The following is a 60,734-nucleotide window of genomic DNA, read 5'->3' as shown; positions in this document are numbered from 1 at the left end:
TGCTGCCGAATTGGGGAGGTAATCTCCAGGATTCCAAGCCAGCACCATTGATCTGAATGGAGATCTTTGTTCCTTCCTGGAAAAGAACTAGGGAAAAGAAAGAAAATGTCACCTGTGCAATAGTCCTTTTAAAAATGTGTGACAGCTCCAGGAGACTTCTCACTTCTGTTTCAGAGTTATATCGAAAGGAAGAAGGGAACCTCTACTTCTACTTCCCTATCCCACTAAGAAAGCAGATCAAACCAATCAGATAGTAAAATATTGGAGAAAGGGGGTTCCCTACCCCAGGTTTTTTTGTATTATTTGAAAATTCTTTGTGAGAAAATCCCTTATTCAACATGAGAAAATGAACCAAACTATTGGCAGCACACTGCCATTCTGTTCTTTTTACTATCTTTCTAGAAATCAATCTTAATTCCCCCCAAATAACAAGGAGGATGAAATAATCTAAGCAGTATCTTTAGTATTCCGCGCCTGAAGCAAAAATAATATAGAACAGTGTGGCTGGTAGACTAAATTTACATAAGTGAAAATTAATTTATAATACCACAAATATGCATATTAAATAAAATATTTTCCAGTTTGTTTCACACAATTACAATTTAAAATGTTGCAGTGTCTGTGTGTGTAAGAGAGAGAGAGAAAGCATCATGCACTTGTGTGTATTATTCCATATTCATCCCTCCCCCCCCCTTTTTGTACACAGAACACAAGTCCACGTGCTCATTAGATAGCCCATCAGGCTTTGTTGATTTAGTAGGTCCTGAAGCTAAACACAAGAATTACTATTGAGCCACTTTACAATTGACCATTGTTGACTTTCACCTGGTAAACCTCTATTGTGTAAAACTTGAGACCTCCCCCTCTCCCTAAAGAAGACAAATTAAAAAAAAAAAAACTTTAAAAATAAGACTAATGCAAATGTAGGATTTGAATTTGAAATATATACATTTATTGATTTATACAAATATGCAATTCAGAAATACAAATAATATGTGGTTTAAATGATAGCCGTTTTTTGGTTAAGTGCTAAAACAAAAGCATTCCATACTATAAGACAAATATATAAATCAAAATTTGTTATGCTAGTTCTCAAATTATGCATTAAAATGAAACAAATTACAAGTACAATTGTGTTTCTATATATTTTAGAATTGGGTATACAAGATTTCATCTTCTTTATTGGGAAAAGAGGAAGGCAAATGGTCACTACATATTATGTTCATCCTCAGTATGATTTTAAATATCAGGGATGACAACTTTTCTCTTTTGAATGCTCCCATCTCATAATTCATAAATATGAAATGAATACTATCCATTGTCCTGACATATCTAATCATTGCATACCAACTGGAAATAAAAATTCCAATAAATCATAATCCTCCGCAAAGCAGGGTCATGATAAACTCATTTGTGGTTTGACATTGTTGCTGCACTCTATAATTATACATATACATTAATTTATTAAACTATAAGGCATTATATAATATGGCTCTTTTATTCTCCATATAAATTTCTAAGCAAGTTCTATGGAAGTTAAGCTGTAATGTTTACTTAGAGATTATTCTCATAGTCTATTATCAAAATACAGTAAGTTATGAAGCATGGTGGTTGTAAGATTCATAAATATAACTAACATGAATCTTTCATTCCGATTTCAGAGTATTCAACCTATCTATAAAAACATTGAGTTATTAAACATAGCTTCTTCTGAACCTAGCTAAATTGATGATATGCCATTAAAAGAGAGAGAAAAGAAAAGAAACCCCCTTTAACAGAAAGAATTTTAATATCTTAGGAGTATCCCTGTATTTTTGAAAACATTAAATCAGAAATTATATATTTTCCCATAACAAGCATATTGCTAAATTTTACTTTATTAGAATTCGAATTATTTTATGTTTCATGTCAGAACTGAGGATGCTGTTATATGTCTTGTTCTTGGCTCAGTTTCAGAAATGGCTGTATCCTATGCTTTCTCTTTTGGAAGAGAATGGCCTATCAGTAATAATAATAAAGTTCCCTTTATGCTGTCGCTGACTTTAGATTTCAGCATGACATATTTTTAAAAGTTGTATCTCTTAAGTCTGGCCAGGACATTTATTCCAGTCTTAGGATTTTGACTTGCAAATCAGAAAGGCACATGATACACATGGCACTTAGTCCAAGTGTCAAATCATTGCAAATTGACTCCTGGAAACTTTGGGCAAGCCCTAGCAGAATAATTCTGTTTTCTTTTGCTTTGCCACGAGCAAAGAAGCAAGAGTGAGTAATTCCTATCACAGTAGAAGGAGGAGGTAGCTGGAAGATCACATTTTTGAAAAGGTGGGGAATAGAATAGATTGTAGGTGACTTTATCTATTGCCTGAAAGACAGAAAATGAAAGTATCTATAGAAAAGCAGAGAGTGGTGAAAAGAAAAAGAGAAGAAAGGTTATTAGGGAAGAAATGAGTGGGATAAATGGAAAGTACAACAAAAGAAAGGCAAAATGAAGGGTAGGTGTAAATTGACAGAATGAACATTTCCATGTAAAGAGGATTAGGAAAAGGACATGTTCATTTTAAACTATTATTTAAAGTGCTGCTCAATCTGACTTTGTTAATTTTTTTGCAAGAAATTAAATTATTCCTCATTGATTTAAAATTAATTTTATTGCTACTTTAACTATGTTAACATAAATAGAATGTGAACAGAAACCAAATATAAGGAGCAGTTTTGACTATGCCAATGAAAATTTAGCATGTGTTGTTGCTAATATCATAAATGAATTATTATGCTTGCATTTGAAATAAGATTAACAATAGAATTTGGAAATTAAAAAAAATCGAAAGTGAGGGAAAAAAGGTCTTTCAGGTATTTTATTGCTCCCTCACCTGTCTCCAGATTGGATTATTACTGGAGGTGTGATCCAAGTATTCAGAACTTTGAACCAAAATGAAAATTGGAGCTTGTTATGAAAACATAGCCGTATGCTCAAGTTTACACAGTACAGCTTGAAGGGCTGCCAGCATCATCACTGTTGCAATAGCTAGTCAAACCAGGCTTTTATTTCTGTATGAGATCCTTTGCCCAGCTCTGATGTCAGAATACTGGCTCTGATGCAAGGCATTCGAAAGAAAATGAAGCCTAAGGCTCATTCTCCATTCATGCATTTGAATAATGCTAGTATCAAAAAAATATTCAAAATCTATATACAGTTGTTCTTAGAGACTGCTCTAGAGGTCACAGAGTCACTGGTTTTTGCACATGTGCAGAAACTAACAGGCCTATAAAGCCTGATGGGAGGCAAGAGTGTACCTTAAAAGGTCAGGACCAGCCAGAATCAAACTACATTTGAAAGGCATCTACCACAGAGAAGAAATATGAGACAGACAGGAGCAGTGAAAAGATGGATAGGGGATTTATCATAGTAAAAGACAGAGCAAAAAGGATAGTAAATTCTGCCAAGCATGAATACTTCTCTCCTTGCATGTTTCACAATGTGTACTATTCAGAATATATACTGGTTGGCCAAGGTCAGGTTGGTCCTAGGGGGAGAAAAGCAACTGTTAAGTGTGTTACATGACAGATAGAGAATTTTTACATTCCTCTCACAATATCTAAAATCCCAATTTTAAATAATGCCCCAAAACCCAACACTGGAAATGGATTTTTTTTTCTCTAGTAGAAACCTTACCAAGACCATATGTCCCCATAGACTGTATCCTATTTATTCCATAACTACTTGTGGAGATATTTAAATATTTTTCTTTATTTTTTTATTTCCTCTACTTTTAGGTTTCAATAGAAAAAACTGTACTCAGGCTTGTTATTGTTGTTTGTTCAATGGTTTTCAGTCATGTTTGATTCTTCATGATCCCCTGTGAGGCTTTCTTGATAAAGATACGGAGTCATTTGCCATTTTCTTCTCCAGTTCACTTCACAGATAAGGAAAATAAGGCAAGAAAGTGACTTGCCCAAGGTCACACTGCTAGTGAGTGTCTGAAGCTGGATTTGAACATAGAAGACTTATACATATAAATCTTCCTGATGCCAATTCTATCCATGTTGACATCTAACTGCCCCCAGGGGTGTGAGTTCAAATTTCAGTTTCCCTACTTACTACTTTAGTGATTTGGGGCATGTCATTTAACTTAGTTCCTCATCCATTAAATCCCTTCCAGTTGCAAATCTATAATCCTGTGAATATTCTTCCTTTATTTGTTGTTTAGCATATCTCATTCTAAAATTCAATCTACTTCTTTCCAGTGCTTATCAATAAAGATGTTATCAATTAGTTTTTCTTATTTCTCTTTATTGTCACTCCATGCATATTACCCATATAGGACCAGCCTTGGGAAGAAAGTAAGCAATTATTTATACAATATGATTCAGCCATCTCTTACAATGTCCCAAACCCCATCATTAGATATTCTTTTCTGTGACTTTTGAAATCTATTTACCTATTAAGACTTAAATACTAAAAATAAGAAGGGTAACAAACTATTGCTATCAACAAACCTGCCTTGACAGGTTATCTAACTGAAATCAAGGTTTTATGGAAGAAAAAATGATAGAATAGAATAATAATAATAATTATTATTATTATAAAAATGATAGCACAGAATAATAAATAAATGTAAGAAGTACTTAGACTGGAGAAGATCAGAGAGAAGGGCTAGGAAAGAGTGAGAAAAGCCCAAAGCAAAAGTTTACATGCTTCATATAATTTTGTCTGACATCCCATCCACTTCAAGGTCCATTGTACAATCATATTTCCTTGTTATAGAAAAAAATCTCACAGAAAACAGTATCTATTGGGAGGATCATGAACCAGGTTTTCTCAACTTTAGCAGTGACTATGTAGACAAGACAAATAAGTCATAGCAGCTTAAAGTTCCTTACTACACTATCACAGCCTATGCAATGATCATAGACATCTAATAACATTATTTTTTTCTCTCTCAGAAGGCATTGAAGAGCTCAGCATAGCTAAACATGGGTCTATGTGATAAATCAAAGGTCAGTAAAGGATGGAATAAATAGTAGCAAGAAAGAGAAGGATTTCTACTGATTTCTACAATCATCAATTAACATTCATTAAGTGCCTATTGTGTGCTAGGCATTGTGCTAAACATATAGTAATAATAATAAAAATATGTGATAATGTCTGTTCAGAGATTCACAAAGTTGGAAGGGATCTTTAAAGTTATCTAATCTAACCCCTTCCTTGATATGCAGGTCTAATCCTTACTTTGATGTACAGATGAAGAAACTGGGATCCAGAAGCTTTAAAATATCTCATGAGATATTTGTTGTGGTGATTTAATGTCTCTTTTGGGACTTTTTTTAGATCAGGGTTTCTTCTTTAACTTTTCTCTCATACTGAGATTGTTTGCATAGTCCAAAATGCTTATTCAAAAATTAATATGTCCATTTTATTTTAAGCAGGCAAAAAAGATGGACCGATTTTTTCATTGTAAAATAGATTTTTATGACACATAAGCTCCTTGCCTCATCTCCTTTCACAGGTGATACCAGATGAGCCAGCTTTTAGATTTATTATTTGATTAAGGGAGGAGGAGGAACATGGTGGAAAGGACTTTGCCTAAGCTCTTCCTGGCTTTCCTCAGAATCAACACTAGATTTATTATTTGATAATCTTCTTCCTTAGATTGTGGTTTGAGCTTCTTTGTGGAAGCAGGAATAATGGAGAAGTTTCCACACTGAGTAAACTTTTCAGAGGGAGAAATAAACAAACAAACAAAACATTATTAGATATGTTTTAAAACTGGATAAATCAATCAACTATTCTGAATTGGGTTTCAAAAAGTGTCTATAAAAACTAAAGTGATTGACATTCTGGCCACCTAGAGATTGACCTTATTAAATCACTATGTGGAGAGTAATTAACCGATGTTATCTAAGACATTTTGGAAAGGAAAAAAGTGTGTGATGCTAAATAAACATGGAATTAATCCTATTTTAAATTTATGCTTTTTTCCCAGTGATCAAGTATATTATATTCTGTATGCATATTTGCTGATATATACATATATGTGTATATGTATAGATATACAGAGAAATATGTGAAATGAAAAAAAAAAGTGTCCTTTTGAGTTAGAACAAAACAATAATGGGTTTTAATCTATTCTCAAGAAATTAAGACGATTATAAATTCACCAAACAACAACAATGCATTAAGCATTTACTATGTGCCAATTACTTTGCAAAGAACCTAGGATGCCCAGAAAAACAAAAATACTGTTACTTCTTCCCTCAAGAATCTTACATTCTGGTGGGGGCAGAAGACAATGAACAAATGCCTAAACTCATAAATGATATACAGAGTAGAGGAAAATAATTTGGAAGAGGAAGACATTATTAAGTATTAGTCAAAGAATTAGGAAATTAATTTTAAAGGAACAAGTCATTAAGGTGAGAGAGATGAGGAAAGAACTTTTGATTAAGTTCAACTTTTTTTAGCATGTTATCTTAGAAAACAGAGATCTCAGGGGTTTCTTTTTGTTATTTGTTTATTTTTAGAAATTTTGACAAAGAATCAGTATGAAACTTTAATATAGCTTCAGAAAGAAATGAATGTTTAACTAGATAATATAAACTTTTGTTTGCAAACTATAAAATTGAGGGGAAAAGATCTCGATAAGAGATAGAAACATTAGATTATACTTGGATTTTCTTTTTCTTAATAGGTTATCAGAACTTTGTTCATGTACTAAGCATAATCCGGTATGCCTCAGAAAAGACATGCTTATGAAGGAACTCAGTCCTTTCCCCTTATTTATTTAATTTTTTTGAAGTGGACATCTAGACTCAAGACAAATTCCCCTGCTCCCAGGGGAAACATTGAGTTGAGGTATAAGCTACTCACATTTTTGTGAGAAGAGCCCAAGAGATATTTTTTTCCCTATGAGGCCTGAAATATGTTAATGAAACAGCATTGGTTACAGTAATAAAGAGCTAGATTTGGTCAAAAATAAAACATGAGCTTATGTCATGTAAATTTCATTATTTAAATTTTGCTTTTTTCTCAAAGCAAACTGAGTTCTGATCAGGAATCACTAAGATCATTATCTAGGAGTAAAGCAGGCTAACTGCACAATTCACGTTTCTGGGTGTATTACTGTTTTGTGACTTTACACAAGTCACTTCATTTCTTTGAGTGCCAATTTTCTCACTTGCAAGAAAGTATTCCACAAGATAATTTTTGGGTTCTTCCCTAGCTTTAAATGTCTATAATTTTAAATCTTACTATCTTAAGTTCCATGTTAACAAAACAAACATTTATAAATTGATGTCTCATTTTCTTATTTATCATAGTCTCCTGTCATTGGGTGAGTCATTTAATTTTTTTGTTTTAATTTCTTCATCTGAAGAAAGAGAACAAGAATAATCATCTCTAATAGATGTAAATTTTCATAGGTTTAAAATAAAGATATTATGATGCTTATTCCTCTGTCTATATTCTAGATTTTTTTTAAAAAAAGCTTTAAGATTTTATTAGGACAAATGTGTTACAATAGGTCATGAACTGAACAGATTATTTTTCTATGCTGACCAATTGTCCTCAAGTATATCATTAGGTTAAATATGTGAGATTTTTATTTTAAATGGAAATACTCAAAATATGAGGTATATTTTGAACATGACCATTTTAAATATAGAAAATATAATTTTTAGCATTAATCCAAAACCAAAATTGATTCAGCAGGGAGTATATATAGCTATAGCTATAGATATAGCTATAGATATAGATAGATGATATATATAGTTTTTGTAGTCTTATTCTTTGAAAGAGGAAGAGAGATAAGGTGATGGCAATTTATAATTATGGACTCAAAATGTTGATTTTGAGGTAGTTTTCTAAGTGGGCTCCCAATAGGTTTTATATTTTAGACTAAGCAGATTCCTAGTTTGTTAATTTATGGTGTAAGATCTACATTTGTAATAAGTTTCCAAATGTTCAGGAGGACTATTATAAAAGGAAAACCCACTACATTTTAGTCACATGACCTTACCATCCCATGTTTAACTAGGAAAGATAAATTAGAATTGATCAGTATCATAGTTTATCTTCACAATTATAACATTTTTAGAGGAGGATAAAGGTGAGTGATACAAACTTAAGATTTCAGAGTCCTGGAAAAATCCTGATGAAGAAACTTTTTCCAATAGAGGGACTATTATTCATTTTATAGTTTTAGGGAATCATTTAGGACATAGAGATGCTAAGTGACTTGTCCAGGCTCTCATAGGCAAATACGTTTGAAAAATAAGCTTAAAGTGAATTACAGATTTTAGGGCTGGAATAGATTTTACAAGTCAATTTCTAGTCCAGTTTCTTCTTCTTATAGGGGAAAAAAAAAAAAAAAAAAAAAAACCCTGAGGCCAGGAAATATCAAATGACTTGCCCAAAGTCACACAACAGAAAGTAGTGAAAGTGGAATTTGAAACCAGGCCATTTGAATCCTACTCTCCAACTTCTTCTCCTCCACAATACAGCCTTCCAGGCCTTTCTGATTTTGAGTGCTCCTATACACGACACTAGATTTCCTTTCACTTCATAAATCTTTAAATTTCTGACCCCCATTTACTAAGAATAATGATTCATCTGGAGATAATGTCCAGCCAACAATTCCCAGCAGCATTTTAAACAGAGTATTTCTTTCCTTTTTAATCATTATTTAATATTTAGAATTCCATTGCCATTTAAAGGGAGAGAGATGGAAGGATATAGCGGGATATCATTTTAAAGTTGTTTTCTTGTAAATTAGTACATTATTTTGTTTAAGGTATGTAGCTGCTGCTCAGGAAAGTTCTTAGAAAACTAAAAGATAGTGGAAGTTGAGTTTGAGTGGGGAGGGATGAAGAAGATATGGATGGTCAAGAAAGAGTTCAGGAAGGGTTGTTGTTGCTGCTTGTTGTTGTTTTTCTTTGATTCTTGAAGACGTGCGACTGAATTGGGTTTAAGGGAGAGAGGGCTGCGCTAGGTCACCTGCTTCACTTTCCCCTTCAGAGCCATCTGGGTCCGGTGGCCAGATATAGATCAAAATAACTGGAAATGATCTTAGATTAAATGGGAGACCTCAGCCTTTTTAAGCTAAAGTTTTCAACAGGTCTCAGTTTGACTGAAGCCTCATCCATTCAGTGATTAAGGCTAGGTAGCAATTGAAGCAACGTATCTCCTCTTTCACCTAATCCTCCCCACTCCCAAAAAAAAAAAAAAAAAAAAAACAAAAACCTAAATAACTAAATAAATCCAAGGGGGGAAGACCCTCAGGATTTCTGACCAAAGCAGAAATGGTTGATATTTACATTCAATCCAAGTCAGTTAGGAGCCAAACAATAACCAAATGGGACTTGTGACCAATGAAAATCAGACTACTTTTTGGTTTAAGGCATGATCCTTGAGAAAGAAACAGGGACTTGTAGCTAATAGCTGCTTTAGTTTAATCCTTTATCTAGGAGAGGCAGAGGCCAGGCTTTCTGCCGCTCCATATCTAGGAGAATGTAGGCAAGTCCCTTAACTTCTATGGGCCTCATTTTCCTAATTGATCAAATAACAAAGTTGAACAAAATGATATTAAAGATTAATTTCAGTTCAGTTTTGAATTTTATAATAAAGTGCTATGTTAGATATTTTCTTAGAGTTTTAAGAGGTGGCATTTTGCAAAAGATTATTTCCAGGTTTTTAAGTCTTGAATAGGACTTTAAAATATTCTTTTCTTATGGGAAAAACACTGAGACAATGTTGTTATGTTTTAGAAAAAAGCCAATGTGGACTACCAGACCAAAGGATAGTACAGTAATCAAGAGCTACAGTATTTACAGTGTCTAGATTGGCTTTTGTTCCAGTTTATTAAAACTGAGTAAAATAAACATCCAACTGCCATTGTTTATGTCAACAAGATATTTTGAAAAATTTCAAAATATGCTCAGTATACTGTATCCTTGTAAATGTTTATCTTTGTTCATAATCTCAGTAGTCCAAGTTATTTTTAGAATATTTTAGGGATGGATAAATAAGCACTTCCAAGTTCTTGGATTATGAAGCAAAGTGGAGCCTCAGGAGCTTCCATGTACTATTTATAGAGGAGTTTGTAGAGATTTTTCAGCCAATCTGCTATCCTGCTGCTATAGGTATGGGGAGTTTTCATTGTCATAAAGGTGCCTGCTTCATGCTCACTTCCAGATTCTACACAGAGACATATCTATACTGATACATTTTAAATAATAACTAGCATTTATATTTTGTAAATAATTTCACATACATATTATATATTATTTCACCATATGCAATTTATATTTTTTCCTTGATCTTCACAACAAAAAAGGCTATTATTATTTGCATTTTACAAGGAAGAATACTGACATGGAGAGAGATTAACTTGCTCTGGGTCACACAGTTAATTGGCAACTTAGACAGGATTCAAACACAGGTCTTCCTGACTCCAAGTCAAGTGCTCTTTGCAATCTACCATTCAGTCTTTTTTGTTGCCCTATGTAGAGAAACAATCTTTTTGCAGAAAAAGAAATTTATAGCAATGCTAAAAGACATGCAAATTATATGTAAAAGTTAGCTATTTTAGAAATTTCCCGTATAAATGAATCAAGATATTATTTTATTACAATTTGTAGTGTGTGCGTGTATGTATGTATATATGTACATATTTGATTTGAACCCATGTTGTCATCTTGAGAGAACTGGTATTTTGGAAATTCACAACACTAGTCAGTAATTCAGTAATTTATCTATCAAGATATTTTATGTGGTACAGTGGATAGAGAGAGCATAGTGGATAGAGAGACTTAGAAAAATCTCTAAGACTACCTGTGTGACCCTGGACAAATCACTTAAACCTAATTGGCTCCAAAACAAAACCAAAAAAATTAATTTGTTTATCAAATATATTTATAAAGATTTGCTTGATAAATCATGTCAGCAGTAGGAACTGAATGTAGATTCTTTTTTTTTTTTTTTTTTTTTTTACTTTTAGATAAGCCCTGTTTAACTGGATACCTTGCCTTTCACTATATAATAATGAATACTGCCTGGATTTCTTTTCTCAGGGACATGTGAGATTCTTTTATTTAGCACTTTGTCTGCCTTAGCAAGGACAAGTTAGGAGGAAAGATCAGTCTGTGCTTTGAAGCAGATAAAGACAGAGAATTGTGGAGGGAAATATTCTTTCTGATTTCATTTCTCAAATGTGTAATAGGAAAATGTTACTAAGTAAGTATAGCTTTTCACAATATCATATAACACTATTAAACCCACTATGTTTTTAGTTTATTCATTGTAACTAATTCTATATCTCAAAAAAGTCTTTGCTTACTAACATGTACACTCCTTCCATTATCACAGTTTGTGAACTTTCAATGTCTTGCTAATAATTGTTATGTGACCCAATCTATTTGATCCCCTGATATTCTCTGAATGGGAAACTTTTCCAAACCAATATAAACTGGCACTCAGATGGTTTTCCATGGTTTCAAGTTCCTCATGTAAACCCCTGTTAGGTCTTCAAGCCTGGTTAGTTTGACATAATCTTTGAGAACTTAGGGTCTTCATCGCCACATATCCCTCAATAAGGCATTAAAGTGAGGTATGTTTGTATAGGATCATTGCATAAGTTTCTATAAGTCTTAATTTCCATTTAATAGAAAACTTGCTTATTCTCATTTTCTTTTTTTTCCCTCCATACTAGCCTAGAGTCATATACCCAAAACATATAGTAATATGAGAAGTTTTGGCTGGGAAAGAGTGAACAATTAGAATGCATCAGCTTGCCAGAAACAAGGGAACAAAATTCATCATTTAGTTTTCTGCCCATTATCTATTTTTGTGGGGAAGGAAGGGGTTTTTAGGTTTTTCTTTTTGGAGAGGTCTCACCTTCCACAGATAAGAACTTGATGAGATTAACCCACTGCTGATACAAAATAGCATAATGAGTGAGAAAACAATGAATTTAGTATTCTACTACCTTCAAAACCAATCTCTCCCTAGGGAAGAATGGAAAGAAGAGGACATTTGAATTTGGCAGTCCTCTACCTCTTTAGTTGGTAACTTGCACTGAAGCCCTCACTAAAGGGTTCTATTGTTGGTGATAAGAATGTCAGTAAAAAAAGATTATGCCTTGAAAGGAAGCATAGCCACATGTATAGTGTTTTCTGAAGTGCTCAGGAACGCTCTATATATTTTTTCTTTTTTGTAATTGAAAAAATGAACTTAAATACAAGTTGAGGGAATTAAAAAACTACACAGCAGACATTTCCATTTCCATTTCAAGAAAACCTATATAATAAATACTGCACATTGTTTTTTTTTTTTGTTTTTTTTTTTTTAAACTAGCCATCTTTTCTTTGCCTCCTTTCAGGTTTTTTTTGTTTTTGTTTTTGTTCTCTGCTGTATACTTTTACCTTTATTTTCTTTATTTCTCTCCCCTCACCATCCTAAAGATGGTTATAATTATATATCTATTACATATTATATACAATCATATATATATGTATATAAACACATACATGTGTGAGAGAGAGACTGTACTATGCATCTTTACTTCCATCATCTGTTTCTTTGCAGGTGAAAAGCACCTTCTTTCATAAATTCAGATCTTTCCTGTTTTTCTAAATCAACCATTTCCTATACCACAGCAATATCCCAACTCAATCATATCTATCTGAGAGATAATCTGGAAAAGTTCACCCCTCCCCCAGTTTTCTGCCTTCCTTCTATTCTTGGTATTTATGCAAGAGAATTCATTCATTTACTTATTAATTAATTAATTAATTAATTTGTGGAGGCAATTGGGGTTAAGTGACTTGCCCAGGGTTACATAGTTAAGAAATGCTAAATGTCTGAGACCAGATTTCAACTCAGGTCTTCCTGACTTTAGGGCTATCCACTGCACCACCTAGATGCCCCTATGCAAGAAAATTTTAACCTAATTTCTTTTTTTTAAGAGCTACTGATAACAAAAATGAAAAGAATTCCATATAATACCTTTCCAGAAAAAGAATAGGGCTAGAGAAGGGGATGGCTAGATGACTAAGTTTAAGTAATTTGAAAACAAAACACTTCAATACAAATTTATATAGAAAAGAAAAATAAGAGACACGTGGTATACCAGAGAACTCTTATTTGGACCCTCATGATTTTTCCCCCTGTACTTTGGGTAGACTGTGGAGAACTTTGAGAACTATATATACAATAGGAGAATAGGATGTATAGGCATGAAAAGGTAATTATCTGTAGATAACTACCTTTTATCTGCATTGTTGAAGAGAACTCCTGAATTGATTGGATAGCAAAACCACTTAATTATTTGATAGTATTTCATATGTAATGAGAGTCTGGCACATGAACAGACCCATCCCCTTTTTTATATGTCATCTCTCTATATGGAAGAGGCTATGTGAAGATTGTTTCCAGGGGAGTTGTGGTGACAGCTAAGAGAAATATTTTAGAGACTGGACCATATGTAGATATTATATAACTGGTTTCAGATGGCTAATCATGTGGTGGGGGATTTGCATTTTTAATTTTTCTTTTTAGCTGCATATCTGCAATTATTGGTGTCTTCATAAAGGCTAGAATCAGCTTCAGGCATCTCTTTGGCTCCTTTCACATTTGAATAAGCCTTTTAATTCTTCCAGTCATTGCATCCAATAAGAGACTATGCTGGAAGAAGAAAGGGTTTAAGACTTTCTTCCCTTCAGAGTTTATGTGTCCACTGAGAAATGGGCCTTTTCATTTGTTCTTTTCTATTCCAGGTATAGGGAGTGGAAGGAATAGTCAGCCTTGATCAGGAAATTGAGCCATAGAAATACAAGGAGCAAGTAGTGACTTTTTGAAACAACTTTCTGGACTCAGACTACCAAAAACTGAAATGACAATTCACCAAGTAGTGATGCTGGTTTTAGATGGGAACTTGTTGAGACCAATACTAGGAAAGGAATAAGCTAAATTTTGAGCCCACTACCTCAAAGCCTGAGATAACATAGGAGAAAGTGTATCCTAGATGTACTAGATGTACTTTGTAAAAAATAAATAAATAAATCCTGATGTTAAGTGGTTAAATGGAAGTGGGACGCTAGTCACTGGCTTCTAAGAAATAAGAGAGTCAGGAAAATTTTCGGAGTTAGGAAAACCTGGAAGGTTCAAGTCCTGACTTGGACATAGTATTGGTTGTATGATTTTTAAGTGCCCTAGGTAACTTTCCAAGACTGGAAAATTCTCTATATTTCATAGTAATAGAAAAAAGAAACTCTTCAGTCTACTCTGATGGAAAGGTCTGACAAGAATCAACCTGAAAGAGTAGAGTCATAGCATAACTGCTATGTATGAAATCAAGGATTATTAGCATAGGAGACCCTCAGAGATGATATAGTCCAATATTTTTAGTTTACAGTAAAGGAAACTGAATTTCAGAGTAGTCATGTGACTTTTTTTAGGTCACACAGTGTTCCTCTTCAGTATACCATACTTTCTTTGTCCTGAACACCCTAATATTTACAATTTAATGTCTTGTACTTTCATTTCTTGGGAGGACTGAAATAGTATAGATTTTCTTAGCTGGGTCCTGAGATAATAGAAACTAAATAGGTTTGTTAAGTCAGGAAAGGCTGTAACGTATTTGTTGAAAGTAACAGTTGAAGGGCCTTCTGGTTCCTTAAAAGTCAAAGAAGTATGTGCTACTTCACAATGATTTCCAGAGGATTTATTTGTTTCAGGGGGAAAGGACATACATAATATAGCTATAAATTTCACTTTCCTCTGTGATTGCATTGTGTGTGCCACCCCATCTCTACTGTTTTTGTATTGTTTGAGATAAGCATTTTAAGGTCCATGTTGAAATCTTAGACTTGAAGATCTCTGGAAGCCTTTACTTGTGAGAGAACCTTGGCCATTTTGCATCTTCAAGGAGCTCTGTGACAACTCTCCATCAAAGTCAAAAGCTGACTATGATGCTAACACAAACTTGACTACTAACACTGCTAGCCAACTTCTGCCAAATATTTCAGAAGCTACATCAAAACTACCCAGTACCTGAGAGGAGATTCAAAGAAAATTTATCAAAGAATTCAAACCAATACCTGATAGTCAGTTTATACGTGTAAAAAATCTGTAATTTATTTCCAAACTATTAAATGCAATAAATAATAAACAAGTATATGCTATCTTTTTCTCCCCCATTAGAATGTGAACTTCCTGAGGACAGGGACAATTTTTATATTTTTATCTTTCATTGCATCATGAGCATAGTGTCTTGCCTCTTAATAAACACCTAATAAATGCTTGTTGTTTTGTCGATAAATTGAATCTGATAAATGAACTGATTAAAAATATTTAGCAGATTTCACTCTAACATAAGAAATTATCATATACAAAGACATAAAGAGTATAATGTATCATCAAATAATCAGTGTATTTATTGTTTGCTTCATATTAAAGTTCCCTTCTGAATGATGCTAAAGTCTCTCATTTCTCTAGCCTTTCTTAGTGAGTTTCCCTGTCCCTCTCTGACAGGAATCTAATAGATTGTCTTGGTGTCCTTTGAACCTTAACACTGAGACTTTCCCATAACCTAATTAAGGATGCTTTATCTTAATTAGATTAAGTGTATCTCCTTTCAATCCCCATCAACCTCTATTCTAGAGATAGATATTTCTTAACTAGCATTTCTGTCATTTTCCATATAGCCTTTTAGTTGTTGTTGCTTTCTTCATCAGCTTCCCCCCTCTCATCTTCCCCTCAAATATAAAATGCAGACATGTGCTATATTGGATCACTATTTTAAAGAGCCATAATGCCTTTTCTTTATCCATTTACATACATTACAAATGTGTATAGACAAAATAGTCAAGTTTATTAAATTTGAATAATCCTAGCAAACATTTGTAACTTTGTGATTTAATCATGATATTTAACCAATTCATTTTTATCTACCCTCAGAATCACTGGGACAGCTGGGCCCCCAAACCATCTGCCTCAGAAGAGCATTAAAAGTAGAGTTAAATCTAATCTGTATTTTGGTAGCACTGCAACCTTCAAAATGACAGTAATGGACATTTCTCCTCATATCTGTGTATACCAAAGTGGAATGAGTTGCCTCCGGAGGTTTTAAATTTCTTATCATTAGAATTGTTCAAGCATAAGCATAATGATCCCTTGTTATTGATGCTATTAATGATTTCTGATCAGTGTGATATCAAACTAGATAACTTTTAAGATCCCTTCAAACATGGGGATCTTATGATTCTATGTATTATTATAAATTTCTGATGCTCAGAAGACCACCATAAATTATGATTCTTTTCAAAAAGATAATGAAGTTTATATTTAGAAAATTCACTTAGGATTCACTAATAATAATAAAAATGAATAGTTGACATATATACATTAATTTATAGTTTAGGAATTGTCTACTACACATTATCTTAATTTATCTAACCCCCCAATAATTATTGATAAAATTGCTTAAATACAAAAGTAATAAATGAGTACGTGCTTATTTAATTATTACACAATAATAACAATTCCATATTACGCAGAATTTTAAGATTTATAAAGTGAAAGTGTTATTAGGAACTAAGCGTATAGGAGTTAAGTGACTTTTCCAGGGTAATACAGCTAGTACGTTTTGGCCCATGATTTAAACCCAGGTTTTCTTGATCCAAGTTCTGTCCTCCTTTCTCCCCTATATATGAGATCAGCTGTTCAATATTACAATGCTATGTAAATACTCTGATTTGTTCTTCTATATGTACATATTTATTAAGTAATACATTGCACATATTTAACGATATTGTATGTCATATTAAGATTAAAAAGTCACATGACAGTACATAGACTCATAGCCTATTTAATACTTATATAATGTCTGATAGCTTCCTAGGTTTCAGAGGCTCATGTATATACAACAGAGGTTATTGCCACATAAACAGGGAAGAACAGTGAAATATTCATTAATGAGGGGTACTACTTTTAGTTCTATTTTTTATTTTAATAATATTTTTAATCTTAAATTTAAGTACAAAATCAGAAAAGAAAAAAAAATGGCCATGCACAAAGCAGAGCATGAGAGGTTTGATATAAAACAATAAATTTCCATATCATAAATACTACATACTATTTTCAAAGCTGCTCAGCTTTTCCTTGCATCTTTGTTGATTTTCTTTTGTTTTCTGTAGTATTTATTATTTTATTTTCCCCATCCCTCCCTCCACCCTAAAGAAAGCAAACATTAAACATAGATAGATACAATCATACACATATATGTAAGACCATACTCTGCTTGTTTCCTTCTAATATCTGTTTCTCTGAAGGTGGATAATGTTTTTCTTCATAGGTTCAAGTCTTTCCATATATTTTTCTATATCAACCAATTCATCATTTTCTATACCACAGCAGTATTCCAACCTAATCATATCTTATCTAAACGATTATCTATGAAAGTTTTCTACCCATCCCCCAATTTCCTGCATTTCTTTTATTCTTGGTTATGTAGGTTATGCAGTCTCTCTGACAACTGCGAACTACAGCTTTATTTGTACGAGAAGATTTTAATTTAAAATAATCAAAATTGTCCTTTAGACACTTCAACAGCACTCTCCCTTACAATGTAATTTAAGGTCTGATACTGCCAAATCTATTTTATTTGCTTTTTTCCCTCTGATTTCTTTGAAATTTCTGACCTTTTGCTCTTCAAAAATTTACTTTGTTATTATTTTTCTAATTCATGAACATATTTTTTAATAATTTTAATATTTTAATTTTATTTATCATACTACATTATTGTATTGATTTAATTTAATAATTTTAATGATTTTTAATAATTTAATCAGGATTACATTGAATAAATTAGGTAAGATTCTCAGTTTGGAAATTATAGTGGCTTTACTTATCTATGAACAAAAAAATATTATTTCAGTTATTTAGATCTGAGTTTATTTGTATAAAAAGTGCTTTATGCTTATGATCATATAGTTCCCATGTCTGTTTTGGTGGATATGCAATCAGGTATTGATATATAAAGAAACTATACTATGTGTCAGCAATATTATTCAAAATATTTTAGATGGTTTAAAGCAATTTTGAATAATATTGCTGACATATAGTATAGTTTCTTTATTCACTATTGATTAATCTATTTTAACTTTAACTTTGTCTGAGATCATGATTACTTTCCCAGATTTTTTCATAATAAATTCTACTCCTGCCCTTTATTTTATCTTTGTGTGTAATCTCTCATGTTTATATTTTGTGAAAGGAAGGTATAGTTGAATTCAAAATTTTCATCTGTTATCTATTTTGCTTTTATGTCTAAACTTGTTCCATTCACATTCCAAGCTACGATTACTTGTGTATTTTTTCTTCCCTATTTTTCTGGACTATCCTTCTCATCCTATTTATCCTATTTTTCCTCATTCTTTAGCTTTACTTCTAAGTACTATCTTGCCCTTCTATTCTTTAACTTATCCACCACTCTAAAAATCTCTTGCTTATCCTCTCCTTCCATCCTAATCCTTGCTCTCTTATTTCTTTCTGAATTTTAAAGACTCTTCTCCCTCCCTCTTTCTCTCTCTAGATGGATATGTGTATCTATTTTTTACTATCTATCTATCTATCTATTCATATCTATCTATCATCTATCAAATGTATCCCTCTTTAACCTATTCCTGGTTAGAGTAAGGTAAGGTTCCAGCGCTAACTGACAATCATAAGAGTACTGCTCATATTTTCATATATACAAAATAAACAATTTGACCTTATTGAGTCCCTTATAATTGATCTTTAATGTCTACCTCATATTTTCTCCTGTATGTTATATGTTGAATTTTCCCTTAAGTTCTGTGCTTTTTGTTACAAAAAGCTCAAAGTTTTCCAGTTCATTAAATATACTTTTTTTTTCATTCGGGATTATATTTAACCTTGCTGGACAAATAACCTTTGGTCATAACTCTAGCTGTTTTGTTCTATGGAATATAATATTTCAAGACTTACAATGTAGTAGCTGCTAAGTCTTGTGCCATCCTTATTGTAGCTCCACGATATTTAATTTGTTTTTCTTGATGCTTACAATACTTTCTACTTAAATAGGGAATTTTTAAACTTGACTGTGATATCTCTGTAAGTTTTTTCTCCTGAGATCTCTTTCAGAGAATGATTGGTGGATATCATCATCATCATCATTATCATCATCATCATCATCATCATGATTTCTGCTTGGCCTTCTTTCTTCAGGGCAGTTTTTCTTGATAAGTTCTTATAATATTGTATGGAGAAATTTTTTTATTATATCTTTCAGGTAGTGCAAATATTCTGATATTATTTCTCCTGAATTTGTTTTCTAGATTCTTTTTTTTCCTGATAAGATGTTTCATTTATCTTCCATTTTTTCATTAGTTTGATTTTGTTTTATGATTTGTGATGTGTTGGGATATAATTAGTTTCCCATTATCCAATTCTAGTTTTCAAGGAATTATTTTTTTCCTTAAATTTTTGGCTCTCTATTTCAGATTGGTTGACTCTTCATAGTTCTTTCTTTCTTTCTTTTTTTCTTCCTTTCTTTCTTTTGGATTGCTCTTATTTTTTTCCTCAGTTTCTCTCATATAATTTTTAAAGTTCTTTTTAAAATTCTTCCAATAATTCTTTTTGTGCTGCAAATCATTTGATATTTGTCATTGAGAAAGGAATCTATTTTGGGGGCTCCAAAATCTTTCTCTGAATTTGAACCCAGATCTTCTCTATCCCTGTATTAGCTAGCTATCTAGGATTGGATTCTTTCTCTCTTGCTATTTTTATTTGTTTATTTTTTGTTTTATTTAGTTTTTTAGCAGCTATTAGTGTAATCGTGTAGTCCTGAAGTATGGGGAATGATATCCCCAAGTCTCAGATCTGTTTAAATGTAATTTTCTGAAGCCTGTTTTCAGCCTAAACTTGGAATTACCTCTCCATTCCTAAATCATAGAAAGGGTCCCCAACCACACTATCTGACAAATAATTCTGTTTCTTGCAGTCTCTCTGACAATTGTGAACTACAGTTATCCTCTCTGTCCTGAAACTGAAACAAATGCCCATAGCCAAAAGGATCCCTGTCCCTCACTACTGTACTAGGTGTGAGCTAGACCCTTCTTGAAGCCATAGCCCAAGATGGGTCTGGTCAGCACAGATATGCTTTATCTACCTCAATTGTGAAAGGTCCTTCAATCTTCTATTCATACTCAATCTTGCAAGAGGCAGCAAGAGGTTGTAGAGTAGGCCTGGACCTGTGTGTTTGCCTTTCACTCATTTTGAATTTGTACTTCTGGAAGTCTGGTCTTTCCTTGGATCTTTTGAAATTGTCTTAGGACAATTGCTTTATGCCATGCTTATTTCTGCTAATGTCTCTCTCTCTCTCTCTCTCTCTCTCTCTCTCTCTCTCTCTCTCTCTCTCTCTCTCTCTCTCTCTCTCTCTCTCTCTCTCTCTTTCTCAAATATGGACAAGAGAAAGTATTTTTTTAAACTTACTCCACCATCTTCCCAGAAATCCTCTCTTGATTCTAAGTGATTAATCACTAGTTAGCCAGAAAATTCTGATTACAATGATGTTTATGGGAAAACAGTATTTTTACTGGGAAAATGAAAGACTTGAATTCATACTTACATGTGAAATGCAAACATATTGTCTTTTTACTAATAATCACTGGAGTCCACTGAAGGCACAAAAGCACAGTTCATATGAATGATTGTCCTGGACCAGAGCACTATGAAAACTTTCAAAAATTCTATTTGACAATTTATTTTATGAAATTCATATATTCAAATCTCCAAACATATACTGAAATATAAGCTTATAATTTTGAGGTTAGTACTATACTTTAAAATATTATTGAGTTCAGGCATTTTATGAGAAATTTAAATAACAATAGAAAAGATGACTATTGTTGAGGAAGCCTTTAAAAGTCACAAAAGCTGTGCTCCAACCCCACCCTCACCCATAGCTTACTCCCTGTGTGGCTTGAGAAACACTTCTCAGACTTTGGTTTCTTCATCTGCAAAATTAATAACTGATTTAAGTGACCAAGTGGTATTTAAGGTCCCTTCCATCTCTACATCTAAAAGCTTCAGGTGACTTTAAGCAGAGAGGATTAGAGAGAAAGATGATGAGAGAGGACAGTGTCATTACACTTAAGGGAACATCATGATCCACTATAATCAGTAGAAGGCAGTTAGATGGGATAGTGGATAAAGCATTGGTCTTGCATTTAGACAGACCTGAGTTTGATTTTGGACTCAGACATTTTAGCCCATTTATCTTAGTTCTTCATCTGTAAAATTAGCTGGAGAAAGAAATATCCAACCACTCAGTTTTATGTCAAGAAAACCCCAGATGAGGTCATGAAGACTCAGACACGACTCAAAATCATTAGTATATGATCTACTAACATTACTACCCACTGGAATCTAAGCCCCCTAAGGTAGAAATTACATTTTTAGCTTTCTCTGTATTGTTTGTGTTTAGCACAACTCCTGGCACATAGTAAGTAGGATTACCAGGAGAAAAGCACTTTCTAAAGCTGTTTATGAAAGTCATTTATGATGATGTTGATTAGGACTCTTAATATTAAAATAGTTTTTTCTAAAAGTAAATTTAAGGAGAAACAGCATTTGCTCCCTGGAAGAGAGCTGATATTTAGACACAATAGAAGCTCAATGAATATTTACTGAATGGATAGATAAATAAGACACTTCTGGTACATGACATGAAGTAATGTGTTTCAATCAATAAACTACAATGGGGTCCAGGTATTTGAGAAGCATCCAAGGAACCTATCCTTGCTCAATAGAGAATAATCTAAAGTTGATGTAACAGTTAAGCTTTAATGAAACATCTTTATTCACTTAGAAGCCACCAGATCTAATTATTCTCTCACCTAAGGAACTGATAAGGATGTCCAACAATAGCAACACTTCAGGAATAGCATATAAAGTGTTCAATTGAAATGTATTATAACAACAAATACCATCCTATTTTCCTCCATTCTTTAGCCTGTTTAAACAAAGGAATAAAGTACTGACTTTCATTAAATTCTACTTTATATCTTGTCTTACTATTATTTAATCTCTCCCAACTCAGGGCTCTCTCCCTCGTATTCTTTCCTCATCCTTTGCTTCCCCATCCACTAACTCTCCCCTATTTCTTATAGATTTAGGAGAGTGCTATACCCTTCATGATATATATGTAGTGTTGCTTATCAAACCCATTCCTTATGTGAGTAGATTTTTAGAACTATGAGCCCTTCTTCCCCCTCTAATTCCTCTGTGTCTATTCTTCTGCATCTCATTTGTATAACATGATTACTAATTTTACCTTGATTTTGCCAATCTTTCTTTTGAGCTTACCCTATTATTGATGTAAATATTAAACATAAAATATAAATTTCCCATGTAAAAACACATAAACAATTTGTCCATGTTTATAGTTTGACCAAGTTGAGGTCCTTGAAATTGCTCTTTGATATTAGTTCTTATATGTTAAATTTTCTATTAAGTTTGGGTATGGATGACAGAAAATCCTGAAAATTTGATAGTTCATTGAATGTCCATTTTTTTCCATTCAAAATTATAGATAATTTTGTGAGATATGATATTTTTGGTCACAGGAGTAGTTCTTTTTGCGTCTCTGTAGATATGATTCCAAGACTGACAGTCTTTTATTTTAGCTTCTGCTAAGTCTTGTATGATTTTCATTGTAGCTCCAGCATGTTTGAATTGTATTTTTCTTGTTTCTCACAAAATTTTCTCTTTGATCTGGGGGTTTCAAAATTTGGCAATAATATTCCTGTATGTTTTCCACAAATGATCTTTTTGAGGTGGTGATCAGTGGATTTTTTTCTATTTTTAATTTCCTCTCAAGTTCTATCACTTTAGGACAATTTTGTGGGATTATTTTGTGCATTCTTATAGCAAGGTTCTCTTTTTGGTCACAACTTTCTATAATATATATTTCAATATATTTTTTTAAATATTAAATATTTTTTTTAAAATAAGAGGTATTAGTGTAAGCAGTTCTAATTGTTGTGGGGGAATGATGCCTGAAACTTCTTTTCACCCTTCCTCTATGATCAAGAACCCCAAACCAAGAGCTTCACCCTCCTTCAAATGCCCACAGCCAGCAGTGCCCTGTGCTGAGGCTTCTGCACTCACGAGGTGCTGTTTTGTTCTCTCCCAGGGCTGATTCTCAGCAGCACAGCTGAGCCTGGTGTTCCCAATCAGCAGAAGTTCTCTTGGTCTTCTTGAACTCAACTTCCTACTTGACAAGCCATCTGGGAGGTGAAAGTCTCTTTGATTCCTGCTGAGGCTCCAGCCAAACCAGATAGCCTGAAGAATCCCCACTTGATGTTTCTGCGGAGCTAGCCCAGAGCTTTTTGCAATTCAAACAGGTTAATCCCATCCTGGAATCTTTCTTCAGATCTTTTCTGATAGTATCTGGAGGATCCCTATGATACCCCAAGTCTTCTTGGTTTTTCACCACTCTATGTTCACCCTGAAACACAAATTTGTTCTATTTGTGGGGGAAATCAGGAGAGTTTGAAATTAACAACCTACTCTGCCATCTTCTCAGAATTTTTTTTATAAATTACTTTTATAAAAGTATCTACCCAGATTTCCCTAAACACATCAAAATATATTTACAATACTAAACACATGAAGATAATCTCTCTCTCTCTCTCTCTCTCTCTCTCTCTCTCTCTCTCTCTCTCTCTCTTTCTCGGAATTTTATGAATTTTATGCTAGGGTAATTCATTTGTACAATACATTATTACCCTATGACTGCTGTGAAGGAAGAAATTTTAAAATTTGTGAAACTATGATTTCATTTCAGTAGGAATCTTTTATGCAAATATCTTATTTTTGTGGTTATATAGTGTGGTATATAAAGAGAATCACCTTCCCCCACCCCCCACTTTCAATTATAATTAAAATTTTAACTAGAAAAAGCTAAGTACTTATGTTAATGTTACAATAAAACACACAAATAGCAATGGACATTTCAGTCATTTGGATATATTTCTACATGATGGCATATTTTCAGAAATTTGGCTGTTGTAGCAAAGACCCAGCTTTTAAATGAACTTTCATGATTATAGCTGTGTTAGTGTACTTGGATGGGTTCAGATGAATCTTCATATGTGTAGAGGATACAGTTTTGATTGTTAGGAATCTTAGATGTAGTTCTAAAAGACCAGAGAATTCTTTTTGATTTTGAAGTGGAAGGAGGAGTTAGGCCTCTACTGTACTTTAACAATTACTCTGCTGTAGAGAAAGACAGAGAGTGACAGAGGGGGCATATATGCACATACAAGCAGATGTCAGAGACAAAGAATGGCATTGAGTATTATGGCACTCCACAAGAGTGATCAGTTGTCTACCAGTAGCAGATAGAACATTAGGATCAGAGATAGTTGAACTTTCCTGTGACTACCTCCTCTTTCCCTCTGAAAGAATGAACATTTACATCCAGAGTTGAAATCATTTCAAACTCTCCTGATTTCCCCCACAAATAGAACAAATTTGTGTTTCAGGGTGAACATAGAGTGGTGAAAAACCAAGAAGACTTGGGGTATCATAGGGATCCTCCAGATACTATCAGAAAAGATCTGAAGAAAGATTCCACCTTTTAAAGGTGTTCATTTACTTTTTTCCCAAAAGAACTTAAAAACCAAAATTTTTTTCTGTGTAATATGAAAATGAATCATCTATTAGGTATTTCTTTAATTGTGGATGCAGACACCATTTCCCCAAAGGGCATCAGGGCAACTTGAGTCCATAGAAACTAACTAGAACAGAAGGTCAAACCTGTGCTCCCATATCCAAGACTTTCATCTTGGTGTTGGGGCTCTGAGTTATGGTTATGAAACTTATTACCTTTATCTTAAAGCTCCCTGAAACAGCAGGAAAAAAGACTCACATACACAAGGGCCATGATATTACTCATAGACTATCCATATTACCCATAGACTAAAATTAGCTTATTGTGATAATATTACTGATTAATCATAGGAATTATAGGCAAAACCCAAGTTTCTGAGTTGAAAGATCAAAGGATAGGAAGTAGATGGTTAGTGAAGGGAAGAAAGAACAGCCAAGTAGGAGATCATCAATTGTCATTCTAGTTGGGAGGAAGCTGAATGTGCAGTGGGGATAAAATGTTGCACAAAATCTTGCAAGAAAACTTTAGTTCAAAATCTGCCTGTTGCTGTTTGACCCTGTACAAGCCAGTTAGAAACTTCCAGTCTCCTCAAATGTAAGACAGAGATAAATAATAATACCTACCTCTAAAGGTAATTGAGATAAATGAGATATGTGTAAAATACTTCCCAAACTTTGAAACACTATCTAAATGCTTGCTATTATTACTTTGATAAGAGGAACACTTTCCTTGGTCAAACTTCTTTCTCCATAGCAATACATTTTGCTTCTATAGTATTGATACACAACTCCACAGATTACTTTCCCACTCTCCCACATATGTGTCTGTATGTGTATGTAGATATGTGTGTATATACGTATATATACACACACACATATATATATATATGCACACATACTCTTATGCATATATATATAATATGTCTATTTATATATATTCACATATATATTTCTTTACACAATCGGTATGCTCTTAAAACTTTTGTGGTAATCTGATTTTTGTAAAAGGAATTCCATTCTCCACTCATGTCCTTTGATCCAGTAAATATTGACATGGAAGTATAGAGTAAGTGGAATGCTAATGATTTTTTAAAAAGTATTAATTTTGATATGGTTTAAATTTTCTCATAGCAATGTTCATGAGTATGCTGCTATCGATATTAGACTGACTTAGAAATTTTGATCTTAATCAGAAACTATGAATTGAGGTTGTTTCTCTATCTTTATTTAATTCTTTTCAGCTGGTAGCTAGATTTCATGTTAATCATACATGTTGAATTATGTTATTTTAATAAGTCTTAAATTCTATAGATGAAGATAGAGATTTATTTTGTCTTAAAATTGAGGGGCAAAGATTTATTATGCTGCTAACGAAAGATGGGCTAAGTTCTAAAAGAATTTAGACAGAATAGAGATTTCTTTAACAAAATTGCAACCACAAAAAAGTAGCTCTTAATAATCACACATCAATGACTATTAGTGAGTGATATTTCAATGGCCAGTGGTGTGAGAAAGGGAAACATTTCAAGGATCAATCAACTCTACAATGGAACATGATCAGTTTAACTTAGGCACAAAGCAAAATGTGGTAATAAAATATGAGAGTAAGATACACTTACTCACCATCTTCTCCTTTTATTCCGCTTTACTGTAAAAGCTTTTTCTTGCCCCTTTTTTATGGCAAATAATTTACACCCCTCCACTTCTCCCTTACCCTTTATCCCAATACATTCCTTTCTCACTCCTTAATTTCATCAATTTTATCCCTTCATATTCATCTCACACCTGTACCCTCTGTCTATATATAAATCCTCAAACTTCCATAATGAGAAAGTTCTAATGAGTTACAAGAATCATCCTCTCATGTAGGAATGCAAACAAATAAACTTTATTAAGTCCCTTATGATATCACTTCCTTATGCATCTGATGAGTCCTATATTTGAAACTCAAATTTTCCATTCAGTTCTGGTCTTTTGATTTTGAATGCTTGAAAATTCTCTGTTTCACTGAATATCTACCTTTTACCCTGCAGGTTTATATTCAGTTTTGCTGGCTAGGTGATTCTTAGTAGCAATCCTAGCTCCATTGCTCTCTGCAGTATCATATTCCAAGCCCTCCGGTCCTTTAATGTAGAAGCTGATAAATCTTGCCTGTGGTTCTACTATACTGGAATTGTTTCTTTCTGGATGCTTAGGATATTTTCTTCTTGATCTGAGAGTTCTGGAATTTGGTTATAATATTCCTGGAAGTTTTCATTTTGGGTTCTCAAATGGAAAATAAGTCCAGGTAAGTTTTTTTTCCCAATGAGATATGTCACATTCCCCACCCCCCCCCTTTTTTTTTTTTTTTTTTTTTTTGGTTTTGCTTTATTGTATCTTGATTTCTCTTAAAGTCATTAGCTTCCATTTGCTCAATTCTAATTTTAACGATTTTTTTCCTCAGTGAGCTTTTATACCCCGCTTTTTCAATTGATCATCCTTGCTTTTTTAAGGAATTCTTCTCTTTTTCTATTTTCTTTTGCACCACTCTCAGTTCTTTCCCTAATTTTTCCTCTGTGTCTAAATTGATTTTCAAATTTTCTTTTGTTCTCCCTGAGCCCAATTCTTATTTTTGGGGAGACTTTGGATAAAAGAGCTTTGACTTTGTTATCTTCTATGTGTTTTGATTTTCTTTGTCACTATGGTAACTTTCTATCAGAAACTTTTTTTTTTGCTGTCTGCTCATTTTCCTAGTTTATTATTCAGTTTTCATAAAATGTGTTAATAAGTGAAAAGTAATACCACGAAATCACAAAATATGCTTATGAAGTAGACTATTTAATCTCTGAAAATAAGCAAAGACCTGCAGAGGAAGCTAGTATCTGGAAGGATTGTTACCGAGTCCTCTCTAGCATAGTAGTTGGCTTTTTACCATTGCTATGAAGAAAAATACTTTATATGGACAAGATAATACAAAGACTAAAATATTAAAGATTTGGGGGAAAAGATAATTTTTCCTGATGAAAGCCACTTTCATTCAAGACTCTACAAAAATCACTGTAATAAGTCCATGTTAGCTTAAAGAACTAGATATCTTTATCATACTAAAACACTTGAGCCAAAAACTGTGGGTTTTTTTTTTTTTTTTTACTTCAACTGAGCCTGGATATTCTATTTCCATTGAGGGAATGATGAATTTTAATAAATATATTGCTATGGAGAAAAAGAGAATTATTCTGAAATTGTAGAAATTCCCAAATAGAGACAGAATATTTCCACATAAACTAGCACTGTGACACATTTCATGAGGGAATAAGGCAGTTATCTACATTATGGAGATAAATATGCTTCAGTAACCTGGAATGTCCCTTGATTTAAATCTCATTAAAAATATATGGACTACAATCGAAGTTAAACTTGAAAAAACAAACTATTCCTCAAAAAAATTGACTTAAAATTTAATGTAATAGTATAAGTATGGCTTCATGTTGAAGAATTAAAGAATTTATGTCAAAATCTTGTGAATTTGATGTCAAGTCTTCATAAAATAAGTTCCTATAGCAACATGACCTTTTGCATATTTAAAAAATTGTAAAAGTTGTATGGTTGACTTTATAAGTTAAGTTTAGTTTCTCCTCCCCATTTCATTCACTTAGGATTATAGTAGTATAGTCTTTAACTCTTTAAAGTTAACATATTGTACATCATCTTTTTACAAACAGATACCACCCAATTCCTGTGGTTTTGAATTCTGATATCTCTTCATAGTAAAACACTGGCTAAGTTCTGTAAGGTTCTGCAAATAGAACACAGACTTTTTAATGTTTTTTTTATGCTGGAAAGTGTTTGAGCACAGGATCTGTAAAAGATAATATCTGTTGCCAGAGGAGCAGGCTGACCTTTATGGGATGAATTATTTGATCAAGAAGATTCAGATAGTGTAAATTATCCCTTCTGAATAGTTGCTTTTTGTTCAGTTGGATTTTCTTATGATATCCAGTTTTTATCATCTGGGGTTACCACTTGCAACTCAGTTTAAAAATACAATTGTGCTTTAATGCCACAACTTTATCTAACTCTGTCCTCAAAGTTCAAAAGTTGAATTTTGAAATTCTTTATGGTTAGTCTTCTATCGGAGCTCCTAAAGGAATACTTACTGATTAATTCACTTATTGTAAATAAGTGGTCATTGTATACCTAGTTCCTAGTATGGGAAGCATATGAAAAATGTCCTGCTCTAAATTCTAAATTTGACCTTGAAACTATGATATCCAATATCCTGACCTTAGGTAAATCACAATGGAGACAGTATATTTTTTAATTAAGATACTGTGAAGTAATTTAATTGTTATTATTTTTGTTTAGGCAAGAACTATAATCAGCTAAGAGTCTATATGGTATATAGGATAGAAAGTTGACCTTGCAGTCAGGAAGAATTGGGGTCCCATGGTGCCTCTGATATATATTTGCTTTGTGACCCTGAAGAAATTACTTAACCTCTCAGGGCATCAGGCAATTCTCTAAGAAAGTAAGTTTTAGAAATGGTATAGATCTGCATCAGTAAAGAGTTTCTTCACCTGGAAGTTCCCAGACTAACCTTCTTACCCCTTCCCTCCAACACCCGGCAAAGCTATATCACAAGGGGAAAAAAAAGTAAAGAAAAGAAAACTATTGCCACATATTATTAGACCTGGAAAGAAATTGAAAGTATATGCTAGTACAATTCTATGGTTTCAAAGACTGGGATACTGAGGCACAGTGAAATTAAATGACTTGCCTAAAGTCTGGAAGAAGAAAGATGCATCCATATGTATTGATGCTTAATGTGGCACCTTTTTATTGATTTCACATATATGTGTGTGTGTGTGTGTGTGTGTGTGTGTGTGTATTCTTTTTTTAGAGAAGGCCTATTTTTTCAAATGAGATAAAAGTATAAGAATTAACTTTGATATATAGGTATATGTGTACCACACATATAAAATTAATACACATATAACATACATATATATCAAAACTAATCTTTGATATACATATACTTAACACATACAATAATATAGGCACACATATATGAATGTAGTATAATATATAGAGATTTTTTATTTTGTGCAGTTTTATATTTTTCTGTCATTCTCTAAAATCTTCCTCATAAGGTGAAAACATATTGGTTCTAATCACCTATCAGCTTCTTTGAAATGGAAAATCAACAAGAAACCTCTTAAGTTAAAAAATTCAAAAAGACAATTGAATCCATCTCCAAATATTATTAACCTGATGTCTGGGAACTTTGATTTTTTTAAAATGATAAGTGAACTTAAATATAAGTAATTTCTTTTTGAAATCACATGTATTTTATTTTATGCACTTGGAAACATGATTCTGATAAGGGATAGTAAGGCTTCACTTGACTGCTAAAGTAGCCCAACTAACAAACAAACAAATATTAAGAATCTTGATTTAGCAAAGTACTACTATAAACAATTACTATCTGCCTGTTTTAAAAATAATTATTATTTCAATATATTCAACTACTTGATGGTCATGCTTGTGTACCTGTATTATTAATTGTAACATATTTATTGTGAGGCATCTGTAGTTATTACAAATAATTTGCAAATAATCATCCATTGCATTCTTTTTACTGCTCTGTTGTTTATAAACTTTAACATAAAACTGGAGACTTCTCATATTTTATTGTCACATTTAATAGTAAAAGTCAAATTAATTAACACTGAGAAGCCAAAAAGTTTTTTGCTTCACTTTATTTTATTTTTTCTGAGAGAAGGAAGTTCTCTTCACCAGAATGTAATTATTTTTTTCCTCATGGGTATCTTATGAATCCCTCCCAAAAAAGTGATGTGATTTCTGTTTCCTTGACAACAAGATGGGGTGAATCCTGAAATAATACAAGTATCTGATTAATATATTCATAAAGTGAGTTGTACTTTTCTGAGGAAATATATCAGAGCCACCTTGTCTGCCTTTGTGAGCAAAATATGCTAATTCAGGAACACCATGTGATTGCCTGTTTCCATGGAGCTGATGATGTAGATAGACATGACACTTCCTGTCTTATCTCTCACTGTCTCCTGTTTTCAGATTAGCCTTCAATGATGTATATGGAATTAGTATTTTTTTTTTAATTTAAAAGCTGTATCTAGCTAAATTTGGCACTCACTAGATGATGGGTTTCAGGATATGATGAATAAGGAGAGTGTAATTGATTATATAGTGTAAGTTAGAGGTGTCAAAGTTACTTGAGGTGGGCTATGAGTCTTTGCAAAACTCCCAAGTGCACCAAATCAGATGAAAATATAGTTGGAAAAATCCAGCAAATAAATAAAAATATAAAACACAATTTGTAATGCTAATTTGTGGGTTTCTCACTTTCTATTTTGTTTTGACATCCCTGAAATGGACAGGTGTGCTGAACTCTTTTAGACTAAATGCCATTATAACACATGTGGATTTAAAAAAAGATGGTACTTGTGTCCTATAATATAAAGCTCTAAAGTAGCATTCCATTTATCAAGGCTCTTAATTAATTGTCACTTTGGTGCAGCTTTTATAATATAATACTTGATGTTCATTAAAATAACCCAGAGACTACTTCTTGCACTATCAAAGAAAGATTCAATTATGTTGACAAAAGTTTTAGTACAAGCTTCTTATAATATATCCCAATTCTTTTAAAATTGGTAAAATTCACATATGGTGGAAACAATATTGTTAATAAGAAAACACAATTAACTATAACACTTCATTCTTCAGTCATGTTAGATAGTAGTCTAAAAAATCCACACAATTATATTTGAATGAGTTTACATTGAAATTGCTTACTCTAATAATAATCATGATAATAGATACTCCATTGATTCCAGTATATTTTTATAACTTTTTGTAATAATTCTAAATTGGGAGTATTAAAGCTTTTATCATTTGTATTTTAATGCCTTTAGGTTGAAAAAATTAATAATTATGCCCTTATCTCTTAAAGTTTCACATTTTAATTGGCATGTGTAATACATGAGATTATAATATATGGCAGGTGGATAAAATGTTGAGCCGACAATGAGGAAAACAGTTCAAATCTGGTTTCAAACATTTGTTAACTAGCAAAGTACTTAACGTCTTTTTGCCTCAGTTTCCTCACTTATAAAATGAGATTAAAACTAGAACTCTTCAGCATTGTTGTATCAAATATGTCTGGTCATAGTAAATACTTATAAATTTATTGTTATTAATAGAAATTTATAATCAACACCTTTCTTTTTTAATCCATTGAAAATAAGAAAGATGTTATCAAGTACACTTAAAATTTTGTGAATTTCCTATTTATTATTCTATTAATTATTTCTGTTCTAGTTATAAATTTTTAAAAATCAACTATAAGAGGAATCTATTTTTCTCCCCAAAAATAGTCACATTTTTTCTTGAACTAAATAAAATTATGTGTATCTTCAATAATATCTAAATTAAAATAGTTAAGATGTCACAAAACATGAGCTATTATAGCTAAGGAAAACCATAAGAAAATTTTACAAGAAGAGAAAAATGTCCTGGGTTGAGTGAAGTAAATGGAAAAAATGGTTAATATAGACAAACATTCCTAAATATGGCAGCGTCCTCTGAGTGAGAAACAGCTTATTTTCTTTGAAATCTTACTAGAGTGAAGAGGCAAAGGTACAAAATTACAATTTTATTGTAGATTCTGTTTATGAGTAGCCACATCATTTCCCCCATTTTTTAAAATCCATTAATTAGATCAAGTTATTCAGCCAAATAAAGGAAGTTTGTTGCTGTTGTTATTCAGTCGTTTTAGTCATGCCCAACTCTCCATGATCTGATTTGGGGTTTTCTTGGCAAAGATATTGGAATGGTTTGTCATTTCCTTCTCCAGATCATTGTACAGATGAAGCAATTGAGGCAGAGCTCCCAGAACGTTATGGCTGCAGCTCCCATTGCCAATATTGTAAAAAGTTCTCTTGGCCCAGTTGGCTTGGATAAAATGTTGGTGGATGATATTGGTGATGCGACTATTACCAATGATGGGGCAACCATTCTGAAATTGCTAGAAATAGAACATCCTGCAGCTAAAGTGCTCTGTGAATTGGCTGATTTGCAAGACAAAGAAGTTGGAGATGGGACTACATCTGTGGTTATTATTGCAGCAGAACTTCTGAAAAATGCAGATGAATTAGTCAAGCAGAAAATTCACCCCACATCAATTATTGGTGGCTATCGGCTTGCTTGCAAGGAAGCAGTGCAGTATATCAACGAAAACCTCATCATTAACACAGATGAACTTGGAAAAGATTGTCTCATCAATGCTGCAAAACATCCATGTCTTCTAAGATCATTGGAACTGATGGTGATTTCTTTGCCAATATGGTGGTAGATGCAGTACTTGCAGTTAAATATACAGATGTGAAAGGTCAACCTCTGTTTCCAGTAAATTCTATTAATGTTTTGAAGGCCCATGGGCGAAGTCAGAAGGAAAGTATGCTTATAAATGGTTATGCTGCCCAGGATCACATAGCTAGTATCTAAGATGGATCTGAACTCAAGATAAATCTTCATTTCAAGCCCAGTGCTCTCTTCATTATTCCACTTAGCTTTCTAATAATGGAGATATCCTAATATTAAAAATCCACAAAATGAAAGAGTACTAGATGTGTCATCAGGAATATGTGAGTTTAAATTCTACCTCTATCAATTATTATGTGATCCTGGACAAGTCCCTTAAGCTCTGTCTGATTCATTTTCCTCTTATTAAAAATGGGGACAATAACAACACATCTCCCAGGATTCTTGTGAGAACTGATGTGATTTTACATAAATATATATGTTTGTACATATGCACATACATGTGAGTATATACACATAAATAAATATGTGCACATATATGTATGTTTATATATCACTTTGTATACCCTAAATCTTTAGATAAGTGCTAATGATGATAGTGGTGATGATGATGATGACATTATTTTAAAATATCTGTGATCCTTTTTTATTTTATTGTTTCACACAGGCCTTCTAAACCCTACTTGAATTATACTTCACCAACATGTTAAATTTCTTCATTTGTATGAAACTTAGCTAGGGTACCACATTTTCCATGGAGCATTCCCTGATCACCCAAGCTGAAAATTTCCAGTTTAAATAGATCACAGACTGCAAAAGAAATAATAAACAATGAAGCTTGAAAGTTAATGATCTCTGCTTTCAATATATTGTCTGAGATTTCTCAGGGACAGTCAGCTTGAAATATCTAAATTAGTGATGAGGACAAAAGCTCAGGGGGAGAAACTGAAACTACTTAAATATCTCTGCAAATCATCGGCATAAAGGTAACAATTGAATCCATAGAATTTGGTGAGGTTCTCACATCAAATCAAGTCAACAAGAAACGATTAAGCATTTACTATATGTCAGAAATTGTGCTAAGCACCAGAAAATGCAAATACAAGCAAAATAATTTTGACTGGGATGGAGGAAAATGCTAATATAGAGAAGAAAAGTCCAAGTATCAGCAATGTAGCCAGGAGACAAATAATGGATTAAGCATGGGCTTGACCTGGCTAAAAAATGGATCTTGTGGAGGAATCACCAATCCAAGAAAAGGACAGCAGAGGAAGAGAGATTTTCCAGAATAAGAAAACCACAAAGCCAGGGGCATCTTCCAGAATCGGAAGGCTTCTGGGGCATGGAGTTAGGAGAATAGTGAAAGAGGATGTATGAGAATAACCTGGGAACACAATAGCATGATACTCAACAATTCAATGACTCCATTTACTGAAATAAACTTTATTCAACAACAAAACAAAAATGCATTTATTGGCTTCATTTATACCATCCTGAGAGATCAGGAGAAAAGGTACATAGGGAGGAAAATGAAGGAGGGATCTATGATAGAACTTTAGAGAACATTTACAATTGGGGGCATGATATGAATAATGAACCAACAAAGAAAGTTGAGGAGTAGATAGATTGATAGCAAGAAAATAATAAGAGAGTGGTGTCACAAAAAATTAAAGATAAGATAGTATGAAGTGAATGGTGATCTTCATGAATTTTGTAAATTTTATTTGATTTGTTATAAAATGAATCAAAAGTAAAAATAGGGGAAAAAAGGAAAATATACTATCAATAACTACATTCAAACATTTCCCTGTAAAAAAACCCATATGATTATTGAGACTTGAAAAAATACAAATCATCTATGATACAAAAATAAGATATAGAGGAACCTTTTTAATATTATTATAATCATATATCTAAAACCAGAATTTATTATTTTTTGAGGTCAAAAAAAATTTGGAACTTTCCCAATTAATACGGAATAAAGCAAGGATGTTTCATCTCTCCTCTATCAACTGGCATAGTCTTATGTATCCTAGAGATAGCAAATAAGACATGAAAGAAATTAAAGCTATAAATATTGTCCAAGTGGAGATAGAAAGTTATTCTTATTTGCAGATAACATATTATTTACTTGGAAAATCTGAAACAATGTGTAAAGACATTCAGTGAAATGATAAGTTCAGTAATGTGGAAAAATACATAACAAATATACAAAAAAGTATGTTTTGGATAGAATAATAGTAAGGGATTCTCAATTTAAACTACAAAATGGATGAAATGTTTGGTAAGTCATCAAGAGATACTAAAATTAAATATTAATATATAATAAATTATTAATTATATATTAAATATACAGATTAAATATAATTCTAAATATAATTATAATTCTAAAATACTTTAAAGCAATGAAGGATGATAATTTTGGGGTTAACGTATGGTTATGCAGGAGTGTATGAACATAATCAACATGAAATCACAATAAATAAAGTAGTCAAAGAATAACAGAGACTATAATTACACTGAGGTCATTTTAGGTCATCTCTGTATATAGGTATTTCTTACAACTGCACATATCATAGAATATATAATATTTTATTACTCCTACTTGGCTTATAATTCCATGTGATTCTTATCTGAATCATTAAAAAATCCTCTATGAGGGTCTTTATTTAACATGCTGGGGACTTACTCCTAAATCTCTTGTGCAGATATCAATGGGACACATGGTTGTTTATTGATTTTCCTTTTTAGTTGCTACATGATACCTGATTTTTTTTCTATCGTAAATTTCTATGAAAATATTATTTATGGCCCTTCTGTGCCATTTATCCTTATTAATACACAGCATTTTACACTCCACCCCTCATTGTTCTGTGACTTTACTAAAACTTCCATTCTTTGGAGACTTATATTACACAGTTCAAAAATGTTCAGCATCACAGAAAGAAAGTAAAGAAACAAAAGCTGAAGCTATTGTTTCAGCAATAGCTTGAAGTTCAGGAAATTAATTGAAAATTTCTCAAGTGAGAAAAACCTTGCTCTCTTTCTATTTGATTTTTAACCTCAGTCCAGTTAATAATCGATTTATAGGGGATGTGTGTATACATATACACATTCATGGTGTAGAATGTATGTGTGTGTGTATATATATATACATATATATATAATATATATATATATAATATATATATATATACTCTTTTGTATGATTATATAACTCCCTGAGGAGTCTTTGCAGTTCCAGGGATTTTTGTAATTAGTACAATGTCATCTGCAAAAAATAGGGAATCCTTTATTTGAACTCTATGATGAACATGAAAGGGCAAATACCTCTGCTAACTTACATCTTTCTGTTTCATTTCTCCTTTATCAATAAAAGGCCACTGAGATCCTGCTTCTTTTTTTGTAAATTTATGGGCTTTTAATTTTTCAAAATCAATTTATTTTACATACATATATAAACTGTACCCCTGTACTTGAAAAAAACCCAAAAACCATAATTATAATAAACTTGCATAGACCACCAAATCAAGTTACCACATTGGCTGAAAATATATGTCTCTTTTGGCATTTTAAGTTTATCTCTCTTGCAGAAGGGAGAATTGTTTTTCGCCTTCTGTTCTCTAAATTTATATTGAATCATTACATTTATCAGGCTTCTCATCTGTATTGTAGAAATTATTTTCCTATTGTTTCTTACTTCAAAGGCAATAAAATAAAACAATTTGCCATTATATAAGTTAATACCATATAGTATTATTACATATGATATAAAATTTGATTAAATTATATTTTATTTTGTTTTAAAAAATGTTTAATGATTTTATTTTGAGCACAAGAAAAATAAGCTTAAAAAAGCTTTAAGTTAGCATTTTATCCCACAGAAGCAAAATAATTGTGTATTATAATTAATAACTCAACAAGATCTTGTATTTTCTGCAACTTTCAGCCAATTGTATGATTACAAAGAAAAGGCTGGTTCCAGAATATTGTTTTCCAAAGTCTTTCTGTCTTGACATCATATCTTCATCAGGGTTGCCTTTATTATATAAGTTGATTTTTTTTCTCAATAAGATTTCATATAAGATAATTGAGATTTAGGTCAGTAGTTAATTGATATTTTCATAATTGCTTTTTTTGTTAAATAGTAACATTTGTGACTTTTCCAAAATATTCACTATCTTCCCCTCTTTCAGATATTGTGACAGCTGGTTCTTCAATATCATTAAGACTGTCAGTAGAGTGTGTGCCTCATTTGTATTCCAGCAACTCATTTCCATCTGTGTTTTGTGTGTGTGTGTGTGTGTGTGTGTGTGTGTGTGTGTGTGTGTATGTGTGTAATTCCTATTACCTCATGTAGCAACTTAGGGATTGTAATTTGAAGCCAAAGGTGGTGACTTCATAGATAACCATAACAGACAACAAAGTACTGTGACTATTCTGATGAGAAAGATGATTATAGACTTCTAATGGGGGAGAATAATAAGTGAGTTTAGTTTGGAATTCAGTGTATAAATGGAGAGGGAGGGCATAAAATGAATAGGGAACAATGTGATCAAAGACCTCAAAGAGCAGTGCATGTTCAAGGACAGCAGAGACTAGTCCATTTTTATTGCAGTATAAAGTGAGTGGATGCAGATAATATGAGATAAACTAGAAAGAAAAACTTGTAGCAGATTGTGGAGATATACAAATGGCCCGAGATATTAATTTGAACTTTACTCATTCATTAAGGAACCACTGGAGGGTTTTTGTTGTTGTAATTGCTTTTTCATTTTGTATTGGTATTAATAAAATAATTAAATGAACTTATCTACTTTGACAATTATGGGTGAATTATGGATAAAGAAGGAAAGGAGGAGAATGAATTAGTTCCATTTCTACCCAAACTTGATTCCTGAACACATCTTATTTATAAATTCCTCATTGCTTTTGTCATAATTTTTCCTGGTATAAATTTCTCCTCCACAACTCTACTTGTCAACATGTTACCTATCTTTCAAGGTCCACTTAAATATCACTTTGTCAATGACCACTTCCCATCTCAAACCATCTCTTATTCTACCCTTTCCTTTCCTGTCCTTGTGCACATGAAAGTCTTTCCACTCTCATTTTATCTAAAAGTTGTTTATATTTTTAAATTTTATTTCACACACATATACATATATTTTTCATATATTTTTCATATATTTTTCTCTGGAGATTGATAGTATCTTCTTTCTTTTTTGCTGAGGCAATTGGGGTTAAGTGACTTGCCCAGGGTCACTGGGCTAGAAAATATTAAGTGTTTGACATCAGATTTGAACTCAGGTCCTCCTGACTTCAGGGCTGGTGCACTACACCACTTAGCTACCCAGGTAGTATCTTCTTTCATAGGTCCTATATCATTGATTTGAGTATTTATAACTCATTACTGATACTACAATACTGCTGTTACTGTATACAAAATTCTCTTGCTTCTGCTCATTTTCTTTTCATTATTTCATGCAAGCCTTTCCATGTTTTTCTAAAATCAAATAGCTCATCATTTTCCATAACACAGGAGAATTCCATCACAATCAAATACTGCACTTGTTTAGCTATTTCTCAATGGATGGTCATCCCCTCGATTTCTACTTCATTGTCAGAGAGCTGCTATAAATATTTTAGAACTTATAGGTTCTTTTTCATTTTCTCTAATCATCTTGGAAATATTATTGGATCAGAGGATATCTACAATTCAATAATTGTTTGGGCATAATTCTCGATTTCTCACCAAAATGGTTGGATCAGTCCAAAGTTTCACCAACATTGTATTAGTATCCTAATTTTCCCGTATCCCCTCTAACATTTGTTATGTTCCCCTTCTGTCATTCTAGTCAATCTGATAAGTATGAGATATTACTTTATAGTTGTCTTGATTTGCATTCCTTTAATTAATAATAATTTAGAACATTTTTATATGACTATTTCTTTTATAATTTAAATAATTTTTTTTGTTTTTATTTTTCTATGTTTATATCTTACTTTCTCCACTGAATTATGGACTCATTGAAAGAAGATGCTAGAAAAAAGACTACAGAAAATCATCCCCAGGATAATACACTATGATCAAGTAGGATTTATACTAGGAATGCAGGGCTGGTTCAATATTAGGAAAACTATCAGCATAATTGGCCATATTAATAATCAAATTAACAAAAACCATATGATCATCTCAATAGATACAGAAAAAGCATTTGATAAAATCCAACATCCATTCCTATTAAAAACTCTTGAGAGTATAGGAATAAATGGAGTTTTCCTTAAAATAATCAGTAGCATCTATTTAAAACCAGCAGTAAGCATTATATGTAACAGGGACAAACCGCAACCATTCCCAATAAGATCAATGGTTTTGTAATGAAGAGAGCCAATGGCACCAGAGAGGGGACCATGAGGACTGAGTGTGGATCACAACATGGTATTTTCACTCTTTTTGTTGCTGTTTCCTTGCATTTTGTTTTCTTTCTCATTTTTTTCTTTTTGATCTGATTTTTCTTGTGTAGCATAATAATTATGGAAATATATATGGAATATCTAATATATATTGAATTATTTGCTATCTAGGGGAGGAGATGGGGAAGAAGGGAAAAATGGAACACAAGGTTTTACAAAGGTGAATATTGAAAATTATCTATGCAAATGTTTTGAAAATAAAAAAACTTTAATGATAATAAAAAATATTTTTGTACATATAAGTCCTTTTTCCTTTTCATTTGATCTCTTTGGGATACAGCCATGGTAGTGGTATTATTTGATCAAAGAGTACATAGTATCATTGCCCTTTGGATATATTTCCAAATTATTCTCCACCATTTTTGACAAGTTTACAACTTCACTAACCAATGCATTAATAGCTCTATTTTTTCCCACTTATTCCTCCAGTATTTGTCACTTTTTTTCTTTTCTGTAATGTTAATCAATCTGATTGTTATGAGGTGACAGCTCAAATTTTTTTTTAATACATTTCTCTAATTAATGGTTATTTAGAGCATTTTTCAGTACGGCTACAGATAGCTTTCATTTCTTTTTCTAAAAACAGACTGTCACCTTTGACCATTTATTAATTGGAGAATTATTCTTATTGTTATAATATTTTTCAGTTTTCTATATGTTTGAGAAACGAGTTCTTTTATGAGAAAAACTTATTGCAAAAATTTGTTTTTTAGTTTTCTGCTTTCCTTCTAGTTTTGGCTGCATTGATTTTGTTGTTCCTTTAAGAATTTGGATGCTCTGTTATTTGATGCATATATGGTCATTATTGATAGTACCTCATTGTCTATGGTACATAAAAATGTAGTTTCCCTGATTACCTCTTTTAATTGGATCTATTTTTGATTGGTTTGAGATCATGATAATTTCTCTTGTCTCTTTTTACTTCAACTGAAACATAATAAGATTATATTTCAGCCCCTTATTTTAATTTTGTGTGTGTTTCAAGTATGTCTCTTGTACAAATTTTTTTGTTGGATTCTGGTTTCTTATCCATTCTGCTATTTGCTTTCATTTTACTGGTGACTTCATCCTATTCACATTCACAGTTATAATTATTAGTTATTTGTTTCTCTTCATTCTATTTTTCTTGTTTTTCTCTTTCTCTCTCTCTCTCTTTACCCTGGACCTTGTAAAAATTCTGTTTTGCTTCTGACTACTTCATCCCATATCTGTCCTCCCTTTTATCATCCCCACTCTTTTATCTTATTCTTTCCTCTCATCTTTCCTTGTTGGGTAAGATATATTTCCATACTCAATTGAATGTATATATAGAGTTTGCTGCCTTATAACTAATTCTGATGAGAATGATATTTAAAAGTTACCTACCACCTCTCCTCACCACTGTAAAAGCTCTCCTTGTGTACCTCTTTAAGATAATTTTGTCCTTTCTTCCTCTTCCTTTTCCATTTTCCCAAAACAACCTTCTTTCTCAAACCTTTATTTTTTTTTAATAATCACAATATGATCAAGTCCAAACTAATTATTTTCAAAGCAGTTTCTTTCTCTGCTTCCTTTTCTTTACCAAGCCAAATTCAGCCTCTTAAAATCTATGAATAGATTGTTTTCCCTCAATAGAAAGATCTTTGAGGGCAGAGACTTCATTTTTATCACAGTATCCATAGAGCTGAGAATAATCTGGCATGTAGAAGTTGCTCAATAATTATTTGTTAAATGGTAGAATGGATGAATGTAATATAGAAGATGATGCTAATGAATTAAAAGTTTGTTCTTTTTAGCTCCTCCCCCAGGTTAGAATAGAATGGATTTTAAAATATTTATATAATATCATCATTAATACTATATCCAAGGTGTAAATATTATTCATTAGATTAAATAACACCAAATTTAAAAGCAATGTTATTCTCAAGGCAGAAATAAGATAGAGCCTCATACAAAACTACCTCTTTAATCTGTAATTCAAAGCAACACAGATACTTTAAAATATACTACATTTTTTCAATTTGTATAGAAGGAGTTGGGAAACATTTTTATTATTATTGTATTGGAGTAGGAAGATATCTTAATTTTCCCAAAGAAAAAATTCCATTTAGATATTTTTTTAAAAAAGAATTCAGTTAACAAAGCAGTCTCTGGAAGTAATGGGAGAATATTTCTAAGAAAAAAGTGTAAGGTTGAGACCTTTGTTAATATGTATGTGTGTGTGTGTGTGTGTGTGTGTGTGTGCACAAATGACCACTTTGTCAAAGGTTTTGTCATCTGGTTTGTAGTAGAATAGTCATAAACACAAAAGAGAAGAAATCTATAGAATGCTTATATTTAGAATTGACTGTGAGAAGAGTAAGGTGTTCATTTTTCTTTTCATTAAAACGTATAAAATACAAGCTTCTTGATTTCAGGGACCATCTAATTTTTCCTACCATGGAGTCTAGCACATAGTAATTGGCTAAAAAATTATCTTTGATTTATCTCATATTTAAATCAGTGTGCTTGCCCCATAAGGGAAAGATTGGAGGATCTGTTTCCATGAGAATCACAATGAAGCAATTTAGAGTGAAACTAGTGGTTAGGAGAAATCTTTTAGATATGACTGCTTACCAGAAATTGTTTTTTTTTTTCTATTTTAGGTGAAAGGAAGGGTTATCCAAACTTAAGAGGCTAGAATGGTTAGAAAAGTGATTATCTCTCTGTCGAAGCATCCCAGTATCTGTTTTTTGCTGCCAGCTCAAAATAAATTTCTAAAAAAGCAAAGAATGACCATTTAAAACCCAGTCCAGTGATAGCTGAGATGAGGATTCATTTGGTACTTATGCTGCATTTGAATAAGAACTTAATGGCACCAATGTTATATGGAAACTGAACTAATGGATGATCGCACTCTTACCAGAGGCTTTGAGAGCATAGACAGAATATACTACTGAGATGTCATGAGGACAATTTGTATTTTTTTCCTTCACTGTCTTTGAATAAATCTCTCTTTATAAAAGCTAATCAATGTTAAGTAGTCAAGTGTTATTAGGATACTAGTGACTAGTGCTTAACAATTGGGAGATCATCGCTGCTAGGGGTTGAATTGATGGCATTGGAGAAGAGATACCTTCAAACCCTTTATGGCACCCCTGGAACCTTGAAAGGCAGATGTAATAATCTTTAGTCTGGGAGAGTCAATCAAGAGTTAGATAATCATGATCTATTTTGCATATCCCAAATGGCATCATATTTTAAGGAATATTTGCAAAACAAAATTTGAACTTCATTTTGTTTAAGTTACATAATGTAATTTAATAATGTAGGAATTGCAGTTCTGTGCAATACAACTTTATTCACTGATCTGAAATCTTAAATGAACTCAACTTTTTAAATGAAAAAGGCACCATTTGCCTATTTTTACACATTCTGAATAGAATCTACCTCAATATCACAAGGCCATATAACAAGGACTTTTGTTATTTGATATTTGGCCCAGACTCCCTTCATTTTATCAAGAGACATTTTCTTTTGCTGTGTTACATATTGAGAAAATGATTTTTCTTTAAATACATATAGTTTAAATAAATATAACATCAGAAATCAAATTACATCAGCCAAAATGAAAAAGAAACAGAAAATCTATCTTAAACATTATATAATTCTAAAGTTGTAGCTTGTTTTTATACAGTTGGTCACAAAGTACATAGCTCAAATTCTGCTGCATGTTCAAAGATAAAAAATACTGACATGATAATTTCTTATACCACAATTCCCCCAAGAGTATTACAGCCTTGTTAGTTTTGCAAGTGTGTATGTTTTAAAATATCTAATCTTCTTAAAATTAGCACATAGTATTAAAAGTTGCCAGCGTTTCAATAAAATGGTTCTGCTCATTCTACATACAAGAAAAGAAAATTACCCATGAAACTGTGGCATTCCAAAAATGACAGATTGCAAATGTGTCCTGCAGCATTACATATCAATGGATCTGTTAGCAACTTTTTCAAATAGGTTATCTCTTTGAGGAGGAATATTTGCTTCCAGGCTTATGTCTTAGGAGTTTTGAAGACTAGGGAAGAAATTTGTCAGGACCCCAGATTTGTAACCCCTTTCTCTTGTACCAAATGTACCATGTAATCCATAATCTCTAGAAAACTTTGATTTAACATGTCATCTAAAAAATTATTACTCTATTATTTCAGTGCAACAGTAAGAAAACCATGTAAAGTTGTCAGCATCTGTGACATGCTTAGAAGATGTTCTGTGATCTTCTGGCATTCAGGTGCCAGAACTACTGCTAATCTTTTGTCCTCAGTTCATCTAATAACATTGGACAGACCTGCAAGGAAGAATGTGATAAATTATTTTAGCAACTTGATAATTATAGCAAGTGAATTAGTACTATCCATAGATAATACTGAAAACTACATGCTATTATTGAGGTGGCTTGCCATTTTCTCATCACAGCTAAAACTGTGATTAGGATTCAGGTGTGAATACATTTTTACCTCTGAGCATACACCTCTGTTTTTAGTTATTTATTTTATTATAGCTTTTTATTTACAAAGCATATGCATGGGTGATCTTTCAACATTGTCCCTTGCAAATTCCTTGTCTATTCCAAATTTTCCCCTCCTTCTCCCCACTCCCTCCCTTAGATGCCAATACACCTCTATTTTTAATAATCATTATTATATATGCTATTTTAGAAAAATGCATATGCTGTTTATTTTTATAGATGCCTATATGATCAATTATACAATTATTTATAATTTCTTTTTTTTTAAGAATCAGGTTTGAAATCCTACACTTTCAAGTTGTGAAATTGCACATAATATGAAACAAAATCCATTGGGCAAAGGAATTCCTGAGCATTATGAGATTATATTTCATTTTACAATGTCAAAGGTTCTATGTACAATTATTTGCAACACTTAAAAAGTATGAACTTGAAATTAGTCACATGAAATTCAGGGTGCAAACTTTAATATTATCTCATGTGCAGCATATTCTTTCAAAACATTTCACTACTAAAAAATGAAAGCTGCTAAAATATAATGATCAGAGTATTTGAGAGCAAATTGACTATTTTATGAAGTAACAATTTTTGAAAGTATGAATGAATGAAACACTTTTCATTGAGAAAAGTCACTTTATGAATCATTATTGGATATCTATTCTGAAGGGATCAAAGCTAGAAAGGTCCCATAAATGCAAAAACAAACAAACATGGTAGAATTCATGGTAGCAGAAAATTACAAAAAATAATATGCCTATTTGTTGGAGATAGTGATAGAACTAATTTGACATAAGAATGTCATAAAAATGTTATACTGTTGTAAAAAAAGATAAATTTGAGGAACTGAGAAATGTGAGTTGAAAGTGATGAAAACTGTTATAGAGTGAAGAAAACATTACTGGAGAATAATATATGTAACAATCTGAATAACATATATTAAAAACAGCATTAATCATCAGTTTAACAGACTAAAGACAATGGCCAACACTTCTCATCAAGGACTAGTGGTAAAAACATTGCCCTTTTCTGAATAGAGAGATGAGGGACAATGGGTACTAAATGTTGCATTGACAGCCTGCTGTTAATATGGTTGCTTATTGGTTATTTTTTGCTTAACTGTTTTTCTTTTTGACAGCTATGGGTTCTATTGGAGGTGGGGAAGAGAGATGTAAAGTTACTAGGAGATATTTGACTATAGATTTTTTATAATTAATTTATGAATTTATATTGTATATTTAATATTCTGGTGCTTTATATGTGAAGATGGAACTATTCTTCATTGTGACTGAGGCATTTAATTCAACTTTACCAGTATTGTTAACAATATACTATATTCTAGCTCTATAAATAAAAAAAAGATGGTCCTTTCTATGAAGAAGCTTTGTGTTATTGTACTAAGGGAAAGTGGAGGCAGTTCAATAGAGCTCTAGGTCTAGAGTCAGGAATATTTGGATTCAATAACATTTAACTAGCTGTGTGATTCTGGACAAGTCACCTAAAGTCTTGTGTGTCTTAATGCATTGAAAGAAATGGCAAATTACTCCACTAGCTTTGCCAAGAAAATCCCAAATGGGCAAGATTGGCAAGCTCTGGTTTACAGGGCCATGAAGAGTCAGGTAGGATTGAATGACTGAACAAAAATGACTAGAGCAAATAACAGGTACATAGAAACTATATGTAAAATATGTACAAAATAACTACAATTTAATTTCATGAATGGCACTAACAATTGAGGGTATCAAGAAAAATCATTTGTAGGATGTTAAATTTAGTAGAGAGGCATAACTTCCAAGTATTTGGTTCTTTTAGGAATACTGATTTGGCAGTTGGATAAGTGATGGAATGGAGGAACAAGAGGCTGTATCCAGGGAGACCAGTTAGGAGCTTTCATTATTGTAATTATTGTGTTTTAGGTGAGAGGTGCTGAGAGTCTAAATTAGGGTGATTAATATATAAATTTAAAAAATGTCATCTGATTTGCATTGTTTTGTCAAGTAGTAGAGATGTGTTTTCCCTGAATCACTCATAGCCTTTTGCTTAGTTTCCCCAACAGAAACTGGCAAGATGACCGGCTGAGCCTTGTAAAAAGTCAACAGGCCTATGAGGAGCTTGAATTCTGAATCCTTAAGCACTATTTCTTAATTAAACTGACTTAGCCTTTATTGAAATTGTGCTGGAGTACAAGAATAATTTTCACATTTAAAAAAAAATTAAGTTGCTTTCAAATAGAAATGTTAAATGACAAATATACTTTGATTATGAATGATTCTTCAAACATTGTAGCAGAAGAATATAGCTATCAATAACCAGTTTTGTACTAATTCAAATGAGTGGATCTTTTCCCTCGAGAAGTACACAAGACAGATGGAGACAAAATCTGTACACATAAATAATGACAGGAGCAGGATAAGAGGTACCAAAAAAAATCCTAAAAATGAATTCTGAGTGTTTATAAAGTAATAGAAAGATCAGATTGTAACTTTTGGAGCTTCAGTATATTGTTTCAACCGAAAGTTTGTAGTTGTTTGTTTCTCCTAATGAAAGCTGATACATTAGAGTAATACAAGTTATGACCCTTTATGAAAAGTCTCTAAATATTAATTGACAAAGTAGAAGGTGGTTTTACAAAATGAAACTTCTTTTTTCAGCTCAAAATGATTCTCTAGGAGTAAAAAATGAGTATAAGAAAAGTTTGTACTTGAAAATGGCCTCCTGTATTTTCGTAGTTAAACTGAATACTAGGTGAACTGAAAAGATTGGAATAATTCTCTAGAATCCTAAATGATGAATAGCATGCTTCCTCCAATACTTTGCTACCTCAAAGAATGTTTTTTTTTAATTTGATGTATGTATAAATCAATCAGCCTTACAATGTACATTGTAAGTACATGCTGAACATTTATGTACATGAACCAGTAAATTATTCTAAAAGGCTTTTGCTCTGAAACTTATGGATTTTAACAACAGACTTCATTAACTTTATTTGGAAATGGGAAGATGGAGATTTAGCTGAGCCACAGGGCACAGTATAGTATTAGGGCTTGACTTCAGTTTGAAATAAGAACCTTGTAAATGCTAAAATTGTTCCATATCATTGAGGAGAAGGACTATTGTCACATAAAGAGAAATTTAAGGTTAACTTATAGATGATAGCACACTTTCTTACCAGATTTTCCTATACTCCAAACATAAAGAAACAATGAACTCAGTTTAATATTATTATTCAACCAGTTTAATATTATATTCATGTGATCTCATGATTAAAATATATATTTATTTGATTGTTCTCAATTTTCAAAATACAATAAAAAGTATGGTTTATTTTTAAAATGTGAGTTTTAAATAAAACATTTAAAGTATAATATGTTTTTCTAGATTATTCTTTCTGATGTATATAAAGATGTTAGCATTAAATATTTTACTAATTAAAAAAATAGAACCAGGATGGAGCTATGCCATTTAGGATTAAAATGAAATATTTGTATACATGTAGTGTATTTCTTTTAGATATAAGAATGTATTTCACTCATTGTATTCAAATCTTTTCCTTAACATTAACTTAAATATGCACTGTTTCTCACAAAGCAAAAAATGAACAAGTACAATAACCCCTGTCTAATAGTCAGCCCTGGGACCAATAAAATTTAGTGGTCTTTAATTAGAGGGCCAAAGGAAAATTGCACCAGAAATCTTGGGAATAATTTAACAACTATTGAATAAGAAAGGAAATTTTCTGTTAAAAAAAAAAGTGGTTTTCAATGCAAATATCTTCATTAATATAGGTTCCATTTTATTGCTTTCTTTCCTCCAGTTTATTTTCTCTGGTTACCTGGAAGTTAATTTTGGAAAATCAAGAGAGAGGTACATTTCTCTATAGTACAACTCATAACCAAGCAGAAGAGCATGGAATGAAGCCAACCTATAACTGTGCTCTGCAGATTAACTATATTTTTTAGTAGTTTTCACTTATCTAATATCAGGAATTATTTAAATGGAGTGTGCCACTTCTGTATATGACAATGGAATCATCTGAAATAATTAGTCTGAATTATTAAGTTAGGTAGCTTCAGGGACAGCATTATTCAAACCCAAACACCTACTTTACTTAACTCTAGCATTATTTAAATGTCACTATGAGCTAGAATGGTACAGCTGGAAATAATAACTGTATTCAATTACCTCATCTTTGATGCTTGCCAAAAAGTACATGCAATAGCATGTTTAATTCATCATGTTTTGTTTGTACATTAATAAAAGGAAATTGCACAGACAGGAACTGCAGAGTAGTGTATAGCTGAAGTCATTTGTAGGCAGCAAAGGGTCTGGTTTCGAACCCCGCCTCCTCCCTCCACCCCCAATTCAATTGAATATATGATTTAGCATTTATTAAGCAAAAAATATAGTGAGCTTCATAGAAGCTTATTTGTGACATAAACTTAACATATGATTGTAAAATATTTTTAAGATGTTGGTAGTCCCTGTTTTCTTTACCTTTCCTCCAAGGAGAAGGGACCTGTGATTTGAAGTACCTACTATATGTTTTGTTTTTTCCTGGAATGTATTGTCAAAAAAATTGCCTATGGGCCCATCAGAAAAAGAATCACCGCTATCATTATATCCATATTTTTTGGATTTTCTGAGTAAGTGACCAGTTCTGGTAGACAGGGACAGAGGTTGAATGCCAAGAGCTATCATTCTCTCACAATATACCACTGAAGAACTATGGCAATTTCATGATCCTTTCCATGTATCTCTCTCTCTCTTTGTCAAATTGGCTCAATGTTGCACATTTATGTTTAAATCAACTTGAGTGCATTTCTCCCCAGTTTGTTCCTCAAAATACCAAAATACATATATATTCATATTTATGCCTATGTAGCCACACATAACTATATATACCCCAAAGTGTACATGAGGGCATAAAAGTATTTTCTTTGATTCTATAATATTATTGCTTAGGTTCAAGGCTACAGTTAGAAATATAAAAAGGCAGTAGCAATGCCTCCATGCTACTGTCTATGGCCTTGGATCCATGAATCTGCATAGCCCCTAATTCTAACAATTTTCCAAAAGTTATATCAAAAAACCCCATACAAAGTCATACTTGACAGAAGTATCCAAACTTTTTGTGATTTTTATATTTTGTATTTGGCAGGTATTTAATAAAATTCTTGTATCACTAGATGGATGAAGAGCTATATTTCATTTTCTCCAAAGAACATACTATAGTGTTGATAACAATGTTCTATGTGTTCTGACCTAAAAACAGCATGTTGCTCTTATTTAGGAACACACACTGGGGTGAAAAACATGTCAGAATATGTATATTCTAGCCTCATACAATATAGTATACTATTTCTGTGACTACAAAAGTATAATATAAATTGTTAATTTTTTTTTAAATTAGACATAGTTTTACTTTGGTTTTTATAGCCATGGCACCAAGCACAATGCCTTGAAGGCAATTAGCAAATGCTCTTTTTTTGGCTAAGGCAATGGGGTTAAGTGACAACGATACTCTATGAGGATGTATTCTGATGGAACTGGATTTCTTCAACAAAGAGAAGATCTAACTCAGTTTCAATTGATCAATGATGGACAGAAGCAGCTACCCCCAAAGAAACAACACTGGGAAATGAATGTAAACTGTTTGCATTTTTGTTTTTCTTCTCAGGCTATTTTTACCTTTTGAATCCAATTCTTCCTGTGCAATAAGAGAACTATTCAATTCTGCACACATATATTGCATCTAGGATATACTGTGACATATTTAACATGTATATGACTGCTTGCCATCTGAGGGAAGGGGTGGATGGAGGGAGGGGGAAAGTCGGAATAGAAGGGAGTCTAAGGATAATGTAAAAAAATTATCCAGGCATGGGTTCTGTCAATAAAAAGTTGTAATTTTTTTTTAAAAAGCATCTAGTGTTAGATGCTTCCCAGAGAAGCAACCTTTAAAAAAATAACAAGATGTTTTGGATTGATTATGTATCATTTGGAAACATTTTATAAAATTAATATTGCATGTATTGGCTTTCCCCCCTCACCTTAAGATTTCTAATGAATTAGAGGCTAACAGTTTTTAAAACACTTATTGGAATACAATCATAGATTTAAAGGTAGAAGAGATATTAGAGATTATCTTGTCCAGATGAGAAACTGAGTCCTAGAGAGACTGAATTTCTTTCTCATTGATGGATTGGTGGCATAATTGAGTATGCAACTTAACACACAGAGTAAGTAACAGAGAAAAGATTTGAACTCAGTCGTTTGACCACATATTCAATGCTGAGGAGGTATTAGAACATTCACTTCCAGAGACAATCATTTCTAGAAACCTATTCACAAAAAGTATTAAACTGGAATACTTTCTCTGTCATGATGGGGATGTATTTTGTTATTCCTTTTCAAAAACCTTCACTTTTTTTCATTAATCAGAGTTTAACTTCCTTAAGCCATTTTTATGGGCAGCTAGGTGGTAAAGTTAATAAAGCACTTGGCTTATAATCAAGCCTCATCTTTGAGTGTTCAAATCTGGCCTCAAACATTTACAAGTTGTGTGACATTGGAAAAGTCACTTAACTTTGTATATCTCAGTTCCTCATATGTAAAAATGAGTGGGAGAAAAAATTGGCAAACCACTCCAGTGTCTTTGTCAAGAAAAAACCAAAGTGGGGTGAAGAGTTGGACATAATTGAAAAATACCAAAAGGAGAAACAAACCAATTTTGATATTTCAGTTCAATCTATGAAGTTTGGCAAAGGTGAGTACAAATGGGAACAATGAATCTTGGAGGAGTCACAGGGTTATAAGTACATTGTTGCACTCCTGGTGATTCTGGGGAAATGATATAACTAAAGTTGATTTAAATTTGGAATTACATGGGAAAAGTGGCTAAACCACTCATACTCTTTAACTCTGCAGTTCCTGTTGTAGGCACATACCTCAAAGTCAAAAAAGACAAAAACAAAGATCAATTATACAATAACAATAATGATAGCTAGAATTAATATATAATTTTAAGATGTGCAGAGCAATACCTCCTTGTTGGAACAAAGAATCAGAAACAATATGGAATTCCATAAATTGGAGAATAGTTGTCACTAAGTGGAAAGATAGGAGAGTGAGAAGTATAAGACAAATCCTCTTTCTATTTCTAACTGAGGCAAATGATAGGGGGTGGAGAGAAGAAGGGGGAAAAGAAGGCATTATATTAACTGCTTTACAAATTTAATTTCATTTGAGCAAGGGAGAAATATGGTGGTTATCTTGAATTCAATCTTTTAATTTTATCAATGAGAAAACTGATGCCCAAACAGGTAAAAATGACTTGCCCAAAGTTACATAGCTAGCAACGGATTGGCCAGTAGCTCAAAAAATTTTTTTTAAATACCTACCATGCATGATGTTGAGTATTTTGATTATATATCTTTTTTTCTGGGATGGTATAGATTTCAAATTTTGCATTATAATTTCTCCTAAATCACTCATATATCACAAAAATCCCAATCTTTCATTAAATTGTAATGGAATGAATAATATCACTAAGCATGATAACAAAAATAGATATGCCACAAAAAATGAGGACTACAAAAATTAAATAATCACCAAGAAACATCATTTCATTAAAACCTACATTAATAATGAATTTATTGTAATGCTAGATTATTAGTTAATTAGTAGGTAAGCAGTGGTCTGAGGCTCAGAAAAGTTGTGTCTTGTCTATGATTACAAAGCTAGTAAGTATTGGAGGCGAAATTAGCATACAGGTCTTACTAGCTCCAAATTAAATTCTCTAATCTATATAATGTATTGCCTTTCTAGGAATGCATAAAAATATGATCCCATTTCCATGTTTCAGAGATGAAGGATCTGATATTTCTATTCACAAAATCTGATAACAACGTGCTATGTATTCTGACCTAAAACAGTGTGTTTATCTTATTTAGGAACACACATTGGGGTTAAAAAACATGTCAGAATATGTATATTCTAGCCTCATACAATATAGTATATTATTTTTGTGATTACAAAATTATAATATAAACCCTTTAAATTTAGACATAGTTTTACTTTGGTTTTTATAGCCACAGCACCAAGCACAATGTCTTGAAGGCAATTAGTAAATGTTCTTTTTTTTGGCTAAGGCAGTTGGGGTTAAGTGACAACTATTCCCCAATTTATGGAGTTCCATATTGTTTCTGATTCTTTGTTCCAACAAGGAGGTATTGCTCTGCACATCTTAAAATTATATATTAATTCTAGCTATCATTATTGTTATTGTATAATTGATCTTTGTTTTTGTCTTTTTTGCCCTTGAGGTATGTGCCTACAACAGGAACTGCAGAATTAAAGAGTATGAGTGGTTTAGCGACTTTTCCCATGTAATTCCAAATTTAAATCAACTTTAGTTATATCATTTCCCCAGAATCGCCAGGAGAGCAACAATGTACCTATATCCCTGTGACTCCTCCAAGATTCATGTTCCCATTTGGACTCACCTTTGCCAAACTTCATAGATTGAACTGAAATATCAAAATTGGTTTGTTTCTCCTTTTGGTGTTTTTCAATTATGTCCAACTCTTCACCCCACTTTGGTTTTTTCTTGACAAAGACACTGGAGTGGTTTGCCAATTTTTTCTCCCACTCATTTTTACATATGAGGAACTGAGATATACAAAGTTAAGTGACTTTTCCAATGTCACACAACTTGTAAATGTTTGAGGCCAGATTTGAACACTCAAAGATGAGGCTTGATTATAAGCCAAGTCCTTTATCAACTTTACCACCTAGCTGCCCATAAAAATGGCTTAAGGAAGTTAAACTCTGATTAATGAAAAAAAAGTGAAGGTTTTTGAAAAGGAATAACAAAATACATCCCCATCATGACAGAGAAAATATTCCAGTTTAATACTTTTTGTGAATAGTGTTCTAGAAATGGTTGTCTCTGGAAGTGAATGTTCTAATACCTCCTCAGCATTGAATATGTGGTCAGACGACTGAGTTCAAATCTTTTCTCTGTTACTTACTCTGTGTGTTAAGTTGCATACTCAATTATGCCACCAATCCATCAATGAGAAAGAAATTCAGTCTCTCTAGGATTCAGTTTTCTCATCTGGACAAGATAATCTCTAATATCTCTTCTACCTTTAAATCTATGATTGTATTCCAATAAGTGTTTTAAAAACTGTTAGCCTCTAATTCATTAGAAATCTTAAGGTGAGGGGGGAAAACCAATACATGCAATATTAATTTTATAAAATGTTTCCAAATGATACATAATCAATCCAAAACATCTTGTTATTTTTTTAAAGGTTGCTTCTCTGGGAAGCATCTAACACTAGATGCTTTTTAAAAAAATTATAACTTTTTATTGACAGAACCCATGCCTGGGTAATTTTTTACAACATTATCCTTAGACTCCCTTCTATTCCGACTTTCCCCCTCCCTCCATCTACCCCTTCCCTCAGAAGGCAAGCAGTCATATACATGTTAAATATGTCACAGTATATCCTAGATGCAATATATGTGTGCAGAATTGAATAGTTCTCTTATTGCACAGGAAGAATTGGATTCAAAAGGTAAAAATAGCCTGAGAAGAAAAACAAAAATGCAAACAATTTACATTCATTTCCCAGTGTTGTTTCTTTGGGTGTAGCTGCTTCTGTCCATCATTGATCAATTGAAACTGAGTTATATCTTCTCTTTGTTGAAGAAATCCAGTTCCATCAGAATACATCCTCATACAGTATCATTGTTGAGCTATATAATGATCTCCTGGTTCTGCTCATTTCATCATCAGATGCATCAGATCATTTAAGTCTTTCCAACCCTCTCTGTATTCATCCTGCTGGTCATTTCTTACAGAACAATAATATTCCATAACATTCATATACCACAATTTACCCAATTATTCTCCAATTTATGGGCATCCATTAATTTTCCAGTTTCTAATCACGACAAATAGGACTGCCATAAACATTTTGGCACATACAGGTCCAATAGAAACACTACTGGATCAAAGGGTATGCACAGTGTGATAACTTCTGGGCATAATTCCAGGTTGCTCTCCAGAATGGTTGGATTTGTTCACAACTCTACTAACAGTGCATCAATGTCCCAGTTTTCCCTCATCCCCCTCCAACATTCATCATTACTTTTTTCTGTTATCTTAGCCAATCTGACAGGTGTGTAGTGGTATCTCAGAGTTGTCTTAAATTGCATTTCTCTGATCAATAGTGATTTAGAACACTCTTTCATATGAGTGGAAATAGTTTCAATTTCATCATCTGAAAATTGTCTGTTCACATCCTTTGACCATTTATCAATTGGAGAATGGCTTGATTTATTATAAATTAGAGTCATTTCTCTATATATTTTGGAAATGAGGCCTTTATCAGAACCTTTAACTGTAAAAATGTTTTCCCAGTTTTTTGCTTCCCTTCTAATCTTGTTTGCATTAGTTTTGTTTGTACAAAGGCTTTTTAATTTGATATAATCAAAATTTTCTATTTTGTGATCAATAATGATCTCTAGTTCATCTTTGGTCACAAATTCCTTCTTCCTACACAAGTCTGAGAGATAAACTATCCTATGTTCCTCTAATTTATTTATGATCTCATTCTTTATGCCTAAATCATGGACCCATTTTGATCTTATCTTGGTATACAGTGTTAAGTGTGGGTCCTTGCCTAATTTCTGCCATACTAATTTCCAGTTTTCCCAGCAGTTTTGTCAAATAATGAGTTCTTATCCCAAAAGTTGGGATCTTTGGGTTTGTCAAAACACTAGATTACCATAGTTATTGACTATTTTGTCTTGTGAACCTAATCTATTTCACTGATCAACTAATCTATTTCTTAGGCAATATAAAATGGTTTTGGTGACTGCTGCTTTATAATATAGTTTTAGATCAGGTACAGCTAGGCCATCTTCATTTGATTTTTTAAAAAATAATTCCCTTGAAATTCTTGACCTTTTGTTCTTCCATATGAATTTTGTTGTTATTTTTTCTAGGTCATTAAAATAGTTTCTTGGGAGTCTGATTGGTATGGCACTAACTAGATTAGTTTAGGGAGTGTTGCCATCTTTATTATATTCTCTTGGCCTACCCAAGAGCATTTAATATTTTTCTAATTATTTAAATCTGATTTTATTTGTGTGGAAAGTTTTTTTTTGTAATTTTGCTCATATAATTCCTGACTTTCCTTTGGTAGATAAATTCCCAAATATTTTATGCTATTGACAGTTATTTTGAATGGAATTTCTCTTTGTATCTCTTGCTGTTGGATTTTGTTGGTGATGTATAAAAATGCTGATGATTTATGTGGATTTATTTTGTATCCTGCAACTTCACTAAAATTATGAATTATTTCTAATAGTTTTTTAGTAGAATCTCTAGGATTCTCTAAACATATCATCATATCATCTGCAATCTTGTTGTTTTTCATTTGATTTGTATTCATTTTCCAAATTTTGTTAAAGACCACATAAAAGTCATTAATAAAAATGACATAATCTAGATAAGACACCTTCCTCCCCATCCCAGTAACTAAGGGATACCTACAGATACCAAGAGAAAAACAATGTTAACTGATAAGCCATCAGAGAATTACAAAATAAGAGCTATGTGATATTTGATTGACAACATTTCTTACTAACTGGAGGGATCCAGAGAAAGGACATCAGAGATCATCTAACCCAATTCTTTCATTTTACAGTTGAGGAAGCAAGTCTAAAGAGGTTAAATGAAGTGACACAAGCAGGAGAACTAGGCTTTGAACCCAAGTCTTCTCATCTTCAATTCAGAATACTTAATTCATAAAGGAGTCAGAATTCAAATTAGATTTTCAATGATAAAATAACATGTAGGAATTTACCAGACAGCTATGGTGAAGGAATTTGAAATACAGGGAACTATATGAGCAAAGACCCAGAAAAACTTTAAAGACTAACATTTACTATGGGGTATGGGTATCCAAAATAAATACATTTCTTTATAGCATAACTTATATGCAGTTTGAGTAGTACTCCAAGAGATAAGGTTTGATAAATAAGATGATGCCATTTGTGAAGATCTTTGAATGTCAGGTCAAGGTGTTTGAACCTTAGGTAATAAAGAGCCATTAAAATTCTCAAACTGATATGAACAATTCTCTGAATTTAAAAGATTATTAAGATGTTGATGTGAAGGAGGGATTAGAAGAAGAGAAAGTAAAGTTGGGACACTTTTTGGGAGACTATTGCAGTTGTTCATGGCATTTGTACTGTGAATTGAAACAGGAACAGAGCAATAAGATCTCTTGAAATAGGATGAATAGAACTTGGCAATTTATTTGATATGAAAGAAGGTGGGAAGAGTAAAATTTATTGCCAATTGCTAATAGGGAAGCTTGTCTCACTGGTGGCAAAACTAGCAAAATATTACAAATTAAGGACAAATTAAAAGAAGAATAAATTAAGGCAGATAGCTGTTCCTTGTTCTGCCATGTTGAGTTTAAGGTGGTAGTAAGTTCTGAGAATTAGCTTCATAAACCTTTGGATATGAGCTCTGGAACTAAGAAAAATTTACCAATACTGAAAATATAGATTTGAAAATCATTTATTTTAATCATAACCTTGATTTTTTGTTTGAAAAGATTATATGTTAGTAGTCTTAGTGATAGTAAGTCTTTTTGTAAAACATTTGAAATATCCTCATCATTTATAAGCTTTGGAAATGTAAAGAATGAGAGGAATTTGACCTAATAGAAATTAATAGATTCAGAATTAAAAATTAAAGGAATGGACCCATGTATTTCTATTCATGTCACCTGTTTCTTTTTTTGAGGGGATGGGGAGACAAATGATTAAATTTTGGGAACTGAATTAGGCTGGGCTGTTACTTTCTTTCCCCTGAATTCAGTTGGCTAGGAAGGAAAGCTCTTGTTCTTCAGTAGCAGAGAAACTTGGAACCCCTGTTAGCAAGAATTTGTTAGAATAGAAAGTTATTTTATATAACTAAATCTTATTACATTCTGATAGTAATGTTATTTAAAAATATGTTTTGTAGAATGTAAGCCCAGTGAAGACAAGACCTATCTTATTTTTGTTTTGTACAGTGCCTAGTACATGAAAAACACATGTAAATGATTGATGATTGATTGATCCAAACTACTTGATAGTATTTCTCCATATTTCCTTCCTTCTCCTCCTTCCTTCACCCAAGGTGAGGGCACTCACATGACTTTATCTACCCGGATCTATCTTTCATCCCCTCAGAGTCCCACATTATACAGACTTCTGCTCTGTGTTGACCCAGGTGCAAATGTTATGATTATAGCTTATGGAGAATCAATGCTGCTAAATTTTTGATGCTTTCAGCACAAATTAGGTTCTCAGATTTTTGAGCTATATAATTTTTAAAAAAAGGATCACCATCTAGTGGTAAATTTCTCAAACTGCAGACACGTGGTTCCTGTGGTTCAGGAAGGGTTCTGCAAAATAGCTTGGAAGATTCAATCTATCTGGAGTGACCTGATCCTTTGCACTGTGTCTTATTATTTCTTTCTTCAAAATATCTTATACACCCATGATTCCTTTTCCTTCATAGTGTCAACACCCTTGTGACTCATCACATTACTCCTAGACTATTTGCATAACCTGAGATCTTGCTCTTTGCCTGCAGCAAACTATTCTTGTCAACTGTTGGCCAAATAATTTTTTTTTATAAAATGTCACTTTAATCATGTCACCTCTTTCCTCCAGATTTTAAAGCAATTTTCTACCACTCTACAACTTCCTATTATTATACATTTCTTGAAACATCAAATGTACATTTTGCTATCCTATCTGAGAGATTCTGGAATGTTCTGCCATTATCTGCACACACACACACACACACACACACACACACACACACACAGACACAAAATAAAAACAAAGCTTATACAAAACTTAAGGTCCCGTGAAACAAAAGTATAGCTCTCTCTTTTTGGGTGAATCTCTTTCCTCATTCTTTTTTTTTTCTTTCCTCATAGACATAGGGCAAGACACAAATTCACTTCAAAATACCACACAATTACATTTCTCTCTCCAGAGTACCATTGCTAATGACAATTTCAAATTGCTTTTTGAGAGCCTTAACCTTTTCAAGGGCACTCGTCACATTGATTTCTCAATAGTTTTAATCTCTGTATTCTATGGTGACATTCACTGTCAGACAATTATGTGTATTTATCTTGAGCTGAAGTCATGCATAGGTTCCATCAATCCTCTGGCTCTCTATTCATTTTAATATTGAACTCAAGATATATTTTAAAATTCTTTTATCTCTTCTTTATTAACATCTTATTCTGATGCCTCATCAAGGTGCAGAGGTGCTTTCAATGGTTCACATTTAGGCTCTGGCAAGCACTACAAGAAGTTTTGGGGTATGTACCTGGTGATATTTGATTTCCAAAGACCAGTCTAGCTATGTTCAAAGAATCATCACCTGAAATTTAGCCCTTAGGTAAAGAATTATTTTAGTGAAGAATCTCTTGAAGACATCTACTACAATGGTATGGTTCTGTTTTGCATTAGTTAAGGAGTAGATGTAGAATGAAATCACCGTAGGTTTTTTTTTTTTTTTAAATCTTCTCATTTTCTCTTTTACAATACCTCTCTTACTAATTTTCTCTCATCTCCTCCATGTCCTCTATTTTTTACACAGCTACTAATATAAACTAATACAAGATTGTGACCATGGGCCTTTTCTGTTCAAAAACTTCCAATGGCTCCCTATTGACTATCTTTCTCCAGCATTTTATGACCTCCCCAATCTGATCCCAGCCTATAATTCAAGTTTCATTTAATATTACTTCCTTTCATACATTTAATTTCTAGTCAAATTGGACTATTTGCGGAAATTAACATACTATGTCCTACTATTTGCATATGTCACTGCTTTATACTAAATTGTATTCTGATCAGTTCCCTGAATCTTCCTCTTCCTTCAAGGTTTAGCTCTTCCCTAAACTGCTTCCCCCTTCTCTCCCCCCAAAAATGAATGCAATCCTATCTCCTCAGCTGAAAGTATTTTTCCTTGCTTCAAAATCTCTGTAGCATTTGATCTGGATTCCTCTTCTTCTTCAAATACTCTACTTAATATTATATTTGATGGCACAAATATTGAATTTTCCCTAATACTGCATCTAGACAGATAGGGGATTCATTGCACAGAGTACTGGATCAAGCTTCAGGGAAAAAAAAAATGAATTCAAATTCATTCTCAAACATGAAATAGATGTATTACCCTGAATAAGTCATTTAATCTTTGTTTGCTTCACTTTTCTCAACTGTATACTTCAAGAGACTGCCAAAGGTCCATGACATAAAATATCATTAAAAACCTTTGGTCTAGAGTTAGGTGATTTGAGCAAAAATCTTCTGACTAATCATAAGGTGACCCTAAGGTGTATTTAAATAACACTTTAATGATTAAAACATTGTAAGGAGAAAAAATTAGATTTGGAAGATGTTGCTATTTTGTGTATTGAAATGATTACACGAAGAAGATGGTGTATGTAAGTATTTCAATTGTAAGTAACCACTTTAACGATCACATGATTGTGATCCTGGAAAGAATATACCTAATTTCAAGTTTCATTATTTGTTGTAATTAATTGTGAGCAGCACAATTTTATTGCTTCAAAGAAAAGCAAAATTTCAAGGTGATACCAGGAATGGGAGTGGTATGGAGTTCATTCTTCCCACTAAAAATCAAAGAGAGTTTTATTAACATTGTCCTCTAAGGAATAAGTCACTATTTAGAATAAAATTTAATTGCTCTAATGTTCTAGTTTTTAAATTAAGTCACAGAATTCTCAATTATCATTACAAAGCAATTAGCTTCCCTGTTAGTCCTCAAAGAAACTGACAAAAACTGATAGCACCTATAGGTTAAAGGCAATTGGGATATGATTATTATGGACTCTATTAGATATTTCAGTTTGTCATTGTTTGCATTCTTCACATCTTTTCAAGAGTTTTAAACTCTAGTCAAATCTCAACTAGGAAAAAAAGGAGTAAATGGTATAATATTTTAAAGTGACTTTGGCTTTCCAATGAAAGCTTGACATTTTGATAACAAATGTATTCTTTCAAAAAAAAAATCTTCCTAATCATTCTCAAACTAGTATTCAAAGGAGTTGGTATTCCTCATGCACATATTGCTAATGGGCTTAGAAGTATGGTGGGAATGGTGCCCCCAGACATATGTGTGTGAAAAAACAACATAAGCTTTTAAATTGGATGTAAATGGCTCCTGAGGAAATCTAGAATTTTAAACACAGATTTAAAAAAAATTATGCAAGGAAAAACAGGTGTCATAAATAGTACACAACAGCAAAATCCACAACCTTGAAGAAAAAATTCTGTAGAGGATGGGCACTGGCTTCTACCAGAGTATCATAAATGTATAGTTTTTTCATTTGTTTGTTTTGTTGTTGTTGTTTGTTTCTTTTCTGATTTTTTAGTTTCACTGAAATATTTTGCTTTAATAGGAGCTGATATCCATCAAACACCAAAACAACTTGCAACACATTTCTGCTAGAAGCTTTTCATGATCCCCACACATGCGGCCTTCCTCCTTATACCTGCTATATGTTTGTTTTTACTTAGCTCCCTATTAGACTATAAATCCCATGAGGTTAGGGACTTTATATCTTTATATTTTTATCTCCCTCATTTCCTAGCATAGTATTTTACACA

The 60,734-nt window shown here is 32.5% G+C and overlaps 1 protein-coding gene across 1 annotated transcript; it reads left to right on the top strand.

Moving 5' to 3' along the window:
- Window positions 1-32,585: 32,585 nt before the first annotated feature.
- LOC127544463 (T-complex protein 1 subunit alpha-like) lies at window positions 32,586-33,223 on the top strand. Its single transcript, XM_051971111.1, is given in 2 exon segments — window positions 32,586-33,003; window positions 33,006-33,223. Coding segments are annotated over 2 exon segments (636 nt in total).
- Window positions 33,224-60,734: the final 27,511 nt, after the last annotated feature.

The sequence above is a fragment of the Antechinus flavipes genome, chromosome 1, assembly GCF_016432865.1.
Source record: "Antechinus flavipes isolate AdamAnt ecotype Samford, QLD, Australia chromosome 1, AdamAnt_v2, whole genome shotgun sequence".
Lineage (NCBI taxonomy): Eukaryota > Metazoa > Chordata > Mammalia > Dasyuromorphia > Dasyuridae > Antechinus > Antechinus flavipes.
This window is presented reverse-complemented; position numbering and strand designations above follow the sequence as displayed.